This window comes from Cryptomeria japonica, chromosome 3 (genome assembly GCF_030272615.1).
Source record: "Cryptomeria japonica chromosome 3, Sugi_1.0, whole genome shotgun sequence".
In the NCBI taxonomy this organism is placed as follows: domain Eukaryota; kingdom Viridiplantae; phylum Streptophyta; class Pinopsida; order Cupressales; family Cupressaceae; genus Cryptomeria; species Cryptomeria japonica.
This window is the reverse complement of record NC_081407.1, coordinates 270,397,708-270,469,796: the sequence shown is the minus strand read 5'-3', so window position 1 is coordinate 270,469,796 and position 72,089 is coordinate 270,397,708. Positions and strand designations below refer to the sequence as shown.

General features: G+C 37.0%; 2 protein-coding genes across 4 annotated transcripts; both read right to left on the bottom strand.

The window, feature by feature from the left end:
- Positions 1–44,999: 44,999 nt before the first annotated feature.
- Positions 45,000–63,718, bottom strand: LOC131053326 (secreted RxLR effector protein 161). 3 transcript variants are annotated; one of them, XM_057987905.2, is made up of 3 exons: positions 63,500–63,718; positions 61,689–61,769; positions 45,038–46,909 (listed from the first exon to the last, which is right to left on the bottom strand). In XM_057987905.2, the coding sequence occupies exons 1-3, from the start codon at positions 63,716–63,718 to the stop codon at positions 46,886–46,888; spliced, it is 324 nt and encodes a 107-aa protein (XP_057843888.2). In that variant the 3' UTR covers positions 45,038–46,885. The 3 variants fall into 3 exon arrangements, with proteins under 3 accessions (XP_059074206.1, XP_057843888.2, XP_057843887.1); XM_057987904.2 differs by lacking the exon at positions 45,038–46,909 and adding an exon at positions 61,219–61,314; XM_059218223.1 differs by lacking the exon at positions 63,500–63,718 and having other exon boundaries at positions 45,000–46,909; positions 61,689–63,495.
- LOC131053325 (cyclin-dependent kinase G-2) lies at positions 63,634–68,186 on the bottom strand. The gene is made up of 8 exons (XM_057987903.2): positions 66,084–68,186; positions 65,472–65,600; positions 65,096–65,231; positions 64,903–64,991; positions 64,557–64,668; positions 64,321–64,427; positions 64,106–64,170; positions 63,634–64,001 (listed from the first exon to the last, which is right to left on the bottom strand). Exons 1-8 carry the CDS (start codon positions 67,892–67,894, stop codon positions 63,931–63,933), a joined length of 2,520 nt encoding a protein of 839 aa, XP_057843886.2. The 5' UTR covers positions 67,895–68,186; the 3' UTR covers positions 63,634–63,930.
- Between the last annotated feature and the right edge of the window lie 3,903 nt (positions 68,187–72,089).

Sequence of the window (72,089 nt, the reverse complement as noted above, 5' to 3'; positions counted from 1 at the left end):
CATTTTCAGTTATTTGCACATTGGGACTATTATGGATGCTTTATTTTATGCTTTATGGACTTAGAACTTATATGATTCCATGATTTGGATCACGCTAACATTGTTGATGTTTTATTTCATGCATGATGATTATGAAACTTTAGATATGTTCTAGAATGGAATTTACATTATGATGGTGAATGTTATTATTGGAAATTTGCAGGATTTTATTTTGATGAAAGAAAATGATGCATATTTATGAATGGTTCATTTTTGGGAAATTATGTTGTTTGCTTATGTGAAATTGAATGTGAAAACAAATGAGGAATTGAATTATTGTTGCCTAATGTATGAGTGTTTGATTTGCAATAGAATCCATGTATTTGATTATGAATAATTGTGATTATTTGGAGTTACTAATGTGTTAATTGAGATGCGCAGGAAATTATCCATGTGACCATGGAATTTATGGAGAACCAAGCCTAGACCGATGTGCGTTTGTTAAGCCGGGAGTTGTCTATTTGGAGAGACAACACCCCTCCCCTTGTAATGTATTTTATTTGTGATGTGTATAATGCTTGAATGTAAAATTTAATTTATATGTAATTGTGTAGTCCTTCAAGAGACCAATTTTCCATGTGTGATTTTTATATTGTATTTTTGTTGTGTCACTTGACACATGTGCTGATTAAGTGTCATTGAGTTGACTTGTCTCTTGGAGGGAGTTTTGTTTCTACCAAAGTCATTCAAAAACATGAGTGTGGTCCCAAATTTGTCTAGGGTAGGGAGTCATGGGAGTGGTCAACTCATGCTTGACCCGTAGGTAAACTTCAGGGGAGTTTCCAAAGGGTTTAATGGACTCCTAGGGTAAGTTTTTAGGCTTTTCCAAAGGTCCTAAGGGTATACCTATGGGTTAGGGGTGTTTTGCAACATGTGGCTTCTCCCATGTGACTATGAAGTCACTTCAAAAAGTGATAATTCCAAGATGCACGAAAATTGGACTTAGAAAGTTCTCCCTAGGATAGAGAACCTTCCCTTTAGGAGTTAAACTCTCTTCCCCATTCTCTTCCACCTTTTCCCTTTCCAATTTTAGTAAAGTGCAAGAGTTTGGGAAGGGCAACCAATGGGAACTCACACCTCACCCAAGGAGTTGGGAAGTGTGTGAGAGGCCTTCTTAGGCAAGATTTTTTCAAACTTAGTGAGTAATCACCCACTCTCCTTTCTTGGAGATTTTGCTTGTTTTGAAAAGTTAGTAGGAGTTGGCATTTTTAGTGGAACTTTGGGAGAAAAGATAGTGGAAATTGGGCAGCTCATCCCCAACTAAAGTTAGCAAACCTTTTGGCAGAATTAGGTTGGTTACTCTCTTCTTTCTCTTATTATGTTGAAAATGATAGTTTATGTTGTTTTGTAACAAGAAAAGAGTTGCTTGAAAGATTGTGTTCTAAGAAGTTTTTGTGTTGAAGTAAAATGTATAGTTTTTCCTTTCTATGTGTTTGTTGTGTTTCTTGTTGTCTTTTTTGGGAGTGTCCAAGATCTCCTATCCTTGGGAGGGTAGGAAGATCTTGGGGTGGAAGGAGTTTGACAACCCTGGGTGAGAGGCTCTCATTATGAAGAGTGTTCTCAAGGGAGTCCTTGGTGACCCTTGATGCATAGCCTTGTGTATGCATTTGGGGGTCATAAGGGGAGCATATATGGCCTTGAGCCTTTTTGGGGGGCATAAGGTTTGTGAAATGTTTGGGTTGCATTTGTGTTGCCATGAGGTGGCTAATGTAGTATTGTTCTTTTGGCATGCATTCTCCCCATTGGTACATGGTCCACTTCCACCCATGGAAGAGTCATCATGAAAGTGGTGAATGTGAAGCTTGGGAAGGGGAAATTTGAATGTAAGTGTTTTCCTATGTTTGTGTAGAGTTTGCATGTTTGTAGCCCGTCTAGTGCTTGGTTCTCCAAGCTCGGGGGTGGCTTCTAGTAAGCCTAGGCTGGGAGGTGAGCTTCCCATGGTCAAATTGTGTTGTTTTGCAGGTTGTATGGGAATGGAAAAGGAAGGATTGAAAGACCATGTTGCTGCTTATGTTGCAGAAATTAGTTATTATGACATTTTATTCTCTTTGGGAGTTGTAAATAAAAAGAAAGGAGCTAGATTTTGTTACCCATAAGGAAAAAAAAAAATATATAAAAATGTTTGTATGCATCATTAGCTTGTAAAAGAAAGAGAAGGATATTGTGTATTTATTTTCAAAAAAAGAAATAATGTAGCAATGTAATTTTATTATCTTGAAAAAAGAGGAAATGTAGATGTTTTTTAAACTTCAATACTTCCTTGTAACCATGCTCATTGTACTTAAATCTGTTAAAGAAATACATGATGTTTTTTTTTGTTACTATTCTAGTTAATTGCAGATGGAAGCATTAGTGTATTAGATAGTATGAAAATTTTGTGTTTAACTAGGGTGGAAAGGTAGGAGCATTATATTTCTTTTATTTATTCTGCAAATAAGTGAAAACCTGTTGCTGTAAGTTTAATAAAACAGTCTTTTATTTTCTGGTTATTGCAAGAAAGGAATTTTCATTAAACAAGTTTATCCTTTGCAAAAAAAAAAAGGGGGAAACTTATAGTTTTTAACATTATCATTTTTGTTACAAAATAAAATATAGATTTGGAGACCCACTTTAAATGTAATTGATGCCTACAATGATAATTGCTGATAGATAGCCCTGTTAGTTCTATAGAAAAATTAACCCTTCTTGAATTACAAATTTAATCAGACACAAAGGTATTTATATGTATAAATATATATCTATATATATATATATATAAATATATATTTATATATATATTTCTGTTATACAAATTTAAACATTAAAGAATCTGATTTACACTAAAAATAATATTCACAGCCTGATTATATTAATTTTTCAGACAAAGAGATCTGAAAACAAATCATTCAAAAACATAAATCTGCTTATATATATATATATTTAAATATATATATATTTATATATATATATATATATATATATATATATATTTAAATAAAGAATCTGCCTGAACTGTGGCAGTAAAACCCATGTGCCCTAAACCCTCTGCGTGTATATATATATATATATATATATAAACATATATATTTTGATATTATATTTAAACAAAAAAAAAAACTATGTTCAAACTCATCTATTACCGAGGGTTATTAAACCCGTTTTTTTTTTAAAAAAAAACTCTGCAAAAAAAAAAGAACGCGTGTAAATATCCTAACGCAAACTGTGCTCGGGCCGCAGCTCCTGGCTGCGCCGGCCGCAGCCTGCGACGGCCGCAGACTGTGGGCGGCGACGCCGCAGCCTGCGGGAGCCGCAGTCTGCGGCGGCGCCGTCCGCGGCCGGCGGTCGCCGCGGCTGCGGTGCCGCCCAACACTCCGCCCCGTAAACCTGTTCACCACTCCTCCTCCGCCCGAAGCAAGAACCTCCGCCGATGCAAAGGCACAAACGCAAAAAAAAAGGGGGGGGGGGATTAGCTCGGCCGCCCTGCGCGCTGTTCGCTCGGCCGCCGACACTCCTCATCGCACCCAACAAAAAAAAAACACACACACAAAAAAAGGGGGTTGGAGATAACAAATTCGCCCTAACCCTAGTTCGGGTTAGGGCACACTCACACACAATTTGGAAATAAACATGTGAGAGTGGGGGAGGGAAAAGTGTAAATGAGAATTTAAATAAAAAGGGGAGGGCTCCCACCCCTACATTTTGTTAGGAAAACAATTGGTAAGTGGAATAATAATATAGAACAATTATATATATATATATATATATATATATATATATATATATATATAGCTATGTGTATAGATGTTGAGTAAATATATATATATATATATATTTATATATATGTATATATAAATAAGTAAGATTAAATTAATATTTAAATTATTTTAAAATTGTTATATGTTTAGTCATGAATACTTTCGTTAAGCATTGAGCAACGAAGAAGAAAGCGTTATAAAAGGGATTTTTATATCTTGGTGGGATGGATAAGAAAAAAAAATAATAATAATAAAAGAAAAAAAGGGGTGTGACCACTAAGAATTAGGTAGGGCCAATTTAAGTATATGATTATAGCATAGTTTTAAATTATGGGGGCCTAAATTAACTGAAGTATTTTATTCCAAGAGGTTTTAATTTTACTAAAGTGTTTTAAATGACGAGGTTATCTAAACTTAGAATTCTAGTGGATAAGAAGAGAAGGTAAAATTTAAAAACGCTTAAAAACTGAAATTAATCGTTCACTTGAACTTTTAATTATTTATTAATGATGCTTAGCGATCCCCCGTTCTTGAGGAACATTTGCTCGTTGATAACTTAGTAAACCATGTTACCCAATTGAGTTTAATCAACCCTTTTATACAATTATAGTTTAGACTCAACCCAAAAGCATTATCTTAATTAAGTTAATCACACTTAGTTGACTATTTTAAATAAGTAAGTCGCTAAATAGTAAGTATATTTAAAAAAAAAAAATTTCCGTTCGTGCCCAAGAGTTGGGCATGACACATTCATTGCAGTAGGTAAGAAGGATAAAAGCGAGTTTTCAGTTTGTTATTTTTACCCTAACGCATTTGAGAAAGAAATTTTGAGCGTTTACAGAGCTAAGTAAAGATTATTAGTTGATTTCAGTCGAAGTTACATTTAATATAGATGCAAAAGCATATGGATTTCAAAGAATCGATGTTGTTCAATTAATCAAGGAGCAAAAGCTCCTTTAAATAGAGTTACAAAGACGATGTTTCTAAAAGAAACAATCGTTAACTAGAGGCAAAATTAGAAACAACTTAAATGACCATTAATAACACAGAGAAAGATATTATTCTAATAACATTGGGATTTGAGTAATCAAGTTGATTTGATGGTTGGAGAAGACAGAACTAGTGTGCACTTGGGCATACAACCGGTAAACAAGCCAACGCGTGAAATAAGGTATTTCTTGATAATCTTGCTTTGTAATCTAGTTTATCTGGAATGGCATCATCTTCTAAGACAATAGGGAAATTGATGATCACGCCAAAACCTATGGAAGTTGTAAAAGCAGAAAAGATTGTGTCTTATAATGCTTTGTCACAAGTTCCTAGCGGTGTCACAGTAAAAGGAGATTTGTCCAGCTACATTGATTGCAAAATTGAGGATTTAGGGTCACTGTCAATACATTCTCAGTTGAAATCACTTTGTGATGAAAATGAGAAAATTCAAGCAGAGCATATTAGGGTTTTTGAGAAAGGTTTTCATAACGCAACTTACTTCCTTGAAGATTTTGAAGAAGAGCATATCCGAATTATCTTGAGTAGATTTCATGGGGAGAACATGTACTTAGAGAGGACTCATACCATAACCAAGGAAGCCATTCAGGACGTAATTGGTTTTCACTCAACCGATGAAGTACCTCAGTTGAGACGAATTTTAAAAGATACAGTAAATACCCTAACTGGTTCAACCTCTAATGCTCGTGCCTTCTCGGTTAAAAATATCAAAGACCCAACGCTAAAATTATCAGCTATGGTCATAGGATTCTGAGTATTCTACTCTAGCAGAATCAACAGTGTTCCATCAGCAGCAGTGCATACTGCTTACAGGATGACAGCTGAAAATGGAGATTATGACCTTTGTGAGGCCATAAGGAGCCAATTGTTTTTAAATCTACAATCTATCAAGAAGGACAATAGCCTACATTTTAAATATGGACAGTTATTGATCGGGCTATTCTTTTATCTTCAGAATTTTCTACCGGGAATCGAAGATCTTGAATTGTCTAAGGATCTACCGGTATCCGCCCAGATCAAGAACAACATCAAGGCTATAAGGAATACTTTCTCTGTCGCTATGAAAAAATAATTCAATAAATTTCAGAAGAAGATGAGCATGAGAGTAAGATTTCCCGAGGATGTGGTAAAACAATTTTCCAAAGACATTGTTTTCACAGTTACCACTGATTTTTGTTTAATGAAGGAAATTGAGCCTAGAGAGGAAGAAATGGAAGATATGAGTTATGAGGTTAACTATGACTTATTGATTGGCTATGCCAATAACCTGTTGGCATCTCTTGTAGATAAAAAGAGGGCAAAATTGAGTTTAGTGAAAGAACATACTGCGCAACCTGAAACAAGTATTGCTCCAACCACAAGTGGTAAAGGTAAGAAAAAGAAAGTTGAGGATGCACCTCCAGTGATGAAAAGTACTATAACAACACGAAGTGTCCAAAACAAAAAGGAACTGGAACCTAAGGTGTATATGTAAAAGAAGACAAAGAAAAGAGGTCGAAAGTTAATTCTTCAAGAAGAATTTGAAGGAACTGACACTGAAGAAGAACCTAAGAAGATGAAAGCTACCGATAGAGTAACAAAGTCAATGAAAAATGTGCCAAAGGCAACTGTGCCTATTGATATCTCAACTTACAAGCTTGAAACCCACTTTGAAAGAACAATGAAAACATTAGAGAGAAACAAATTTGACAATCTCAAAGAACATTTTGATTCCTTCACTGAAGATGAGAAGAAGCAAATCATTCAACAGGTAATTAATCTTTTGTGTCATTATAGTATATTACCACATGATCTTGAAAAAGATATCTCTAATTCTTTGTACACTATTCTTTTGAATAAATGAGAGGAAGGTGTAAATGAGGAAAAAGAAATCATAGATGAAATATTTGTGCAATATTTTCCTAAATTATCCAAGGATGAAATAAGTGGTTTAGTTGATTAGTACAAAATTCAATTTGCTTTCAAAGCAAGAAGATTGAAGCTACTTAGTGGAAAGAGGCAAATTATTGAAACTGAAACTAATGAGATAGCCTGTAGCATCGAACGGATGGAAGACCTCATACGTTCTTCTCAGGATGAACAAGATGATAATGATATACCTAATATGGATATAGATGTGCAAGATGATGAGAGTAAGGCTGACACTCGTATCCATGATATTGATGATATTCAAGATACAATTGATCTAACTGAGGACATCATTGCACCTGATATGCAGCCACCTGTGATCACTATCTTATAGGTTACTTCAGTTGAGGAACTGACAACTCAACAAGAAGTGGTAAATCCACCAGAAAAAGAACAACCTAAGAAACCCCAATCCCCACCAGTTTCACAGAATATTCAGAAGGAATCTGATGCAGACATTGGTACTCAATCATTTGAGAAAGAAACGGAGAAAGAACAAGAAAAAACAATTGTTAAGGTAACATCTTCTGAACTGGCAAAAGAATTAGTCTTACAATAGAATGATGAAGATGACTCATTAGGCATTTCAGGGCCTATAAATGTTTATAATATGAGTGCATCTAAAATGTTGAAGATTGCAAATGTCACGCAATCTAGAGCGCACAAGAAAAGAATTAAGGAACAAAGGATAGAAGTAGAAACCATTCAGAAAGCAGTATATATTCTGACAAATCTGCTACTGGAAACTGCTATAGGGTACGTAACAACACCCATTAGCAAACTTGGTCAATTAGTTGTTGATGCGTCTGACCAAATTACATCACTTGAAGAAGCAGCCCAAACATATGATGATAAGAGTTATAGGAAGAAGCGACGTGAACAACTTATGAAGGAGATTGATACTGAGAAACTGGCTCTATCACTTAATAAAGATTTATTAAGGCAAGCTATTGAAACAGGCAGAAAGTATCTTGCATCTACTTCTAATATTTCATTATTTTTTACTGATATCAATAGCAGGTGTACTAAATCTAAGCAGGAACTAGAGAAGATATGCAATTCATATGTGCCACTACAAGACTATTTTTGCTTTTAGAAAATTTGTGGATGATTTTCACAACAGGTTAGACACCTATGATCTTGAGAAAGCAAAAAGACTCTGGTCATTAAAGGAACTAAAGAGTCAACTCACATCATAAGTGGACATACTACAGAGAGCCTACATGCATGCATAAGCTATTTTAGCTACCCAAGAAACCTGTTCACTGGATTCCATGGAGGAATTTCATAATCAGATCATGTCTACACTTGAGTTCACTGAGAATTTGTTGGAAACATGGGAACATGCTTTACCTCAGTTGAAGAGGAATTTTATTGCAATTTTTCGAGGATTGCTAATGCCTGAATCTTGATTCAGTTTTTCAAATCGTTGCATATGTTGAACATTTTGATATAAGTTTTCTATATATATATATATATATTGCTTTTTCAATTTGGTATTGTTGTCAAAGGGGGAGTAAAAACATGTATTTGTGTTTTTGAAATTTTTGTATGATGTATGTAGTAAGGGGGAGTATGTGTATAAAAAAAAATTGTAAGCACCACTTAGTGGTATTGTTGTAAAAAAATTTAAGTGTTGCCAACAATGCCAAAGGGGGAGATTGGTGGCTTGATGATGATTGTAATGAATTCATCATATGTTGTCATTGATGAAACACATACACACACATATGTTTATATTGTCTACCGGTATGACTTCAAGTTGCTTATACTACAACCGGTATACTATAGATTTATTTCTAACAGGGATTTGGTGACAACCGGTATATGCATGGAGATAACCACTTGGTTATACTTGTCTCAGCATCAACATGAAGATCCAGCAGAGACTATCTCAGAAGCATTAAGGACAAGCGGTTTAACTCTAACCGGTATTAAGTATTCCAACTGATATTCGTAGATTGTGTGATGAGTTATCACCACCAACAAGTTTGGCAGTTTTTTTGTGATGAGTTATGATCATTTGACCAGATACACTGCACCTAGAAAATTGTGTTATGATTTCTTGAGGCCGACATGAAATCTAAACGTCTTTATATTCACATCACAATGAATTATTTTGTATGAGCGAAAGTGATATGTTATGTGCAAAGGCAAAAGTGTTAAGTTACAGAATATGTTGACAAGCAGTGTTGAATACGCTTAAAAGGATCTGATCAAGCAAGTATTTTGCTACACAGACAGATCAAACAAATCTTGTTGTCTTCTAACAATTACAGCATAATCAAAATCCCCTAACCGGGTAAGCTCTAACAAGCTTCATTGTTCAAATCCTCTAACAGGGTGATCCATTAGTTTGGATTCGGAAATCCTATACTAAGGTTACTCCTAAAAGGTACTACCTTTTACATGGTATAGCTTTTAATCAAGCTTTGGGATCTCTAACAAGATTTTCTCCTAGTAGAGCACTTTGTAGACCTTAACCGGTCAGTTATCTATTACTGTAGATAGTTAGCTTGTGAGTTCCATCTTACCATGGTTTTTACCTATTTGGGTTATCCACGTACAAACACTTGTATTATGGTGGATGTTTTACTTATTGTGGATGATGTTATATCATTTTGGATTGCATGCATTGTGTTTAAAAGTTTTGTTAAGTTCATCTATCGGTTAGTGTTTGAAGTAGTTTTATTTTTGGTGTCACTGATTCACCCCCCCTCTCAGTGCTTTTCAAATCCATCAAGATGATTCTAATGTAGATGAGAAAAAAGTATAGAATCTTGGGAAGACGTCACAACATCCTTATCAAAAGGTGAAACTATCTTTTTAATCATCATTGGAAAAAGACGAAGCTCCACAAATGAAATAGTAGGTGTCACAAACATTGGGACACTAGCCTCAACCTCGGGTACCTTTACTCCATTTTTTTGGGGGAGTAGATAGAGGAATATGAGGATCCCTTGAAGGTTGAGATGTAGATTCTACACATCAAGGACCAAGCAAAAAGCATGCTTACCCTTGCCATACATTGTAGGGTGAGAGATGTGAGGAGGAATGGAAAGCTAAAAGATATGGGACTTCAACTTCGGTAAAACTGAAGGAATAGGACGCATCACTAGAGGTTAAAATATCTTAAAAGTATGACGAGGTCTACTCGAGGAAGCAGTCTTGTCCATGGCACCCAATAAAGAAGCAACAAAGGAAGAAGCACCCTATTGAGTTGGAAAAGAATGGGAAGGTGGAGATAGAGAGGAAGAAGGTTGGACAAACGTAGATGCTAATTCCTTAGACTTGTAATATGCTTCATATAAAAGATTTCCATGAGGTAACATGAATCCCACCAAATGATGCAGGAGCCTCCCCGCTTCACAACAATCTTGTATCAACCAAAAAGATTTCCTTTTTGTTTTGTTTTCAGTTTCAGTTTTGCTTTGTGTGTCCTGATTTTGGCTCACCGGATCCTGTGGAGTTGGATTCTACTTGAAGACTTGATCATATTTCTTGCTTCAAAACCACATCTCATTTGGATCACTTTCTGACAAGATATCGGTACTAGTTTCCATGACAGTTTCTTGTTACCGGTTGTTCCTTTGTCACTGGTTGTCTAAGACCTATTTTGGTGATCTACCGAAACCCAATGTGAAGCTTGCGTAGCCTTGGACGTTGATCTTGATGTTTCTTGGTGTGTGGTCAACCTTCTATATTTTATCCTTTCGATTTTCTGAAGGAATCTCTTCACAGAGGCCGATCTTGTTCATTTTGCACGTTAGGTCTTGTTCTTCGGGTTTTGATCCCTTTTGGGCTGACTGGATCCTTTGGATCGATATATATATTTGTAATCATGATTTAGAATGCAATCAATTGAAGATCAATTAGAATCAATCAGAGATAAACTATTCTTAGAAGATAGATCTTTCAATTCAAGGTCCCGGTGTGACCTATTCTACCTGGCCTATGTGTCGGTATGTTGTAGCCTAGTTGTTACCAGTTGGATGCAATCAATTTTCATGCAATAAAACTACCAGTTCTGCATTGCCTCCATCATATCTATGTGTTCCAGTTGTGTTTACTCTTGCTAACTGATCTGGACTGATCTCCTTGAGTTCCCTCCTCATCGGTGAGTAATTCAAGTGGTATAAGAGCGAAGTTTCATTCTGAAGGTTGCATATGCTGAATTTTGTTGTAGGGTGGCATATTGTGGATCCGACTTGCAATTCCAAAGGACTAACGTGAATCAAAGGCAAAAAGAGGAACTAGGAATGGTGGAGCACGTGGGAATGCAAACCCTGTTGTGATGGAGATGTTGCGAGGAATAGAAGCATTGTTAGAAGTTGTGGAGATAGCCCAGAGAAGAGGCTGACATATTGAGGATGTAAGCGAAGATGAAGGAGAAGAAGCCCCCATAGAACAAGTGAACCTACTGGCAGTTGATCTGGATGAAGAAAGGTTTTTAAAGGTTTTGAGTAGGGCAAACACTAAACCTCATTTTACCCCACTGTAATATGATGGGAAGTTACATTTGGATGAATTGATGGATTGGATCTCGGACATGGAGAAGTATTTTGATTTTGAAAATACTGCAGAAGAGAGGAAGGTGAAATATGCATGTACCCAGTTGAAAGGTCATGCATCTCTTTGGTGGGAGCATTTGCAAGTTGATAAGCAAAGAAGAGGTAAATAAAAGATTAAGACATGGGATAGGATGATTGCTAAGTTAAAATCAAAGTTTGTCTTGGTGAATTATCAAGTGGATTTGTTCTGGAAGTTACAAAACCTAAGGCATAAGGATTCTAGTTTGCAAGAGTACACCGAAGCATTTTACAAGTTGAACATCAGATCTAGACATGTTGATGATGAAGTTGAACATATTGCAAGATATTTGAACAGATTATGCATGAACTCGGTATGATCAAATTGGAGAGTGTTGAAGAGGCTTACCAGTATGCCCTAAAGGTTGAAGAAAGATTGAACAAAAGACATGAGAAGAGACAAAGAGGTAGAGGTGGAAGGTTTATTAGAGGAACATTTCAAGGAGGAAGAGGATATACCGGAGGAAGAGGAACCAGTAGAGATATAAAGAAGGACAAGGAAGTGAGAAAGGAAGGTAACATAGTGGAAGGATGATAGAAATTTCTACCAGAGGAGAGAACCGAATGGTTATTGGAATGATATCTTTGGAAGACAAGACAAGAGGACATTTAGAGGAACCTGCTTCAAGTGTGGAGGAGAAGGACACAGTGTATTTGAATGTAAGAAGACAGAGGCTACTAGAAGAACAACAGTAGAGGAAGAAAACCCCACCGGATCAAACAATAAACCAGAAAATGGAGAAATGTTAATGATAAGGAGATGTTTGTGTCATACCGGAGGAGATGAAGAACCCTTGCAGAGGAAGAACCTATTCAAGACCAGATGTAAGGTATCTGGTTAGTGTTGTAAAGTTGCTATTGATAGTGGTAGTTCAGATAATCTTGTTTCAGAAGAGATGGTGAATAAGTTGAAATTGAAGAGATTGAAACACCCTAAGCATTATTAGATAGCATGGATTAAAGATAAACATAAGTTGTTAGTAAGTGAACAGTGTTTGGTAAAATTGAAAATTGGGAATTATCATCATGAAGTTTTGTGTGATATATGTCTATGGATATTTGTCATCTTTTATTGGTAAGACTTTGGCAGATTGATAGACAGGCAAAACATGATGAGAGGAAGAATACATACACTATTGTGGCCAATGGGATGAAGCAAACCTTGTTACCTTTGGAGGAACCTTTAAAGTGAAGTTTGTACGAATACCAGAATCTATTTAGTAGATGGAAGGAAATTCATGGATGGACTGAGACATGAGAATGTGTGTTTTGCCTCAATTCATAAGAAGACTGAGAGATTGGAATCGGAAGGAGAACACCTGGAAGAGATAAGAGGTTTGCTGACAGAATATGAGGAAATCATTTCAGATAATGTACCTAATGGATTGCCACCTGTTAGAAGTATTAGTCATTCCATGGACTTGGTTCCCAGAGCTAGTTTTCCTAACAAAGTTGCACACCGATTGACACCGACAGAGAATGAAGAACTGAATAGATAAGTGCAGGAGCTATTGAAGAAAGGTTTGATCCGAGAAAGGCTGAGCCCTTGTGCAGTACCAGTAGTATTAGCACCTAGGAATAATGGATAATGGAGGTTGTGTATCGATTCAAGAGCAATAAACAAAATCACTATGAAATATCGGTTTCCTTTGCCTAGGATGGATGACATAATGGACTGTTTTAGTGGAGCAAAATACTTTACAAAGATAGATTTGAAGAGTGGATATCATCAGATTAGGATCAAAGAAGGTGATGAGTAGAAGACAACATTTAAGACAAATGAAGGACTATATGAATGGTCGGTGATGCCTTTTGGATTGACTAATGCACCGAGCACTTTCATGAGGCTGATGAATGAGGAATTAAAGAAATTCTTGGTTAAGTTTGTTATTGTGTATTTGGATGAGATTCTGATTTTTAGTAGAACAAAAGAAGGGCATTTGTTGCAGTTAAGATAAGTTTTGCATAGGTTGAGAGAGGAAAAGTTGTTGATCAATATCAAGAAGTGCACTTTTATGGAGTTAGTCTATTTGGGTTTTGTGATATCTAAGGATGGTTTGAAGATGGACCCTGAGAAATTGAAAGTCATTGTTGAGTGACCTACACTGGAAAGCATTGGAGAGGCAAGATCATTTCATGCATTAGCTAGTTTTTATCAGAAGTTTATCAGAAATTTCAGTTCAGTTTGTAACCCTATGACTGAGACCATGAGCAGAGGTCGGAAGGAATTCAAGTGGACCACTGGAGCAAAAAAATATTTTGAAATGTTGAAACAGAAAGTGACTGAGCAACCTATGTTGGTTTTACTGGATTTCAATAAGGTATTTCAAGTGGATTGTGATGCAAGTGGAACAGCAATAGGAGCAGTTTTGAGTCAAGAAGGGAGAGCAGTATCGTATTTCATTGAGAAATTGAATGATGCGCGGAAGAGATATTCAGTGTATGATCAGGAATTTTATGCCACAGTTCAAGCTATGAAGAAATGGAGACACTACTTGTTGCCTAAGGAGTTTGTGTTGTATACAAATCATCAAGCTTTGCAGTATTTGAATAGTCAGAGTAAGTTGAATCAGAGACATATGAGAAGGTTAGAATTCTTGCAGAGTTACACCTTTGTGTTGAAGCATAGAAGTGGGAAATCTAACAAACTTGATGTTGAACACAAAGTACCACTGGGAGGGGGGTAAATCAGTGGTTCCTAAACCTTTTGAATTTTAAAACAACTTCAGAATACTTGTTATTATCTTAAGCACCAAAAAATCAAATCGATAAGGGAAAAGGGAAAACCAAAGAGAACAATCACATAGATGCAACCCACAACACCAGATATACGAGGAAACCCCAATATGGGAAAAACCTCAGTGAGAAATGTTGTTGGAGACAATTGCTCCAATCCATCATCACAAGTAAAATATTGGATTACAAAGATATAGGGCACCAACCCAAGGAGCACCAACCCCTTTTGTTTCAGGGCACCAACCCAAGGAGCACCAAGCTCCAACTTGGTGATGTATATATTGAAATACAATTTAGATACAGTTAAGGATTCTGGTTGTAAATGAATTCTGCAACTCTTGATCAAATGGCTTATTGTTGGTTGACAATCTTTTCTTCTCCACTGGATCTCACATTATCAGTTGTGAGATCACTCTCTCTGATTCTTAGGTTCTCTTCTCTCTCTCTCTCACAGTCTCGCAACTTACTGTGTCACGCTTGGATGATGTCTTTCTCTAACACACCTCACCAGTTTGCTTAACTGTTGCACCTGCTACAGTTATACCTGTACTCAATCATTGTCAGTTAAACCCTCTCACTGGTTTGCTTACTCACCCACTATGCAACTTTCTTAGAATAATTCTAAGGCAAAATAATCCTTCTCTGCACTTAAGCTCTCTTTTCTCTTTTTCTTCTTTTCAAGCATCAACCATCTCTGTTCTGAGCTCATGTATTAATATTTATGGTTTCCTGCCAAGAATAGATTCAAACATTGTCGTGTTAGGTTTTCCTTTTTCAACTCAATCTGAATCCCCTCTGATATGATCTACTTTTTAGGGATATGATCTTTATGACAACGTTCAATCACCAACTAAACTTCGCATTCCAATGTGCGTTTTCTAAATCTGGAGTTTTGCACCACGATTTTTTGCTTTCCTCTGTCACTCGCCATTAATGGATTTGTTGTTTCCTTCACCTAACAGGCACGAGAATCAAATCTTCTTGCAAGATCAGTGCGATTGCTTTTCCAGCTTGACTTCCGCAAGCCATAATCTTCTGGCATCCTCCGTGACTTGCGGGTTTCTCATAAAAGCCAACCTGCCTGCACATTTGTTACCTTGATGCACACTACATCGACCTATGCGGTACCTCCACCTAACATCCAACTGTCATGCTTGTCGACATCCAATTTTTCTTGAATTCCTATGTTGGTTTGACATACTTTGTCAACCCAGATTGATTATCAGTTTAGCTTATCTCACCGGTATGACCATCAACCAATCTTTCAGTTCTATTCACCGGTTGGTGTGCCTTCATTACACACAAATAGTCTTCATTCTGGTTTATGCCTTAGTGGTAAGCCTTATTTATGGGTAGATGACCCAATTCGTGTACCGGTAGCCTTCCTTCTATCTGCTCACTCTCATATGCATCACCATCATATCGGTCACCACTTCTAACTTATCGGTGACCTTGCTAAACCGGTTGACATCAATGACAACTTAGTGCCAAATTGCCAACAATCTCCCCCTTTGGCATTTATGTCAACTTACCACAAGACACTTCATACCGGTATATTTATCCCCCATTGACACAATGACAAAGGGTACTGTACACTCCCCCTTTCATCCATACCGAGCTCCCTGTTTGACTGCTATGAACTCCCCCCGAACCACATGAATCCTTCCTAGGCAGATGGCACAACTCCCAACTTGTGTCGGAGGTACTCAAAGGTGCTCACCGGTAATGGTTTGGTGAAAATGTCTGCTACTTGTTCATCGGTAGAGACATTTAATCCATCCTTACCTCCTATCCTTCAATCTTCTCTCTGAGAAAATGATACTTGAAAACAATGTGCTTTGTTCTGGAATGCATCACGAGATTCTTTGCTATGTTTATTGCACTCGAATTATCACACCAGATGAGAATAGGATCAGTCATGTCCACCTCGATGTCCTTGAGGATCTACTTCATCCAAAGCACCTAAGAGTAGCATGTAGCAGCAACAATGTATTCTGCTTCAGTAGTTGATAGAGAGACTGAGTCTTGTTTCTTGCTATGCCATGAGACCAACCGGTCACCTAGGAAGAATGCACCACCACTTATTCTCTTTCGATCATCAATGCAATCTGCCCAGTCAACATCAGTGTATGCTTCCAAGATGAATTCTCCTTGTTTGGGGTACCACAATCCATAATTGAGTGTCCCTTGTAGGTACCTAAAGATTCTACTTGCAACTTTCATATGTGACTGCTTAGGTGTAGCTTGGAATTTGGCCACCATGCATACTACCAGTATTATATTCGGTCTAGAAGCGGTTAGATACAATAGACTGCCTATCATGGATCTATACGAAGTTTGATCCACCACTGGTGATTCATCGTTATTGCTTAATTTCTTTCTGGTCACCATGGGGGTACTTACCAGTTTACAATCCTCCAGTTGGAATTTCTTCAACATTTCCTTTGCATACTTGAGTTGTGAGATAAATATTCCCTTATTGTTGTAATATCTGCAAACCAAGGAAGTATGTCAATTCACCAAGTATTGACATCTCAAATTTTGACTGCATCTTATCAACAAATTCTTTGCAGAGGGTGTCCTTGTTGCCTCCAAAGATAATCTCACCTACATACACAACCACAATGATCATGTGGGTCCCATCTTTCTTTATGTACAAATTGTTATCAACACTGCCCTTTTTGAATCCTTGCTCCTTTAGGTACTGATCTAATCTTGAATACCATACTCTAGGAGCTTGCTCTAGACCATATAGGGCCTTCTTCAACCGACACACAAATGTTTCATCATCATGCAACATAAACCCTTCTAGTTGCTCCATGTACACTTCTTCTAAATTTCCATTTAGGAAGGCAGATTTTACATCTATTTGATATACTTTATAACCCTTGTAGGCAGAGAAGGCTAGAAAAATTATAATTGCTTCCAATCTAGCTACCAGTGCAAATGTTTCTTCAAAGTCAATTCCCTCTACCTGAGAGTATCCTTTGCACACTAGTTTAGCTTTATGCCTAACAATTTTACCTTCTTCATTCATCTTATTCCGGTAGACCCATTTTGTGTCAATAATGTTCTTGTCTTCCAGTCTGGGGACTAATTACCAAGTCTTGTTCTTCTCAATTTGTTGCAGTTCTTCTTCCATGGCATCCATCCATTCTTGACTTTTGTTGGCCTCGTTGAACGTTTTAGGTTCAACTTCAGTCATGAGGCAGAAGTTTACTTGTTCATCATTTCGAGCAAGTCTTCTTCTAGTCTGCACACCATCACTCTTATATCCCAGAAGTTTCTCTTCCGGATGATTCAACTGCACATACTGGTTGGGGGTCTTCTTGGATGCTTCTTCTAGTTCAATGTCTATCCGAGCTTCATCACCTTCATCACCGAAATCATCATACTGGTTAATTTGTGGTTGACTTCCTTTGTGCATATCTTCATCAACTTTTACATGCACACTCTCAATGACTCTTCTTAGTCTTTTGTTGTAGCATTTGTAGGCCTTGTTGTTAGATGAGTAACCAAGAAAGATTCCTTCATCATTCCTGGAGTCAAAACTTCCTAGACCATCCATATCTCTCTTGATAAAGCACTTGCTTCCAAATAGTTTGAAGTATTTAACTGATGACTTCCAGTCATACCACAACTCATAAGGTGTCATTCTCTTGTTTGTTCTTAATTGAACCGGTTCAAAGTATATGTAGCAGTATGAACAGCTTCCTCCCAATATGTGTCTGGCAGACTGGCCTCATTTAACATGGTTCTGGACATCTCCTTAACTGTCATGTTCTTTCTTTCTACCACATCATTCTGTTGTGGTGTCCTAGGGGCTGAATATTACCTTTTAATTCCATGTTTTTCAGAATAATCTTCAAACTCATTTGATGTGAACTCTCCACCCTGGTCTAATCTTCTAAATTTTAACTTGCACCCACTTTCTTTCTCCACCATTTTCCTAAAGATCTTGAATCTGTCAAATGCTTGCAACTTATCTTGCAGGAAGGTGACCCAAGTCATTCTTGAGTAATCATCAATAAATAGCATAAAATATCTTTCACCGACAAGAGCTCTTGTCCTAGTTGGACCACACATATCTGTATGCACAATCTCAAGTGATCTGGAGGTGTTGTGCTCTTTTGTTCTGGAACTCACTTTTGTGCTTACCGGTTTGACGATGGGTGGAATATTCTTAACACGCCCCTTTCTACACACTGTAACTAAGTTATCAAAGTTTATGTGGCCTAATCTTCAGTGCCACAACCAACTTTCATCAACCTGTCCTATCATGCATTGGGACTCATAGCATTCCTTCAAATTATAAATATTTCCATCTGTTCTCTTTCCTTCTACCACACCCTGACTGGTACTGTCTTTCTTTATCTAGCAATCGGTTGAGTCAAAGATGAATTTATCACCTTTGTCACACATCTAACTCACACTCAGCAAATTGTGCTTTATGCCTTCCACATAATATAAATCCTATGCCTTCAATTTTCCATCAATACTTAGAGTACCTTTTCCCTTTATTTTGATGGATGAATTGTCTCCAAATCTTACTAAACCACCATTCCAGTCTTCAAGTTTGATGAATTTCTTTTTGTTTCCTGTCATGTGGTTGGAGCAACCACTATCTACAACCCATAGATTTTTCCTTTCAGCATACAAGGCAGTCTGCACTATCAGACTCGATTCATCATTTTCCTTTTCTTTCTCAACCCATACCGGTTTGGTTTCCTTCTTTTTGTGAGCTCCAATTTTATGCTCAGAATCAACTATCGGTTCATGATCAAGATTTGTCTTCTTCTGCTTGATTTTCCTATTTTTACAAAGCCTTTCTATGTGTCTAAACTCTTGTCAATTATAGAATTTCACATTTTCATTTAAGGATAAATCCTTAACATTAACATTATTATGGGGCACCGATTTATTCTTCCTACATTCAAAACTCCTATGACCATATCCATTGCACTGATAACAGAGAACATTCATATCCCAGATTGCATTAAATGGATTTCTACTTTCATAACTCATGGAGGGCTTATTGGTTAATCTACAGTTAGCTATTCTATGCCCAAATTTGTTACATCGGTAACAATAACCATGAAAGTTAGAAACATACCGGTTAGGTTGCCTTGGTCCTGCAAAGGACTGCCTCATCGAAGGTCTTCCCTTCATATTGTTGACTCTGGTGAATCCTTCATGGTCAACTTTTGCATTTCTCCTTCGATCTTCATGTCGATACGATGAGTGTGGCCTCTGGTTCATTGCTTGTGTATACCGGGTTGTGTGGCAATTTCCAACAACATCCACATGTCTTTTTATCGGTATCCTTGCCTATAGTGAATGTCCTATTTTCTTCACCTTCATTTGTGGAGGTGAACTTTATTTCTTTACCAAATGTGTCTTTGTTCTTTGAACTTTGACCTTCTTCAAAGCCTAAGCCACAGGTATCTTTGGATTGCTTTTGTTTGCTCAACATCTTGTCTAAAGCTTCAGTGTTTCCTTCATATTTACTCCTTATTTTTATTTCTTCCTTACTTTCTTCAAGCTCCTTTCTGAGCTTCACTATTTCTGCTTCCAGATCTTGATGCTCATTTTCCTTCTTCATCAGATCAGAGGATGTAACTTCACATATTCTCTTGGTTTCTTCCAGCTGCAGTTTTAAGTCAGATATGACTTGACTGGACTCATCTAGGGATTGCTTCAAGAGACCTTGTTCATGTACTGTTGTGTGCTTGACCTTCTTGAGTTATCTTCTTGTTTTACTCAGTTCCTCAAGAGAAACTATAAGGTCTCCTTCTAAATCCACTTCAACCTCAATATCCTCTTCTTCATCATCTTCACTAAATGGTTCATCAAGTGCCATAAAGAGGTTAACTTTTCTGTCATTTTCATGGCAGTCATCTTCTGATGCACTTTCTTCATTTGTAGCATCATCTTCAATAGTATAGAGGTTGTTCTAACTCTGGTAGCCTCTCCTTCCTTGCTAGTAGACATTTCTTTCTCTATCTTTCCCAACAGATTTGCTAAACTCTCTTGACTCATCTCCACCGGTTTCATTGTAAGGACATTTTGCAGCAAAGTGTCCAACCTTACCAAATTTGAAACATTTGAGTGGTAGCTTTCCTTTATACTTTCCAGATCCTCTTTTGAGATTTCTGACAAATTTTTTTCCCTCTTCATCAGTGTCTTCACTGTATCCTTTATGAGCAACTACTTCTTTGCACTTTTTGGTGGTGTTGAACGTTGCTTCGTTTCTTAAGGAAGCATCACCGGTCGTTCTCATCTCATAGGCTGTTAGTGAGCCAAATAATTCATCCATTGAAAAGATCTTCAGATCCTTTGCTTCTTCTATGGCAGACACCTTTGTATCATACTTAGGTGTAAGAGAAATGACTACCTTCTTTACAAGGAACTCATCTGCAATTTCTTCACCAAGCCCTTTGATGGTATTCACAGTTTCATCAAATCTGTAAAGATAATCTACAATCTTTTCATCATCCTTCATCTTGATGCCTTCAAGTTGGACCCTTTAGTGCTTGCAGCTTGGCCTCTTTGACTTTTGCATCTCCTTCAAATAATCTCTGCAATTTATCCGAAGTTTCCTTGGTTGATACACAATGCATGAATTTGAAAAACTCATTATCAAACAGTCCACTCAAAATGGCATGTTTGGCCTTTGCATTGTTCTCATACACCTTCTTGGCATCCAGATCAGTGGGAGGAACACTATGGACAACATATCCATTCTTGACAGACATCCACACATCAAAACCAAGGGAGGAAATACTGGTTTCCATTCCTCTACTCTAAAAGGCATAGTTGGATCCATCAAACATGGGGACTTTAGAGGAAGCAGACTCATTTCTTTCCATTGTGTTCAAGTCCAAAAACTACCCAAGGTTTATAAACAACCGAAAACCTAGGCTCTGATACCAATTGTTGAACACAAAGTACCACTGAGAGGGGGGTGAATCAGTGGTTCCTAAACCTTTTGACTTTTAAAACAATTTTAGAATACTGGTTATTATCTTAAGCACCAAACAATCAAACCGGTAAAGCAAAAAGGGAAACCAAAGACACCAATCACATAGATGCAACCCACAACACCATATATACGTGGAAAACCCACTATGGGAAAAACCTCGGTGAGAAATGTTGCTGGAGACTACTGCTCCAATCCAACCTCACAAGTAAAACACTAGATTACAAAGATTTATGGAACCAACCCCAGGAGTACAACCCCTTTTGTTTTAGGGCACCAACCCCTGCACCAAGCTCCAAATTGGTGATGTATATATTGAAATACAATTTAGATACAGTTAAGGCTTCTTGTTGTAAATGAATTCTGCAACTCTTGATCAAATGGCTTGCTGTCGGTTGACAATCTTTTCTTCTCCACTGGATACCACACTACCGGTTGTGAGATCACTCTCTCTCTCTCTCTCTCTCTCTCTCTCTCTCTCTCTCTCTCTCTCTCTCTCACACACACACACACACACACACACACACACAGAGTCTCGCAACTTACTGTGTCGCACTTGGATGTTGTCTTTCTCTAACACAAGTCACCAGTTTGCTTAAATGTTGCACCTGCTACAGTTATACTGATACTCAATCACTGTCAGTTAAACCCTCTCACTGGTTTGCTTGCTCACTAACTCTAAACTTTCTTACAATAAATTCTAAGGCAAAATAATCCTTCAATTTTCTTTTTCTTCTTTTCAAGCATCAACCTTCTCTATTCTGAGCTCGTGTATTTATATTCATGGTTTCCCATCAAGAATGCATTCAAACACTGTCATATTAGGTTTTCCTTTTTCAACTAAATCTGAATCCCCTCTGATATGATCTGCTTTTCAGGAATATGATCTTTATGACGACGTTCAATCACCAACTCAACTTCGCATTCCAATGTGCATTTTTTAAATCTGGAGTTTTGCACCACACTTTTCTGCTTTCCTCTGACACTCGCCATTAATGGATTTGTTGTTTCCTTCACCTAATAGGTACGAGAATCAAATCTTCTTGCAAGATCAGTGCGATTTCTTTTCCAGGTTGACTTCCTTGAGCCTTAATCTTCTGGCATCCTCCGTGACTTACGGGTTTCTCATAAAAGTCGACCTGCCTGCAAATTTGTTGCCTTGATGCACACTCCACCGACCTATGTGATACCTCCACCTATATCTAACTATCATGCTTGTATCTTATCTCACCGATATGACCATCAACCATCATTTTGGTTTTTTCCACCGGTTGTTGTGCCTTCATAACACACAAATAGTCTTCATTCCAGTTTATGCCTTACCGGTAAGCCTTCTTTACTGGTTGATGACTTGATTCATGTGTACCAGTAGCCTTCCTTCTGTCTGCTCACTCTCATGTGTATCACCATCATATCGGTCACCACTTCTAACTTACCGGTGACCTTGTCAAACCGGTCGACGTCAATGACAACTTAGTGCCAAATTGCCAACAGTTGATGCATTGAGTAGGAGAAGGAATTTGCTAACAGAGATGAGAGTGACAGTATTAGGTTTTGAAGATTTGAAGACCTTGTATGATGAAGACCCGGATTTTGCAAAACCTTGGAAAGCATATAGAGAACCGGTTATGGTTGATAGGAGCAAATGTTTGGATTATTTCATTCAAGATGGGATGTTATTCAGGGGAGTTTAGTTATGCACACCTATGAGTTCCATGAGAGAGAACCTAATCAAAGAGAAACATAGTGGAGGTTTAGCTGGACATTTTGGCATTGATAAAGCAGTTGCATTGGTGAGTGAGTAGTACTTTTGGCCACAAATTCATAAGGATGTTAAGAGATATGCGTGTAGTTATAAAGTTTGTCAAGTTGCAAAAAGTAGTAGTCAAAATGTGGGATTGTATAAACGTTTGACACTACCCGTAAAACCTTGGGAGGATATAAGCATGGATTTTGTACTTGGATTGCCCACGACACCGAGAGGGAATGATTTTATATTTGTGGTAGAAGATAGATTTTTTAAGATGACTCATTTCATACCTTATAAGAAGACATCGGATGCATTGCATGTAGTAGACCTATTTTTCAAGGAAGTTGTGAGATTGCATGGATTACCTCAAAGCATAGTTTCAAACAGAGACACTAATTTTGTTGGCTATTTTTGGAGAACACTTTGAAAGAAGATGAAAACAAATTTGAAGTTCAATTCTACTTTTCATCCATAGACTGATGGACAGACAGAAGTAGTTAACCGGAGTTTGGGAAACTTGTTGAGATGTTTAGTGGGATATACAACTGAAAGTTAGGATTTGATCCTTGCATAAGCAAAGTTTGCCTATAACAATTCAGTGAATAGAAGTACCGAAAAATAGAACACCTCCCAAGCAATAATCACAAGAATTTGTATCTTAAATAAATTTTGTAGTAGTAGACACATGCAAAACTAGTAGTTTACATTTTTTTTTCTTTGAATATAGTGATGGAAGCAATATGTTCCTCAATCCAACCTTTTTTTTTACTTCTAGAAGTCTTATAGTGGTTCTCAGTCACATCTTATGGTTGGGAAAAGACTATTGACATAGATTAACACGCTGGACTTTAGAATACCATTCTTAAAAATTCACAATTGTCACCATACCACTACATTTATTTTGCAAATAATACAATACCAAAGTCTTTACCAATGGAATAAAAATATTTTTACATGACTATAATGCTCATCCAAAGTCTAACTAAAAATAAGAATGTCATCACTATAATTACATAAGAAATCTAAAATTCCTTCAAAAATTGTCCATTTGAAAGATCATTCATTGGACCAAAAACCCTTACAGTCTATCAAAAATGGCCAAAAGTACAATTGCACACAATCTTGTGCTGATCTTCTTCTTTCATCTTGATTTAGATATAACTTTATTTACAATCAAACTATGAGAAATATAGAGCATTAGCAACCATTTGCAATAAACAAGATTTATCAACAATGGGATAAGGAAATGGTTCAACAAGTGAATTTAATGGTCTATAGTTTATCATCATCATTTTCTTTCATTATTTTCTATGGAGATTTTGATGGTTTGACATATCTTCATTCTTTGAGTATATCAACCTGGGAGATTTATCATTCCTTTATTTTTGTAAACAATACATGTTTATTGATGCTTTCATACTAAGAATAAGTATCTATGAAATTGTCTCCTATGAGAATATCTATAAGCATCTTATTTGGGTCAAAAAATCACATTTCAATTTATTTGCTTCTACTTTTATAGTGTGTCAATGCTTATATTTATTAAGAGAAAAAGGTCCTCCTTGTTCATCCTTACTCTTGTACTTGTTCCTATTGGATATTATTGACATATGATGAACCGGCATGTTGATATGATGAAAATGTATGTTGTCATTGATGTCAATAAGTTCAAGTGAACCGGTATGAGGAGATGCAGTGAACCGGTGTCAAGGTTTAACTAAGTGTGACTACCATTTGACAGTCTCAGCTTTAGGGTTATTGGTTTGTCGATCCAGCCTATGCGATGCAACCGTTGATACTCTGTGATGAGTTAGCTAAGAGATGTGAATGAGATCGAGTTGTCATATCAGCTTTGTACGTGTGAAGGATTTCCTTGAGGATCTTGCATGAGAAGATCGACTGTGTTTGAAGTCTACCTCGAGAATGATCATTCTTCTTAGTGGTATGAGAAGAAAGCATGATGAATTATTGATTCCCATGTGCGGTAAAGAATGAACGATGCATATTGCCTTGTGATCTGTTTGAAATTGTAATACTCTATGCAATGTGTTTGGACGGTCAGGATTGGACCACATGTGTTGTAAACCTAAGATGCTTAGGGTTTAGGGTTTATGCTACCGGCCTAACTATTGTCTATAAGGTCGATGATGTTTGTTATTGAAAAGTTGTTGGCAAATGTTATGTGTGTATCCGAGTGATGAGATACTTGCCAGACCAGTAAGAGGAAAACTGCAGAGTGTGATTGCAGAGTAGGGGAAATGAAAAGGATCTGCCTTGGCATGTAGTGTTGTTATCAGATCAGAAGTTTTACCTATTGTCTTCTAATCATATCAACAGTTGGAAAATCCCTTTACCGGGTACCTTTAACAGGCTTATTGTAAAACCTTTGACAAGGTGACTCAAGATCATTGAGTTCTTCAAATCCTCTAGCGAGGTAACCTCTAGCAAGGTTTCAACCTTTAACAGGGTATATAGCCATCCCTTTACAGGGTAGCTTTAACAGGCTTATTGTAAAACCTTTAACAAGGTGACTCGAGATCATTGAGTTCTTCAAATCCTCTAGCTAGGTAACCTCTAGCAGGGTTTCAACCTTTAACAGGGTATATAGCCATCCCTTAACCGGGTGATCTCTAACAAGATCGGTTCCTAACAGAACCTTATTGTAAATTCTTTAACCGGACTAGGCTCCTAACAGAGCAAGCTTCAAAAGAGTTCAAAAACAAGTTTGTGTGTATTCATACCAACTGTGGTTTTTCCCATTTGGGTTTCCACGTGAAAAAACTATGTTATGTGTTATGCACTTTTCATGTGATGTGTATGTATTATTTGGTTGAATGATTATGTATGCAGAGTTATTAGGTTATGGTATTACTGGTATACCACATGCATATGTTTATGGGTGAAGTTGATATCAAGTATTGATCGTATTTAAAGTGTTCAGACTTGTCAGTTTATGGTGCATCATGTCTTACTATGTTTAACCGTTATTGTCGTGGTTAAGTTCAGTGATGGTGACAACCACTTGGTATTGCTTGAACCAGATAAGTTGTTGAGAAAGTTTTTGCTTGTACTGAGACCAAAGGTGACATTGACGTGCCACTGAGGTACAGACATCTACAGAAACAATGGGTGCCCAAGGAGCTTCCTCCAATAAACACTAATTTTTATGTTAACGATAGGATATATCGCATAGCACCTTCATCGTTACATGGTTTAGTCTTACTTTCCATGGACGGCATAAAGGTCTGTTACAATAGAGTTGCTGAATTGATGGAGTTTGTTGGACCTTGTTACAATTACAATAATTGGATGCAGATTGTATAATATAAAAAAAGTATGCGAAGATATGCACTGTCAGCAAATTATATATAAAAGAAAGATAATGATCAAAGTAAACAAGTGGCTGTATACATTGATGGTCGACCAAAAGCAACAGGGAATATTGCAGGCTTTATAAATAGTACGCGATCTGGGTCAACTAATAGACAACCCAATTGCATATTTGAGGCGCCAAAGGAAAATAATGTATTTGTATATGCAATAAAATCAATAAGTGTAGGCGAAGAGCTTCTAATCGATTACAGTTTGAATCGTATAGATACAAACAAAGTTAATATCATGGGAGTGGTACGTACTATATTCCATTTAGATTAACCAACCTCCAATTAATGAATCCAATATACCATTTTATTATGAAGTTTTTTTGCTAAGTCTATTGGTTTAAAATCGCTAACGTTTTTTATATTTTTTCTTTGTCACAGGCCGACACGGATCCATCACATATCGCAGACAGGGATGTAACTTGCGACACTTCTACCGAGCAGGTAAACCTCATTGTAATTTTACAACTTAGATAGAAGCAAACTATTACATTATTATGTTCTTTTTTTAGTGATTTATACTAATTTTGTAATTGTTAATGATATTCTTAACACAGACGGATGTTCAGGGAAAGGGAAAGGGAGTTGCAGTACCTGAGCACCTTTCTAGGGATGTGGAATCATTAGGGTTAAGCAATGATGACCCTGAAGAGCCCTCACACGTTATGAAATTCTTTAAAATGTCTGAGCACCTGAGCACCTTTCTAGGGATGTGGAATCATTAGGGTTATGAGATACACGAGACGGTAGAATTATTGCTTTGGGCAACAAAAAACTTGCAAGTAAGCAGTAATGAAAGCTATAATTATAACAAAATTTCAATAATGGTTTATATTTTATTCTCTTTTATGTCATTAACTAAAATATGTGCATATTGTTTTTACAACAATTTATCCGCCCTCATCAAAGTCATTCCCACGATCAGGGTGTTGCAGAATCTTCAGGTGATGACGATTTTCTTGTATTATCACTTCCTTGGCTTATCACTCTAAGTACCCAAAACACATCATACTTGATACTGTCAATTTTCAAAATAAAGGTTCATCCTTGTTTACAATTCTTGCACTTTTCATATATTTAATGTATTATTCTTTAGGTGTTGTCAATGTTATTGTGCAAATTTCGCCGCCACCTTATCAAACATCCTCTAGTGCACGTCATATTGGACCGTCCACTGTTGGTAGATCCCTCTTTTTCTCTATCTTCTGTCATGTGTTTATTTCCCTTCAATTCTTCTAGTTTTTTTCTTTTAATGTTATCTCTCCTTCATTCTTCAAGGATTATGGTCTCTTCTAGTCTAATAGGAGTTAATGGTCTTTGTTGTGGCTTATCAATTAAACAATATACGAATAAAACTCAGCATTATAATTTTGACAAGAAACGGGAGATAAATATACACCCCTTCATCTTTCAAAGAGAGGTCCTCCTCTATCTAGCCATGCTCTGTGCATTATTGTAACAAGTAAAGATTATCTACTATCATATTTAATTCATCTACATTTTCATCTTCATCTCTAGAATCTTCATTTTCTTCTAGTAATAGCTCAGAAATGTCATCTTACATATGTAGGTCTTCATCTTCATCGATTGCATAAATCATCTAAATAATTTGGATGACAACTAACTCAAAGAATGATTCATCCAATATCTCTAGAATTTAGAGAATTTACAAAAATTTACACAAAAAAGAGATGCATTACGACTTTATAATATTGTTTTTTAAATAGCTTAGTAGAAGAACTTACTCTAGTCCCACAATGTGTCAAATTAGAATAATATCTTTTTTAACCAACAATGACAAGTACACAAGTAAACAAGATAGCCTATAATAAGACAAAGTTTGTACTAAACTAGGATGACACTTCTAGCCCAAATACCTTCATGGTGCCTCCTTGCAAACCTTGTGGACATTTTAAGAAAAAAGATTTATTAAAAGAGTAAATGATTCCCTAAATTTTGGTATACTTTTAAAAGCATTAAAAGAAAACTTTGAGCCATGGGTCCATAAAAGTTTAACCCTACTCCTTTTAAGCTTTCAAAACTTATGAAAACCCATTTTCTTACAACTTATTTTATATGAACACTTTAATTTTGTATCTTTTAAATTTTTTAACTCCATATTAGCTTACAATTAAGTGTGTCGGATGTTCTTAAAAAGTGTGTAATTGGATGTTGCTTTTGTGATTTCAAATAAACATGTTGCTTTAATTTTTTATAAAATTATTCTCTATTATTATGAAAAGATATAATTATCAAGCTCACCATTGATAAAGTTTACAATTGTGTTAGATTTTATTTTTTAAAGTATAATTAAACTTTTCTGCTCTTAGGGGGGCGTTGATGACCCTACCATTTCATTCTTATAGTACAATCAATTAATAAATTCATTGATACTAGGGGGGCTTAATGACCCTATCATTTCATTCTTATAGTAAAATCCATTAATAAATTCATTGATTGGTATCAAAATAATGGTAAGTCAACAAGAATTAAAGCTTCTCAACAATCTTTTGTTAGAATTCTCAATTTCAAAGCAATTCCTATAAAGCCAAGTTTTGTGTAATAATGGTGGCCTCATTCAACCTGAATTGCAACCTCGACTTGACTATCTGCTCCCCCAACAATGCACTCCTCTCATACATTGTCCTTGATAGTGGTCTAGCAGAGGGTTCCACTCTTCATTTTAAGTATCAGCATGTGAAGAGTCATCAAAATTAGAAGCATTAACAATCAAATAATCATCATTCGCATATTTCCACCAAGTCGCAATGCCTTTACAATGCGAGAACGAACAATCAATAGCTAACTCGCCATTTGAGAAGAATCTACAACAACGAAAGGGGAGGCCCTCATAATCTAGTGGTCGAATCCATGGCCTATCCCCAACCATTAGAACCACATCCCTAGGAAGAGGAATAGAGATGTCAATGTCAATTAAGGTTCGAGCAAAAGTAGAATGACCCATGAAGGATGTGATAAAGTTGCCAATAGCCTCATCACAAGAATGCTACCAAAAAGGAAGACCAAGATTGGGAAGACGAACCCACACTGGATGCACATTGAGTAGTTTAGTAAGAGCGTTAAAATAAGTTGGTCAGTGTTTAACCAAAATAGAGTTAACTCCCCAAGTCCACAACTTCCTCAACACCGGGTCACGATCATCAAAGGATGCTAAGGAAGTAATAAAAAAGCCTTAGCGCAAGGGTAAAGCTCAATGATATCAACAACCAAAGGCTTCGAAGATTCGCCCACCCAACAATGTCGATTTGAGAGGAGAAGGCCAGAACCCAACAGATCTGCACACCAACCCAAAACATTAATAGAAACCAACATTCTCTACCACATCTTGGTCACAAACCACAACAAGGTATGTCATGGCATAAGGAAGAGGACGAGACTTCCCCTTGGGAGGATGACCAACAACAAATCTAACAACAGAGCAAAGATCCCCCGACCAATTGTAGAAAAGGGGCCAATAGGGATACCACTAATCTGGTCTAACCACCATCTTGAGCAACGAACACACTCACAATCAAGAGGTTGAGAGAAACAATAGCCTGAGAGGCAGGAGAAGCACCCAAAGGCACAAGAGAAGACGTAGGCACAAAAGGGAGCAAGCAGCAAGTCTACAGCACAACGTACACCAATGACAAGCAACTTTGAAGGCAAGCAAACTAATCGGGCAAAGGCGACAACAACATTAAGTAACATTGCAAGTCTTTATCAATTGATGTGTTGTCTTCATATCTCTTCATGTGTTTAGATTTTGCTTATTCTCGTAAATATTTGTTATAGTCTAGTTATACAAATAATAATTTGTTTTCCCAAGCGATTTCAATTAGCAACTTTCCTATAAAATAAAATAATAATATCCCATAAAACAGTAATAGTTTGTTGAATGAGAAGAAGATAGATAAAAATGTTTTAAGCATGTAAAACTCTCTTATTACTTTGATGGTATCAAAGAGAAATAGGTTAATAGCAAAATTATTCTAAATTTTAAGAAATTTGGGTCTATTTTAAAACAAAAGTAGATTTCTATTTAAACTTGAGCACTTGGTTTTGACACAATGTTCTTCTTAGTCATTTCCACAATTCCACACAATCAAGTGGGTATTCGACACATTTTTTAAAAGGGCAAAGGGAGATTTGTTGCTCTATACATATGCAAGAGTCAATTAGAGCATTTATTCACACATCTGGTTTAATAGGATATCACAAGCGACTAAGAGGTGAAACTAGACAATCATCAAGAGTTTCTACCTTTCATGGCATTGAAATTACCAATTCATACCATCTATAATTAGAAATAACCTCAATAATTATGTCGATATCTACATCCCTTGCTTTGATGTGTTAATGCTGAAATTAATTAAGGCACATTAAACATATACCTTACAAATAGTTAGCTAAGGTCAAGTCTATATATTCAAGTTTTGATGAAGACCCCCATTAGATTCTCTTTGCTTTGTGAGAGTCAAATCTAGAAGGGATGAAGCCAAATATCACATCATTTCTAGCCATTGAAACAATCCTATAGTTGGTTGTGAATAGATTTGAAAAGAAAAGAAGCCAAATTTGGACAATTAGCACTAGCAAGTTGCCATTGTATGCATACTATGAAAGCATTCAAAAATTGAAAATAATTTGGAAAGATTTAAACAAAAACTTTTTAATGTATAGCGCCACTCCAAACCTTGGGTTGGGTACGCCTCGACCGTGTACGGTTGGAGTAATTAACAACCAAGAGCCTGGAAAATGGAACCGCACAATATAGTAGTAGGGGCACGATAACTAGGAATTCAGACCTGCATGCATTGATCTAGCGTAGGCATACAATGGGGTGGGTAGGTGGAATCTTTTGCGAGGGCGAGTTATAAAGGTAGGCTTTACTAGAACTGGCCTAATTTTCCTTACGAATTAATGTTTTTTTATATTAAAGCAACAAAACAAGAGTGTTGACCCTTGAAAAAAAGACTAGCCAAAACGAAACTTTCGCAACAAACAAATATGTTGTCAAACAAAAAGACAGGCAAAAAACAACCTGACAAACCTAGACCCAATTCCCAACTCAAGGAGGGGTAGAGGTACCCGAGCCTTGAATAGGAAGGAATTGGGTTAGAGGAGAAGACTTCCCCTTCCGCCTACAACGAACAACCATTTAGGCAATACTAACATCAAAAGAAGGATCATTTGGAAGGGACCCCGTAGGGTTACAATCAATAGTTGCAGCAAAGTGTTGTTGTAGGGGAGAAGGAGGTTGTTACAGAACAAAAGCAGGCTGCTACAGAGAAATAGCATCATGACCACGAGTTGACACAATAGAGCAGGACTATAAAATAGGAGCAATAGCTTCAACGCCATATTCGTAGCATCAGCAACAACATACGACGCCTCAACATCCTAAGACGAATCCACAGACTCCAAATCCAATGCAGAGATAGTCAAGTGGTCAGAAGTAGCATCCTTCCACCATGAAGCAACTCCTCTATGACATGAGATAGAACAATCTGAGGCAAAATAACTTGTAGCAAAGCATTTCTTAAAGAAAATGAGAGGCCTTTGAAGTCCAGCAGTTGTGTCCAAGGCATGTCCCCAACAATGAGAACTCCATCTGTCAACCAAGATACGAGAAAAAGTGGAGTGGCCCATAGAAGCAGTGGCCTCATCCACTTTTAAGAAACAACCAATTGAATTACCAATAGCATCATAACAAGATTCTTCCCACAAATGGAGTGGAAGGTTTGGAAGGCGAACCCAAACAGGACGCACATTCAGTGGTTCAGTAAGGGGGTCAAAGAAGTTGTCCACGACTTAATACAGAAAGAGTGAGCTCCCCAAGCCCACAACTTGCCCAAAAACAAATCCCTATCATTCCAAGAAGCAAATGAAGAAATTAAAAATCCTTTAGCACAAGGAAAGAGCTCAATATCATGAGCAACCAAAGGCTTCCAAGAGTCACTTACCCAATGATGGAGGTCCAGTAGCGAGGGTCATAACCCAAAGAATCCGCACATCGGGGCACAATGCTAGTAAAACCCGATATTGTCCACAATATCCTACCCACAGATCACACCAAGGCATGACTTAACACGCGAAAGAGGACGAATACCCTTGGAGGGTTGAGCAATAGGTCTAGCTGTTGAACATAAGATGCCACTGAGAGGGGGGTGAATCAGTGGTTTCCAAACTTAACCCTTTTAATCCCAAGTGTGTGTATCAATTTAGCAGATCTATCACAAGGCAAATATACCGCTAAGATAGGGGAGGACATCAAGATGCAAGCACATACAAATACTCATCACATAACATTGAATATACAAGGAAAACCCAACATCGAAAAAACCTTGGTGAGAAATGTTGTTGGAGTCTACTGCTCCAATCCAGCCTCACAATAAACACATTTAAAATATTTAGGGCACCAAACCTTGCACCGAGCTCCAACTCAGTGATTACAAAGTCTGTTTACAATGCAAAAGTAATCTCTTTGTTACAAATGAATTATGTACCCTGACACTACTTACTATGTCAGTTCTACAATTCTCAACTGGTCTTCCTCTTCTATGTTCTCTATCGATTCTATGCTCACTCAGATCCTCCCCTCCTTCACTTTCTGCTGCAACCTTACCGGTTCAGCCTCTACCTCTTCTCTGTCGATACTTTGTGCTCTGATCACTACGAATTCTCAGCTTGTTAGTTACTCCACTTGTCGATTTAAACCATGCTCTGATCTTTCCTTGACAGATCTTCACTGACACTCCCATTGCACTGCAACACCTTTTTTGCCTTTCTCAAAGTTCTAGCACCACCAGTATACACCACTACAACTCACTTTGCAGTTTACCGCTGACCTTGCCAGTTAAGCTTCTGCTAAACCCTCTCACCGGTTGCACCTCCAACACTCAGTCTCTATGATCTTTGATGAAGTCTCTGATTGGTTGGCTCTTTGTTGTACTTTCACTCTGTATTCTTCAACATTCAGTCTATAGCATCATCAATCATGTTTGCTCTTAGGTTGGCGTATTTATCTGTGAGTTTTTCTGCCATGACTGACATTCAAACCTTTGTCACACTAGGGTTCCTTCATCAACCACGAGGCATATCAAATCCAATCAGATCTCCTTCCAGAGATCGACCACCTGCAAAGGATCACTCAACTCCACCAATCACGTTGCTTCCAAAACATGTTTTCTCTATTTAGCAAACATGACCTTTTTGTGAATCACCATGAAGCGATCGTGCAGTTAGCTTCACCTACCATGATTAGCACCTAGACACACTGCATCGATCATGATGCCACGAATCTGATCTTTGTCCTCTAATCAGTCTCGAGCCGCATCCTTTTGCTCTCGATTCGTGATATCTGTTAACGACATTAATGTCGACTAACTCTTCAACTGCCTCACCGACAATGCACTGTCCATTTGTTTGACAACTAGACACCACGTGGCGTCTCTATCGGCATGCACCTCAACTTAGTCACCATGTCAGTTTAGACTGTCACCGACCAACACACAATCGGGTTCATCTATCGGTTATACCCTAACCGGTCAACCTTCAAGTCTACACTTCATTGTTTTGTCGGTGGAACACCTTTGCCAATCACCAAACATGCTCATCTTCATCAGAGAGGAGCACATCACTTTGCCTCTTTGCTCTCTTACCAATTCACGTACTTACTGGTAGGCACCTTGATGACACCATGCCATCAAACTTGAACAGTCTCCATCTGTCAACATCTGCATTTCGGTTGCACTCTTTGTCTGCAAGTGCTCAACCTTGCCTTCATCTTCATCAGCCCGGACAACATCTTAACCAGTTTGTCAAAGTGACAAATCGATCACTTATTTACTCTTCCTTCTCAAACCTGGTGGCACAACATGCCAACTCTTGTTGATCTGGTGCACATCTTTGATTTCATGCACCTGAGGCATCCTTGTGTTTCACCAATTGATCTGGTGTGAGACTTCAATCATCTACCTTTAATATCTTTGACTTATCAAAAAGCATTATCACTTACCGGTGGGAGTGGATTCTTGTCATCTACTTCCGACATTGCACCAATATGCCTTTGTTGACATTGAGCAGATACATCTTCAATCAGGAACATATGATCCAGTTGAGCACACTCACTATCAGGCATATCATCCACCTGTGATATCATCTTCATCCAGTGGGAGTCTTGTTGATTGACATCCAACTACATATTGGTTATGCACTTTTTCATTAGCTCACCCTGCTTGTTCACTGGTCATATGCTTGTCGGTTGGCAACAATGCACTGCCAACATATCACTTACCGATTGTTATACCATACCGGTCTTCAATACTTATGTCTCCAAAACAAGTTAACACTAACTTGTGTATCGGTGACTCCAATGACCACCATGTTGGTTGAAATTCTCTTCCTTACCGGTGACAAGCTATACTAGTTGACATCAATGACACCATTACTTGTTGACATCAATGACAACAATCCACATCAATCTCCCATACTGGTTGCCATGCTATACCAGTTGACATCAATGACACAACAATGCCAACATTAGCAACCCGAGCGAAGCTATGTTTGCTAGCAAAAGAAGGTTTTAGTGGGTCCAAACTCTCCCTAGCACTAGAAATTACACCCTTTTGAGCAGAACCACCAATACGCAACCAATCATCAGCAGAACCCCCCAGACCAACAAGGGGTCAAGGGGGGCCCGAATTGGTAGCCAAAAGCGGGGAGTGGGAGCTCAATCCCGCCAAATCAATAGCAGTCGCGAGACGGCCACAACCAATGACCAACACAGTAGATGCAAGCAATATTCCCCTTACTTTTTTTCAATTATTTTCATATTATTTTCGTATTGCAAGCAGTACAAACACCCGTTAGGGTTAGAAATAAAAACCCAAATCTTGAGGAAAGTAACCCTACCACCTTTTCATCACCGAGAGCCCAATCAGGGAGAGTGAGAGCATACAATGTATAGGAGATCGTAAACTAAAAATTGCTTTCAATATTTGGGCAGCAAGCCAACCCCTTCCACTTTTCAACGGGATAAGGAGAATATTGAAGATCACTTAGCGGTAAACTAGCCAAGGACGATACAAGAAACTGAAGAACAATCACTCTACCACTAATGCAACGGAAGGACTAGAAATGAAAACTACTAACAACTCCACCGCTTATTCAGTGGGAGGACATCATTACAATCAACTCAACCACTTCTTTAGCGGGAGGACATTGTTACAAAACATATATTACAATTTACTAGAATCATTGTCCAAACTAGGCGGCAAGGCCAACCTCTTCCACTTATGCAGTGGGACTAGGAGAAATCAAAGAAGTTGTTGTTAGTACTACTACTGGCATTACAAAACATATAGAATGATGAATCAAGTGTTGATCACAAAACTAACAGCTGCAGCAACAATAGGAAATTCCTCCCCAACTAACATAAACTACTGACACCCAAAAACTCTCCTTATACACAACTACGCAATTCTAAAAATCACTAACACGCACAAAAAACACACAGACCAACAAGCTACGGACACCCCAAATTGCTCACAACTTTCCCAAATCAGCTTTGAATTGCACAAAATCAAAAGCAAATGAAACATATGACATTGACAACACAAATAGAACCTCAAACACCACAAACAATCTACACGCAACTTGAGGCATCCAAGGAAAGGTACAACCCAGCTGGAAAGTTTGACTTGCTACCAAAAATCCAAATCAGCATTTTACAAGCCAAAAATTGGTGAACTTCATCGCCCAAGGGGTAGGAATAAATGGAGCCAATACCCAAAACCACACATCCAACACATAGGGAGTCACAAGCAAAAAAACAACTTCAGCACAAATGAACCAACAACATGAAAAAACTCTGAAAACATTCCACACTTCTGTAAAAGAAACACAAATATGCATCTTTTTCCTTCAATCCACTCTCCTGAATGAAGAAACGTCTCGAGCTCGATTAGTTGCTATCTCTCAAGCAAGAAACCCAGCAAATGCTAGGAGGTATGCTTTCCTCGAACCTCAATGTAAATTTCGACACCACTTCATTATATTTTCTTCATGGATGCCAAAATGAGAAGTTGAGCTCTTATATTTATAGACTCGAAGATTCAAATTCATCTTCAAATGGTGAACAAATTCTCAAACTTTCATTTGAATTTCATTTCAAATCACCATGACTTTGGCATCTCCTTCCTAGGCACAAGTTCGCACTTTTCCCAAGGTGAACACATTGCACAAAAAAAAAACATCAAAACATGAAATATTCCTCCTTTTAATGCAAGTGAAGGTATTTTTCCTTAAGTCGACCACACCAACAATTAAACATTAAACTTTTAATATAAAGTATTAATATTTAATCATTCATTTGTAAATCAGTTATTGAATGAGCCAAATTGAATCATGAATTGGGGGGTTGCAAACCATGAAACTAAATTGTGCTAGGGTTCAATACTGAACTGCTAAAAATGGAACTGCCAAATATGACACTTACTAAAAATAGTAAGTCCAGAATTCTCTTCGGAACAGAATGCATGTCATATCCCCTCCAAGTAGGAAACCCTAATTTGTACTTCCAATTAGCCTACGGGTCTAGAATAAGCTAAAGGCCCACTGAAATTTTCCTCACTGAATTAAGCACTTCACCAAATATTCCTTGATTGTCCTTCCTCTCAATAAGCACTCTCTAAAATAACTAATCTCTTCTAGAATCAACAGCAACTACCCTTCCTCATCTAAAGGAGTTAAATCTGAAGAGACTACAATGTTGTGTCCAAGCGCCTTCTTGAAGTGTCACACGTGGAAGACATTATGCACCTTGCTACTCGTTGGTAGCTCCAACTCGTAAGCCACTACACCAACTCTCCTAATGACTCGAAATAGCCCATAGAAACGTGGCTTGAGCTTCTCTCCTCCACTCTATTTGAGAGTAGATTGTTTGAAAGGTTGAAGTCTAAGGTAGACCATGTCTCCAACTTCAAATGAACATTCTACACGTTATTCAAAGCTTTCAAAATATCTTGATACTCTTGCATCATATCATAACCCTCCAACCATTTGTTCACAATTTTAGTCTGCCCATCGGTTTGTGGATGATAACTTGTGCTTGGGGTAAGCACTGTGCCACACAATCTAAAGAAATCTTGCCAAAAAGTGTTTAGGAACTTGTTGTCCCTACAACTTACAATTTTTTTACGCGGCCCATGCAACCTAAACACCGCATGAAAAAACACATCAGCAACCTAAGTTGTTGTGAAGGAGTTGGTATTGGTGAAGAAATGAGCAAATTTAGTTAGTCCGTCCACCACCACATAGATACAATCCTTGTCATTTGCTTTAGGCAACCCAGTGATAAAATCCATCAAGATACTTTCCCATTTCTAATCGGGAATAGGTAATGGTTGCAATAAACCAGCAGGTGCAGTATGCTCATCCTTGTTCATCTGACAGGTGTGGCATTCCTTGATGTACCTCAAGACATCATTCTTCAAACCCTTCCAGGAAAATATTTCTCGGATGTGCCTATATGTCTTGAAGAAACCTTGATGACCAACAAGGGGAAAGTCATGAAAAGTCTCTAGAATCTTTCCCTTCAACTTAGATTCGGGCAAAAGAAAGATTCTCTCCTTGTACATAATCAGCCCATCCAACAATTTGTACTTTCCATCATGAAAAGTAACTTCAACAATGCTGGTTGCAAAATGATTTTTAGCGTAATCAACAAGCAACAAATCCCTCCCATCAGCAGTAAGTTCGCAGATTGAGCTCAAGTGGGGTCTTCTAGAAAGTGCATCGACCACAATATTGTTCTTGCCATCGACATACTCACTGTCAAAATCATAAGCTTGTAGCTTACTAACCCACTTCTGTTGTCTTTCATTCAGGTCCTTCTGATGCATAAAGTGTTTGAGGCTATTATGATCAGTTTTGACAACAAACTTACTCCCCACCAAGTACTGCCTGAACTTGGCCAATGTGTGCATGAGTGCGAGCATCTCCTTATCATAGATGGAGTATGTCCTTTCAGCTCCTCTAAATTTTTTGCTCTCAAAAACAATTGGGTGCTTATCTTGCATCAACACAACACCAACTCCTTCACACTGAAGCTCAAACGGCATGGAGAAGTCAGCTAGAGCCAAAACAAAGCATGTGCTCATGACCTCTTTAAACTTGTCAAAAATTCCTTCTGCCTTTTCTATCCACACAAAAGCTCCCTTCTTAGTGAGATTCGTGACGGGGGTAGCCATCTGAGAATAACCCTTCACAAACCTCTAATAGAAGCCACATAAACCCAAGAATCCCTTCAAATGAGTCAATTTCTCAGGTGGGGGCCAATCAACTATTACCTTGATCTTCTTTGGATCAACCTTTACTCCCTATGCATTGATGATATGGCCAGATAAAGTAACTCCATTCCAAAATCAAACTTGGACTCCATTCCAAAATACAGAATACTTCATCCAAGTGTTGCAGATGCTCCTTTCGTGATTTACTGAAAATGAGGATATCATCAAAGAAGATGAGCACAAACTTCATCAACTGCTTCTAAAATATCTTGTTCATGCAGGATTGGAAGGTAGCAGGTGCATTAGTCAAGCCAAAGGGCATGACTAAAAACTCAAAATGCCCAAAGTGGCATCTAAAGGTTGTCTTCTCAATGTCAGATTCCCTCATCCTAATCTGATGATATCTGGATCTAAGATCAATCTTTAAAAAGTAGACAGCTCCATGTAGCTCACCAATGAGCTCATCAATCCTAAGAATAGGATATTGATTCTTGATGGTCTTTTGATTGAGAGCTTGGTAATCCACGCACATGTGGATGGTGTCATCCTTCTTTACTAACACCATTGCTGAAGCAAAGGGACTCTTGCTCAGCCTAATGTACCAAGCTCATTAATCCTAAGAATAGGATATTGATTCTTGATGGTCTTTTGATTGAGAGCTCGGTAATCCACGCACATGTGCATGGTCTCATCCTTCTTTACTATCACCACTGTTGAAGCAAAGGGACTCTTGCTCGGCCTAATGTACCCCATATCTAGAAGCTCTTTTATTGCTTTCTCTATTCCATCATTCTACTTCTTCGGATAATGATAAGGAGTAGTAATGACCGCCTTCGCACCTTCTTCTAACTCAATGATATGCTTGGTTCCTCTTTCAAGAGGTCTTCCAAGAGATAGGTTCTCAAAGACCTTACTCCTTTTAGTGATCAATGCTTGAATATCAGCGGGCCAGTTTCTTTTCTCTTCAAGTGCACTAGATGGCATGATCATGCACTCTACTTCACATTCCACTTGGTTGTGACGGATCAGCCACTCCATCCTTTTTAATGACACTATTAAAGGACATCCATTAGACATCCCTTCCAACCCCACTTTCTTCCCTTCTAACATAAATTTCAGCTCCATTGTTTGCAGATTTAAAGTGCTCTCACCAAGAGATCGTAGCCATTGAATACCAAGAACTGCATCATTTGTTCCCCCTATACTCACCACAAAGTAGTTATTCTTGACTTCATAATTTCCCAATTTCAAGGACATGTTGGAAATCATACGGCTGCAAGATATTGTTGAGCTACCATAACTTTGAATCCATCAACCTCTTCAATTATCAAGCCTCTTTTTTCCACAATCCTCCCATCAATGAAATTGTGAATCGCTCCAGTATCTATGAGGGGCAATAACTTGATGCTCTCCAAGCACTCCATGGACTTGGAATGACTCATTTTTATGAATGCTAGAGAGTTGAGCAACTAGACGCCTATCTTCTTGGTCACTTTTAGGCCCTTCTTGAGCCTCTTCATACTCACTTCCCTCTGAATCAAGTTGTTATTCTGAAATTTCAAAATCTAATCCATCAGCTGAATATGCCTCCATTTGACGAACATTACTCTTCCCATGGCACCTATGACCCGGGGCACCTATGACCCAGGGCCCAAGGTTCTTTGAAGGAATAACACAAAATCTTCCTCTGGAGCTCTTGACGGAGCTCGTCATCCATCCGAGAAGGGAACTTCTTAGGCCGATTAGACAACTTCTTTTCTTTATGAAATGAGAAAGGCTTTGACTATAATTTGGACTTAGGGGCAGCCAATTCCGTGCTCCTAAATTTTTTGATAGCTTCAGCTAAGGTGGATGGATCAAAGGCTTTAACCCAACCTCTCAATCGTTCCTCCAATCCTTCAGTGAATAGGACCACCAACCTCTTCTCAAAAATACTATTAACCATAACTAAGAGGTTTTGAAACTCAGTTATGTAAGCGTCTAAAGAGCCCTATTGTTTGAGTTGTGCAAGCTCTCTAAACTTCACCTCTCAATCCTTACTATCAAATATTTCAATCAACTTGTTGGGGAATTCAACATAGGTATTGATTGAGCTTTACCAACCCATGGTACCACCACTCATGACCAACCCCATCCAAGTACAAAGTACCCAACTTGAAGGCATCTTCTTCAAACATCGGCCTCAAGGACAAATAGTTGTCCAACTTCTGAACCCAAGCTCTAGCTGTGCACTTATTGTTCGCATCAAAATGAGCTAGAGTAACCTTTCCAAGAGCTTGTTGATAGTCTCTCGAAGCGGAATAATGCTTATCATATCTCCCATCCCTTCTCTTCTTCTGGTTCATGTATTGCTCAAGCGTAAAAATGTTCTCATCAACTATTGGAACTTCAACTTCAGATTGAGTTGCTTCCCTAGGAAGGAAAACGGGTTGCAAATGTCTCGAAATAGACCTCACGAGGTTTCCACCATTGTTGCTACTCTAGTTACTCCCATTCCCATTTCCTCCTAATTTATTAGAGGTGCTGGAATTGTTTCTATTAGTGTTTTGATTAGGAATCCCACCAAAGTTCTTAGTTAATGTAGCCAACAACTGGGATATCATATCCATCATAGTATCAAACTTCTTTTCAACTCTCTCAACAGTCTCACTTGCATCATTATGACTTGATGTTCTCTCTGCCATTGAATCCACTACTTTCTCTTTGTTTCTCAATACCTCTGAAAATGTTCCTTCCACCGGCACTAACGAAATCTAATATTGATGCCTCCTTTGTTCTCAGTTGTAGTATATGATGTCTCTATCACTCATGGAGCACCCTTAACACACAAGCTGGCAGGATAAGTGGCTCTGATACCACTATAATATTACCCTTTTTTTCAATTATTTTCATATTGCAAGCAATACAAACACCCGTTAGGGTTAGAAATAAAATCACAAATCTTACAGAATGTAACCCTACCACCTTTTGATCACCGAGAGCACAATCTGGGAGGGTGAGAAAATGCAGTGTATAAGGGATCATTAGATGTAAACTGAAAACTGCTTTCAATATTTGAGTGGCAAGCTAGCCCCTTCCACTTTTCAGCAGGATAAGAAGAATATTGAAAATCACTTGGTTGTAAACCAACCAAGGACAATGCAAGAAATTGAAGAACAATCACTACCGCTTATGCAGCAAGAGGACTAGAAACCACTTATGCAACGGGAGGACTAGCAATGAAAATTACTATCAACTCCATCGCTTATTCAGCGAGAGGACATCATTACAATCAACTCAACCGCGAACTTGTGCCTAGGAAGGAGATGCCAAAGTCGTGGTGATTTGAAATGAAATTCAAATGAGAGTTTGAGAATTTGGGCACCATTTGAAGATGAATTTCAATCTCTGAGTCTATAAATATATGAGCTTGGCTTCTCATTTTGGCATCCATGAAGAAACTATAACGAAGTGTTGTTGAAATTTACATTGAGCTTCGAGGAAAGCATACCTCCTAGCATTTGTTGGATTTCTTGCTTGACAGATAGCAACTAAAGGAGCTTGAGACCTCTCTTCATTTAAGAGAGCGGATTGAAGGACAGAGATGTAGATTTGTGTTTCATTTTCAAAATGGTGGAGTGTTTTTTGAGTTTTTCATGTTGTTGGTTCATGTGTGTTGAAGGTGTTTTTTGCTCGTGGCTCTCTATGTGTTGGACATGTGGTTGTGGGTATTTTTGGTAACAAGTGGAACTTTCCAGCTGGATCGCACCTTTCCTTGGTTGCCTCGAGTTGTGTGCAGATTGTTTGTTGTGATCGAGGTGAGAGTTTGAGGTTCTATTTGTGTTGTTGATGTCACATCTTTCATTTGCTTTTGGTTTTGTGCAATTCGAAGTTGATTTGGAGAAGTTATGAGCAATTTGATGTGAAGGTAGCTTGATAATCTGTGTGTTTTATGTGCATGTTAGTGATTTTCATAACTGCATAGTTGTGTATAGGGAGAGTTTTTGGGTGTCAGTGGTTTATGCTAGTTGGGGAGCAATTTCCTATTGTTGTTGCAGTTATTGGATTTGTTATCAGCACTTAATCATCATTTTATATGTTTTGTAATGTTGGTAGTAGTACTAATAGCAATTTCTTTGATCTCTCCTAGTCCCACTACATAAGTGGAAGAGGTTGGCCTTGCTGCCTAGTTTGGACAGTGATTCTAGTAAATTGTAATCCATGTTTGCATTGTAAAGCTGATTGGTACTACTAATAGCTATATAATTGGATTGTTCTTCTTTGGCCCACTACATAAGTGGAAGAGGTTGGTTTGTTGTCTTCTTATCTTTTATAACAGAGTCCTCCTGCTGAATAAGCGGTTGAGTTGATTGTAATAATGTCCTCTCACTAAATATGCGATGGAGTTGATAGTAATTTTCAATGCGATGGCGGTTGGGTCCAGAAGATGAACTTAAAACCATAGCTAATGTTTTAATTTAGAAAATATATTCCTTTATTCTTGTGTAGGGTTTTCAATAGCTATTTGAAAAAGGCATTCTACATCATCATTTGCAACTAATGTTTTATTTGTATTTAGTTTTTCTTAAAGAGAATAGATATGGTTTGCAGTGCCCAAATTCTCAAACTCTCATTTGAATTTCATTTCAAATCACCACGACTTTGGCATCTCCTTCCATAGCTATTGAAAACCCTACACACAAGAATAAAGGAATATATTTTCTAAATTAAATCAAACATTTCTCTTTATGATTAGATGTTTATCCCCAATCACAATTATTGGTTGTTTGTGATGGAAAGTAAGTGTCCATAACCACATTTCTTGAGTAATTATGATTGTATGTGTGCCGCATTCATAATTACCATTAGTAGAGATGTCTTCCTATATACAAAACTTCAATATTGAATAGGTATGTTTTTCCTTATCCAAACTTGTATAACCTTGGAGATATGAAGCTTATCCCCTACCAACATTCAAAGGAGCAAATGACCAACGAGGATGACACTCACCTACATAATTAATATGAACTTCTCAAATAATATTTGAAGGAGCAAAAGGAGAAGTGCACGTCAAGCCACAACAAAAGTTATTAAATCATTCTTGAGAGGACTTGACATCACAAGAGAAGACAACCATCAAGGATCAAAGGCATGAATAAATAAGATGTTCATTAACATTCTTCCACCAACACCTTTGCTTCAAGAAAGCACAATATATAACAAAGTTCTTGATCTAAAAGACATCTACGTTTGAAATGGAAACCCTCACAATCAAGTGGGTGAAAGCACAACATATTGTCCGCCATCAAAACCACATTCCCGTGAAGAGGCTTTGATATGTAAAATGTGAGCAAATATATAGTGTCATATGTAAGAATGGGAATCATGAACCTCTCAACATATAATAGAATTACCAAATAATACAAGAATATTGAAAGTTTAACATGAATTGCCTCCTATGGAATTCACATTACATGAACCTTCCCTTTAGTCATATATTGAGACACCTGTGAAACTTAGACCTAGATCTTGATCCTCAAACCATCCTTACCACCTATCATGCTTCACATCCTAACCATATTGTCAAGATTCAACTTAGATGTTTGCATATTGCCAAGACATTCGTATATAGTGCTAACACCCCGCAAACACGCACAACTATGTTGTCCATTGAAGTATTACACACTCTGATTTTGGCAGTGTAACACCCCTCTACGCATGCACCAACACTAGGAATGATTGCCCATGGGTGAACTCATAATACTAGTTCCCACTTTTTGTACATCTTGTTTTTTGCTGAAATCATACATTTTTTATAAAAATATAATGATTTAAGTTTTAATAGGTCCCATTTGAAGTAATTAATTGGAGAGAGTTGGATCAAAGGCTCTTAGATCAAAAATTTTTGGATAGATCCTCTCTGCTTCTAAATCATACTCGCAATGGACTCTCCTTTGCATCTATCAAACGCTTCTATCAAATGCTGATAAAAAACCAAATTTACATTAGCTTTTGGGGGGTCAAATGAATTCATTTACGAGTTTTTTTAAAAGTATTTAGTCCTTATTATAAACTTTCCAAATAGTATAATTTTTAATATATTTAATTTTATCAATATATTTTTATTTTATTTCTTATGAATGTAGGTTTTTCAACGAACATGAACTTCTTTGTTCAATGCATTGGGAAAAATAGTAAACTAATTTTAAAAAATCTGAAAAAAATATATACCCTAGGTTTTGATGTCTTCTTTCTACCAAAAAAATAAAATTGAATTTTGATATATATAGAACAAGTTATGTGTTCAAACATATACCTATATCTAAATTATAATTAGTCGCACTTCAAAACTAAATAAAATGAAAAACATTCAACATATCACTATCAAACCAGTTAAATGACCTAAGTATTGATGTTACAAACCAAAATTCAAAAAAAACAAGTTTTTATCATTTATATAAAAAAAGTTATGCGTTTCAAGATGTGTTAATTTTAGTACTTTCAGATTGCATAAAATTCAGAAAATTAGATTTAGATTAATTAACTAATTAGTTTTCAGACTTTAGGCATAATAAAGGAAATGAAAACTAAGGACAATGCACAGTTACCCTGGGAAAACCTCCTAGGAGGAAAAACCCAACCAAAGGATCCTCAGATTTGATTTATGATTAGAATTCAATAGGAAGTTATACACTTATCTACTTTTACAGTCACCATGAGGGAGGAATGATTAGGTTATAGTCCTCCTTATATGATTCCAGCCCTTTTATTGGAGTCTTCAATTTTGTATGATGATCTGTTGTCTCTAAGAGAGTTTGCTGACTTCAAGGTAAGATATGTTGCTATTAGATCAAGTTTGCACCCTCCAATTTGGATCTGCTACAACATGTGAGGTTTGCTATTGGCTGGTTGCAGTCTTTATGAAGTTCGCTGCCTCTATATAGAAGTTCGCTGGCTTTATGGAAGTTTGCTGCCTCTATGTAAGTTCGCTGCCTCTCTTTATGAAGTTCGCTGCCTCTATGTAAGACTTTGATAAAGTTTGCTATTCACCAAGGATGTTTTACTTGCATAAACTTGATTGATATAAGTGAAAGGAAGGTGATGCTTTTATAGGTGACAATTAGATCCCTAAACATGTCGGCCTTCTTTAACCTTTAAACTATTTATCGCTTTCCATTAATTTGCCTTAATGGGGTCGGCCCTATCAAGGAGGCGTTTTATATTGGTTTGTGGCGAGCAACCTTAAGTGCCGAGGGTGAAGGGCCTAGCCCTATATAAAGGGGGGCGGATTCCAATGTTGCCTAAAGCAATAGGAATCCGCTGGCCCTAATTACAACCAAAACTCCCTCTTAATTAGGGAATAGAATCATAATCATAATCTTCCAGCTTGCACACAAGCATAGACTGGATCCACCTTGCATTGCTCACAGAGGGTGGAGAGGATCCTTTGCTTACCATCTTACATTGCCCGCAGAGGATGGTCATAGATTACAATACCATCTTACATTGCCCGCAGAGGATGGTTTTAAGTTTATACTTTTCCCTGAGAAGTTTACAATACCACCTTACATTGCCCGCAGAGGGTGGTTAACATTTACAATACCATCTTACATTGCCCGCAGCGGATGGTTAATAATCACACTTCTCCTTGAGAAGTTTACAATACCACCTTACATTGCTCGCAGAGGGTGGTTAACATTTACAACACCATCTTACATTGCCCGCAGAGGATGGTTTATGCTTCTCCTTGAAAAGTTTACATTACCACCTTACATTTCCCGCAAAGGGTGGATTTATACAATACAAGGTATCACTGCACTAGAGACTCCCTCTCAATTGGAGATTCATTTTCCACAATACAAAGTCTATCCCTGAAGTACACGAACTTCACTTTTGCTAGAGGCTTGGTAAGAATATCCGCAACCTGCTCATCAGTGCTGACATACTTCAGCTGAATGGCACCTCTTTGTACCATGTCCCGAATATAATAAAAATGAGTTTCCACATGTTTTGACCTGTCATGAAACACTGGATTGTTAGACATTTTAATACAACTCTGGTTATCACAGTGAATGGCTGTGGGATCCCATGGTTGACCAAACAGTCCAGCAAGAAGCTTACGAAGCCATATTGCTTCTCTGGAAGCTACACTTGCAGCAATATACTCAGCTTCAGCAGTACTCAAAGCCACTGAGAATTGTTTTCTGCAAGCCCAAGAGATCACTGCAAAACCCAAGCTAAAGCAAATACCAGAGGTACTTTTCCTGTCTTTGACGCTTCCAGCCCAGTCTGCATCAGAATAACCTTCCAAGGTTATTGGAGTGTTAAGTGGATACTTCAACCCAAAACCAATAGTGCCTTGCAAATATCTTAGGATATGCTTGGCAGCAACCAGGTGAACATGCTTGGGTAGGCTCATGAACTGACTGAGAGCATTCACAGCAAAACATATGTCTGGTCTAGTATTGACTAGGTACATCAGAGATCCAATCAACTGTCGATACTCGGATGGATCTGCAAAGTCAAAGTTAGTTGCAGAAATACTCAACTTCTTTAAGTTAGATTCCATAGGAGTAGACATTGGCTTACAATACATCATCCGAAATCTTTTCAGAATGTCAATAGTATACTTTCCTTGACTTAGAAAGAAGATTTCGTTAGATCTTTGTCATACTTCTAAACCTAGGAAGTAGTGCATTAGACCTAAATCTTCCATTTCAAATTCAGAGGCTAGATCTTTCTTGCATCCAATAATAAGTTCATTTTTACTAGTAAGAAATAAGTCATCCACATAAAAAACTAAAATCAACTTTTCATCATTTGCAATTTTAAGATAAATGTTAGGGTCAGCATCATTTTTACGAAAACCTAGACTTAACAGATATTTATCAATTCTTTCATACCAAGCACGAGGGGCTTGTTTAAGACCATAAAGAGCTTTCTTTAACCTGCACACGTGGGTTAATTTATCCTGAATCTCATATCTCTCAAGTTGCTCAATATAGACTTCTTCCTCAATGACACCATTGAGAAAGGCAGTCTTAACATCCATCTGATGTAGTTTCCAACCCTTAGAGGCAGCAATAGCAATTATTGTTCTAATGGAAGTATATCTAGCAACAAGAGAAAATGTTTCTCCATAGTCTATGCCTTCCTTTTGGGAAAAGCCACACGCTACAAATCTAGCCTTATATTTTTCAATACTACCATCAGCATTATGTTTAATTTTAAATAACCATTTAGATGAAACAACAGATTTACCTTTGGGTCTGGGCACAAGGTCCCACACATCATTCTTGCTGATTGACTGATATTCTTCATCCATAGCAAGCTTCCAGGCATGATGACTTGAGGCTTCTTCAACATTGCAAGGTTCAGTTTCAATGAGATTACACATTAAAGAAACGTAGTTGGAAAATACCTGAGGTCTCGTAGTTTCACGGAAGGTGCCACTTGGAGCAGCAAATCTCTCAGCTTCTTGAATGGTGTTTCTTACCCAAAGAGGCCTCTTTTTGGTAACAACAATGTCACTAGGAATATCAGTGGGATTCATGGGTTCTGGAGGATCATCATGATTGTCTTGAGGTGGAGGTTCAACTTGCTCCCTCTGAATCTCAGGGTTAGAATCAACGTCTATATTTTGATTATCATTAGATTCATCAATAACACAAGAACCTTTCGATTTCTTAAAAGCAATGTATTCTTCAAATTTAACATCCCTACTTACCTCAACGTACCTTTGACCTAGGATGTAAATCCTGAATGCCTTGGAGGATTTACTGTATCCGACTAGCATGCCTTTCTTTCCGGAGGGTTCCAACTTTGATCATTTTTCCTTGGGCACATGAACATAGACAGGACTTCCAAAGATTCTGAGGTGACTAATGTCTGGTTTGGATCCTGTGAAGGCTTCTTCTAGGGTCATGTTCTTTAGAGCACGATGAGGACATCTGTTCTGGATGTATACTATTGTTCTAGAAGCCTCAGCCCATAGGAAGGTCTGCAAGTCTTGATCGTGGATCATAGCCCTTGCAGCCTCCACAATGGTCCTATTCTTTCTTTCAGCAACACCATTTTGTTGAGGATTGTATGGAACACAAAACTCTCTCTTAATTCTTGACTCAACACAAAAATCATGAAAGCTACCGGAGGTGTACTCACCTCCATTGTCAGATCTTAAACATTTGATTCTTTTACCAGAGAAGTTTTCAGTTAATGCTTTAAACTCCTTAAATTTACTTAAGACTTCATCAGATTCTTTAGATTTCAAGAAGTAGATCCAAGTTTTCCTAGAAAAATCATCTATGAAGATAACATAATAAAGGAATCCACTAGGAGATGCTACAGACATAGGACCACATAAATCAAAGTGAACAAGCTAGTTTATCTTTAGCTCTATTTTCACTTTTATGAAATGGACTTTTAATATTCTTACCAGTAGCACAACCTTTACAAGTGTTATCATGAATTTGACTGAGTTTAGGCATACCTTTAACTATCCTTTCAAAAGATGGAAGAGCTTGATAATGTAGATGTCCAAGTCTTCTATGCCATAACTCACAGGATTCTGGGACCTCATTAATGAGGGCTTGAATAGGGTTAGTAGAGAGCTTATAAAAACTATCATATCTATGACCAATTATACGAGCAGATTTGAAACTAGCTTTCTTAGACCAAGCAAGGACTTTTCCTTCAGAAAATGCAATTTGATAACCCTTATCTTCTAAGGCAGAAATGGAAATTAGATTTCTTTTAATTCCAGGAACAAACAGTATATCACTTAGATGTAATGAAATACCAAAATCTAAATTTAGAGAAGTAGAACCAGAACCTCTTACCGAATAACGAGCGTCATCACCAATTACCACGTGAAGGCTAGTATCCTTTTCTACAAGACCTGAAAGGTGGTCACAGTAACCTGTGATGTGTCTAGAGGCACCACTATCAATCAACCATGTATTGTTATCTGAGAGAATACTGCTAGATAGGGCAGAAATGAATAGGAAGTCATCATTGTGTTCAGAAACTTCATTTAGATTAGCTTCACTTTGGTTAAGGTTAAACTGGCATTCCTTAGCATAGTGACCGAATTTGTCACATCTAAAACATCGCACACGCGAAGTATCTCTTGGTTTCTTCCAAGGGTGTTGGGAACTAAAAGGTCTTGATTCCCTATTTCTTTTAGGATAAGGTTGCTTCCAATTACCCTTTTTCTTGCATTGGGCAGCGAGCATGTGATGTTCATCTACATGAGGGCTCTTGGATTGACCTCTAGTGAAGAGGCGAGACTCTTCTTGGATGCAATCATTCTTAAGATGATCAAGGGAAGGTAGCTCAAACCGACCACTTATGGTTTGGATAAATGATTCCCAAGAGAAGGGTAGGCCATTAAGAGCAATCATGACAAGGTCTTTGTCTTCCATAATATGCCCAATTAATCCTAGCTGATTCTTAAGTTCAGAAATTCTCATGAAGTAGGAAATAATAGAATCTTCTTTAGCCATTTTGATATTAAGTAGTTGTTGTCTTAACGTAATTGCCCTACTAAGATTGTTAACTTCATATGTACCTTGAAGATGGCTGAACATTTCCCTTGCAGAGGTGAATGAGGCAATAGAGGTGACGAGGTGATCTTTGACTGAATCAATGAGGATCTTCCTGGCCTTGATAGCATCCTTTTTGAATTGTTTTAACTCAGCAGCATCCGATGGCACAATTAGCTCTTTTTCTTCTATGAATTGGAGGAGGTCTTCTTCCTCGAGAGCCAACTTGATTCGAACCTTCCATGCGGTAAAATTTAGATTCCCATCAAGCCTATCTTCAACTTTCAGCCCCATTGACCTGATTTGCAAAAACTACAGCAAACTGAAATAAAGGTGAACTTAATTTTAAATCTGAAGATTAATCTAACCAATTAGCTCTGATACCATGTTAATTTTAGTACTTTCAGATTGCATAAAATTCAGAAAATTAGATTTAGATTAATTAACTAATTAGTTTTCAGACTTTAGGCATAATAAAGGAAATGAAAACTAAGGACAATGCACAGTTACCCTGGGAAAACCTCCTAGGAGGAAAAACCCAGCCAAAGGATCCTCAGATTTGATTTATGATTAGAATTCAATAGGAAGTTATACACTTATCTGCTTTTACAGACACCATGAGGGAGGAATGATTAGGTTATAGTCCTCCTTATATGATTCCAACCCTTTTATTGGAGTCTTCAATTTTGTATGATGATCTGTTGTCTCTAAGAGAGTTTGCTGACTTCAAGGTAAGATCTGTTGCTATTAGATCAAGTTTGCACCCTCCAATTTGGATATGCTACAACATGTGAGGTTCGCTATTGGCTGGTTGCAGTCTTTATGAAGTTCGTTGCCTCTATATAGAAGTTTGCTGGCTTTATGGAAGTTCGCTACCTCTCTTTATGAAGTTCGCTGCCTCTATGTAAGACTTTGATAAAGTTCGTTGTTCACCAAGGATGTTTTACTTGCATAAACTTGATTGATATAAGTGAAAGGAAGGTGATGCTTTTATAGGTGACAATTAGATCCCTAAACATGTCGGCCTTCTTTAACCTTTAAACTATTTATTGCTTTCCATTAATTTGCCTTAATGGGGTCGGCCCTATCAAGGAGGCGTTTTATATTGGTTTGTGGCGAGCAACCTTAAGTGCCGAGGGTGAAGGGCCTAGCCCTATATAAAGGGGGGTGGTTTCCAATGTTGCCTAAGGCAATAGGAATCCGCTGGCCCTAATTACAACCAACAAGATGCACGTCACTCTTTAAACATGTTATTTCTTATAAAAAACTTCTTTTCGGAGGAGATGGGAAAATCAATAAAAATTTGAAAAAAATATTTAGAATATACAAATAAGATGTTGCAAATCACTAGTTTACATAATCTTCAAATTCTTAATGGTTTAAAAGTTGGTCAAAAAGTGGGAACCAGTATTGTGAGTTCACTCACCTCCATTCCTTACAACCACCTTTTTGTTTCGTTTTTCCTTTTTTTGAAGTCTTGTCTATTCTTGAAACCCTCATGGAATCTTTGAGCTTCTTGAGCATTTTCTTTGCATTCCAACATTTCATCCTTCCATTTTTTTATTCATGACAAATTCACCACCTTACTATTCAAAGTAAAGAATTACCCATGATTTTTTCTAAGTAAAGCGTTGGGCCTTGGATTGTTCAGAGGTTTGATTACCCTTTGTAGTAATTGAATTTTTTTGCACTCTACATTTAATTTTTAAATCTTCAAATTTTTGTTGTCTTACCTGCTTCTCTTGTTTTCTAAAGTTGGCTAACTGTCATGACACTATTTTATGAGCTTTCTAACCCAAACTACTTTTAGATACGTGGTTATAAATTCAAAATTGCATATTACTTAAAACCATTATACTTCGCCTCGACCCAAACCTAACTCTAATCCCCTTGCTCCACAAAATTTTGTTTCAAGCTTTGGGACTTCCTTTACATCAAACACTTGATCTAATTCTCAAAACAATACACCTCTTGGATCTCCTCCCACTGTAGACCATGAATCTATTGATGGGGTCAACTTCGATAAAGTTCAATCCCTAGAGAACTCAGGGGATTTCAAATGTTTCATTTATTGAGAGAAAATCATTCATAATGCAAGCCTTGATGTATATATTAGAATCACATGTGTCATTTAATGCAATTGTATTGCCTCAATGTACACATTCAAACATCATTGACCATGCTCAATATCTAGATGCCCAAGGTGTTTGTACCTATGGTCATAAACTATTGCTAACCTTCCATCACTACTAATGTCGATGTCTCCCAAACTCCCTCAAGGTACAACATTCCTCCATAGTTCATGATTTTACAACTATGGGGAATATTTCTATAATGCATGGTAAATATGCCTCCACCTCCTCCACTAGTTAATCTTGTCCTAATTTTAACCTATCACAATGTGTCAAATGCAATCACAACTCACAAACTTAGCCTATGCCACCACTTGCTCCAAATAACCATGACAATCTACTTGTCATGCATATCCTAAATACTCCCCTACCCAAATGGTTGAGAATTCAAATTTAGACAAGTTCAATGACAATAATGATCCACAATTACATCTTAGTTCTTTCGATATGCTATGTAGTAACTTCCATTATTAGGACCATTTTTTGGCAAAGAAATTCTCCCCAATCTCTTAAAGCAACTTCATTAGAGTGGTATTGCTCTTTGGTCGACAGCTCTATCTTTTCTTTTGATCAACTCATGAATAAGTTTCTTAAAAGGTTCCAAGCAAACCGAAATAGAAACTAACAAGTTGGTTTGTTGGTTTGTCACGATACGGAGAAGAGGTATTGCAGCAAAGGTGAGTGCATATGTTTGGTCATATTTACAAAGCTTATAGGTGTTGCAGCTGGCATCATATAAAGTGCATTATAGTGCTATTGGTATAGAATGCTCGAGAGCGAATCAAAGGAGTCAAGTCATTAGTGTCGCAAAATGGTCAAGTAGCAATTGTGATAGAACAATGTTTATACTAGAAAATGAGGGACGACAAAACTAAGCAATGCATAATTAGTCCCATGTCTCTAAGGGCCAAGTCATTGTTCCCATGGATTGCTAATATAATGCAAGAAAACCAGAGTAGCCATGGTGAACTATTGGCATGATTACAAAGAATAGGCGAGAGTGCCTGGTGTTTAGATTGATATAGAGCGCTTGCCTCCCGGTTTACGAAAGGTGATAGTGGGAGAAATCCTATTGGAAAAAATGTCACCCATAATGTCACCCACCTATGCGTGCCCATCTTCTTTATATCAATCCATTTCTTCTCAAATCACTTATGCCTCCTTGACAACAATATTTAAAGGATGTTCGTTAACAAATTATACCCAACATCGAGGGAGAGAATTTTTGGATGAAATTTTCTACCTTCTCTAATCTATGGATTGCACTTCTGAATAATCAACATACACCAACTTAGTTTAAAGCTTTGGTATCAAGCTCTCCTAGATTTAACTTGGGGGTCTCATCTTCTTTTGCACAATCCAATAAGAATGAAACACTAGCTAATATGATCACTTATCCTCAAGCAATCAAGAAGAATACACTTGGAACTAAATGCAAATCCAATTTTCACAAAACTTTTCAATTCTTCATTCAATATTTTACAAAAACTACTCAAGGATAACCTAGTCACCCTTTTAGAGATTCGATCAATCCTTCTGAACAATTCTTATTCCTAAAAGTCGTCATTTTTATTCATTCTTTCCTTGTTTTGAACTCTTGGCTATTCTTGAATCTCTTGCACAATCTTTGAACTTCTTGGGCTTTTTCTTTGCATTTTTCTATTCACGACAACTTCACCACCTAACATTTTTCTCCACTTCATCTTTGGGCTTCTTGCTTTTAGTCTACTATTTTGTCTATTAGCAAATTGCACATATTTCACTTTTATGTCTAAAATCTCATATAAATGTTGTTTATGAGGTGGAAACACAAACATAGGTTTTACCAAAGCAAACCTCTAAAACACAATAGCCCCAACATTTCATCTCAATCTTTTGTGTGCATGTTTCAATTGGAGATGATTGTCACCTTTGTTGGAGCTTCATTGATGGTATCTCAATGATACTCCTTTGCTTGCTCGTTATTATATTGCATTAATTATGTTTAGTATTTCATGCATTTTGTATTTCCGTAGTATTTAGTTCTCAACACAACATTCAACTTGTTGAATACTTTCCAATGATAATCTTCATGTTCTATCTATACAGGACACTAGCACTTGCATGCACTACCATCCTAGACCAACATGTGCATCCTAAACAAAGAACTCACAACGTTGTCTAAAAGGTTTCTATGACACTGACTTTCATCTTCTAAGATCTAATAGTTTCATCAATTTATATAGTTAATTAAACGCTCATTTCTCTTCGACAATGAACAAGAAGTCATACATACCAAAGGGTTTGTGCATTTGTCTTAGACATGCACAAGAGGTCATATATTTCTCCTCGAGAGGTTTGATTACCCTTTGTAGCTATTCATTTTTCAAAAAATTCACTATTACTATCAAGCACCGAATCTTTATCATTTGGAGATGCAAAAAAAAGCAATCATGAGACCCTTTGCACAAGTGAAGAGCTCAAATTTACCTATGATGAAAGGCCTTCAAGGAATCTATGACCCATATGTGAAGGTCAAGCAAAGAAGACCACGCGTCACAAAATTTTCAAACTAGACCACTATAGTAATAGATGTCCTCATTTCCCAAATCCTTTGCCACGTCACCATCAAGAAGGATTTGGCAGAAATGATGGGATAACCCTCTCCCTCAAACTTAATGCATATACATAGACTATGCTAACTACACAATGTTTAACATGTAATCCTTAATGACACATACATACCTTACACAATATTAACAACACAAATAATACTGATATTACCCTCTATATTAAACCTTTACTTTTCACAACTACACTCCATGAGCTCACATCTCACCCTCATTACTAGAATCGTACCTTCTATAATAATATCTTTGTTTTTTGCTTATACTAATTCCCTCCCTCTCAACTAAGTTTTTGCTTATTGTAATTGACATTCAAGGTCTCATATCTCCAACTCTCTAATATCCCAATTTTGAATTTTTTAAAGCTTATTTTGTTGTCAACTTCATGATTGAATAATTTGATTCTATTTAAACTTTTACTCCAATATTTTCACATCACCATTTGTTTTTACTTTATTTTTTAGCCTCCTTGCTTTAATCAAGTTCAATGTTGCTTCACTAAGAATTGTTAATGATTTATTATAAAAAGGTTATATATATCTTCTGGATCTACCTCACTATAATGTTTTCATAACATTCATTGCAGATTTGCAAACTCCAATCTTTATGATCTTGAAGATACTATTGTGAACATCTAACTCCTTTTGAATGATATATTTGATATGGTTGCATCTCATTTTGTACTATACATGTACATCATTGACACATTTTTTAAAGATTTCATTAAAGTGAGATAAAATATAACACAATTTAGTGGGGCATCCTTGCAACCCAACCCAATTGCCCCACCTACCTTGCTTTCGCAGTCTTACTACAAAGTTGGGGCCAAGAGATTGTGAAGTCCAAATTGGACTCTCATCTAGCCATGGTTGAGTCATCATGGATTCTCATTTAGCAACTGTTGAGTCATTATGGCCTTCTTAGCTACTTTTGTTAGGAAACATACTATAAATAGTAATTTTTACCAGTGTTTTCCACGTAAATCATGTGTGGTGTTATCGTTCTTCTCTACAATTGTTTGTACTCATTATTTTTCTCACAATTGGAATCAAAGCATAGGTTATTTGTGTAGAAGTTGTTTGTTTCGAAAAAGTGAGCAATGGCTGGAAATAGTGTTACCAGATTTGAGGTTCATAAGTTTGATGGTTTGAATATTGCTCTATTGAAGCTTAAGATTCAAGATTTACTGGTGAAGGATGAATGGAACAGAGCGTCAAATCCTACAAATATGAGCACGTCAAATTGGAATACCATGGATAGCATGGTACAAGCAATAATCCAATTATCTCAAGCAGAATCAATTTAAGGATGCAATAAGCTTGCAAAGTTGTATGAGATGAAGTCATTGGCAAACAAAATTATGTTATAAAGGTAATTGTATAATTTGAGGATGCATGACATTTCATTTATCACAAATCATCTCAACAATTTCAACACATTGACAAGCAATATTACTATGCTCATTGCCAGATAGTTGGGATTAGTTGGTTATGGCTCTCAATAATTTTGCATCGAGTGGGAAGTTCATCTTTGAAGATGTGGTGGTTGCTTTAATCTCTGAAGATTCAAGGCAAGAAACAACTCAAGGATCTTCTTCTAATGAAACTCTTGTTGCAAGAGGCAAAACTCAAAAAAGAGCAAATATTGAGCGTTGACAAACCAAGCCCAAATCCAAAGGACATAAAAGGGTGAAATGTTGGAACTGTGGCAAGAATGGACATGTCAAAAAGGATTGCAAACTCCCAAAAGTAGCCAAGGAGAATCCTAGTGCACCTGTATTTGAGGCTAACGTTGTAGACTGCCAAAAGCAAACAAGGGGAATCCTAGTGCACCTACATTTGAGGCTAACACTACAGTAGTTCAAACACCACTGGAAAAAAAATAATAGACTGTTTTTTCTAGAAATATTACGAGAAGCAAAGATATGTCTTAGGTTTAACTCATTCATATACTTGTGAAGCCCCTGTAACATCTATTAGAGGTTCATCGTATTTTGTTTCATTTATAAATGATTATTCTTACATTGATTTAATGAAAAAGCAATGCAAAAAGGTGAAGAACAACAAGGTATGGAAGTTATTCCAATAGAGGTGGAAAAACGTGATGATCATCTCGATGTGTTTGATGAAGAGCAACCAAACAAAGAGCAACTAAATGAAAATCAACTAGAAGAAGAACAAGGTATGGAAGTTATTCCAATAGAGGTAGAAAAACGTGATGATCATCTAGATGTCTTTGATGAAGAGCAACTAAATGAAAATCAACGAGAAGAACAACAAACGATTGAGCCACAATGTGAATCATCACCTGTTTTAAGGAGATCTCATAAGAGTAATCAAACCACCTGTAAGGAACTCTCTTTCTTGTAATTTTGCTTATGCATTACTAACCAACGTTGGTGACGCTAGTTCAAATCAAGAGGCTTGTGAAGCTAAATGTTCAAGCAGATGGAGAGTTGCCATGGAAGAAGAGATGGAAGCTATGCATAAGAACAAGACAGGGAGCTAGTCCCATTGCCTAAGGGGAGAAAGCTCGACTGGTCTTCAAGTTGAAGAGGGATATAAATGATAATTTGGAGAGATATAAAGTTTGAATGGTGGCCAAGGGGTATATACAAAAATCTGGTATTGATTTTGATGAGATTTTTAGCCTATCGTATGATTGAGTACTTGTTTTAACTCGTTGCTAGTATTGATTTGGAGTTAGAACAATTTGATGCTAAAACAACCTTCTTGCATAGTGATATCTCTAAGGAGATTTATTTGAAACAACCAAAAGGTTTTGAGAAAAGAGGCAAAAAGAATCTTGCTTGTACGTTGAGAAAATCATTGTATGGTTTAAAACAGGCACCTAGGTGATCGTACAAACTTTGATTCCTTCATGATGAATTTGGGTTTTAACAAATGTGAGGCTAATCATTGTGCCTATGTTCAAAGATATGATGATGTCAATTTTATTATTCTAATACTAAATCTTGATGATGTGTTGGTAGCAAGTCCCAACATGTATAAAGTCATCCATTTGAATACTAAACATGCTAGGGAGTTTGAAATGAAAGACTTAGGATACATAGACACAAAAATAACAAGAAATTATGGTTATCACAAAACACTTATGGAAGGTTTTGTTGCACTTCAATATGCAAAATAGACAACCAATTAGTAGTCCATTTCATGTTCATATTAAATTGTCTTCGAAATAATGCCCTAGCACAAAAGCAAACAAGGCATAGATGTCTCATGTACCATAATAATTAGCAATAGGAAATATTATGTTCGGCATGTCAATAGGTACATGGTGAATCTTGGCACAAACAATGGGAGTTGCAATACGTACATGGTGAATCTTGGCACTAATCATTGGACAACTATGAAATGGATTCCTAGATATTTGAGAAACATTACACTAGTTGTGCAAGTCATACTATATTTAGTAAGTTGTACTCAAATAGGACTTGACAACTCTATTGTTTAAGGCTGCTCTAAGTCATGTTTTGATGTACATTTTTTGAAGATTGTTGTAACTTTGAAATTCTTGAGAATCAATACAAGAGATAATTTGCCCATGATTTTTACTAGTATATTTTTACCAAGTTTTTCCATGTAAATGTGTGTTATGCACTATTGTTCTTCTCTGCAATTTTCTGCACTTGTTATTTTTCTCACAATAGGGACGAGTTGAAGCAAGACTAATCCCCTAGGTATGCACGCAATCACCAACAAACCACGTGCATCAAGTAAACCCAACCCTCTTATTTAGCAAACAATTATCTTAAGTTAAACATCTCAATGAGCTTTATTTGCTCCACTTCAACTAAGCCTCAAAGACAATCATGGTCCAAAAATATATGGATTTTACAAAACCCTCAAGATCATTTAACAAGAGCAAATTCCTTGTTATCATTATCAAACTACTAGTTAAGTTCAATTGGTGGTAATATGAATCTCATTTTTGAACATTACCAATTGTTCCCATGGTGATGCAAAAAGTTTGAGTGCGCATTTTGGAAACCCCTTTTATTAAGTAAAATGTGTAATAAGCACCTTCATGGCATTTTCTAGCACCTAGATTTTAAAGCACTAAAAAACCTATGCTAAGTTTTGATGAGATGAAAATTCAAGCTCTTACATCTAATTAATGATGGTGATTTAACTAAAAAATATTTAACATATCTCTTCGCTGGTGACAACAAATATGGGTTTTGGTTGTAACATCTCTTTGCTCCTACATTTGGATGTCCCTGATACCCTACACAGTTCTTCAGCGCCGTCAATAGAAGATTTGTTTGATGATGATTGAGTAGTGCTAGGAAACGTAATTCAAATATAAATATCATCAGCATTTGCTTGATTTCTATTTGGAATTAACCATGTTAGTGAAGTATAATAGGAAATCAGCATGCTTTAAACAACTAAACTTCTGGATGGCATTATTTGTCAACTTTTAGGAGGACAGAGACAAGCCACTGCCTCCAATTCAAACATTTGGAGTATCGAAAATCTAGGTTTCTAATTAATCCGAGTGAAGGCTGCTGGTTCTGACAATTAGCTTGACAGCTCTCCACAAAGTCATACTCTCTTATTTTCAATTAACTTAAAAAATACAGATTTAAATTTCATTCAACAGCTTATTTATGCTTCACCAAAGAATCAGGTGATTCCAGCTGTATCATTTTTGAGTTATTTACAGTGCCCTCCACGGAAACGCGTTTCCCCCTCCCAAGCCCAAGTCCCCCCGTCCCCAAAACTTTTTCCCTTTGTACCCCCATCCCCGAAGCCCGTCCCTGCATCCCCCCGTCCCCAACATCCGTGGAACACTGGTTATTTATAGAATAATTAGTGTTTCGTATCCAATAAAATTTAAAGCAATGGAATTCATAATTTTCAAGATTACATTTTGCATGCAGCCCAGATTCCTGTTCTGGTTTCAGCTCAGATTTTGTAGTTGCTAACAACTACATGCAAATTTGTTGACCTCATTAATAATATCAGCAATTTAGATGATTGGAATTTTAGGTGTAGAGTTTTCCCATCAAGTTATATATTAGATAAAAGTAGACGGGACATGAGAACAGAAAATGAATTCCCAAAAAAAATTCTCAAGATTTTACAGAAAAAAAAAAATTAGGAAAACAAAAAAACAAATCTGGATCAATTAATAGGGATATAAATGTCCAATAAACCCAAAATCTATAGTTACAGTTTTAAAATGCAAGGTTAAGCAAAATATATTTGCAAATTTCTATTTTCCCAAAGAAATTTGGAATGGTAAATATGACAAGAACTTGTGATGTCTAAATAGCGGCCATGAAACAAACAGTTAACGGATTCATGGACAGCATTATGTCAGATCCAACTAACAATTGCAATGGTAACTAATCACAACAGGTTTATCCTATTTCAGTAGTGAGCCCAGCAAAAAAACCTTTGGGAGGATATTCTCCTTCACAGCCTGGAAAGTCAAAAAACTTGTCCAGTTGCGGGCAACCAAAATGCTCTGGAACTTTTTGCCCTAAGTTGTCATTCATACCTTCACCTGAAACTGTATTTCTTCTATTTCCGCTATTATCGTCTTTTACAGCTACAGTTGCTGTTTATTTATTCAGAAAATTCATACCATCAAATTTACATTGTCCCTCTTTTTAAGAGAAGTGCTACCACACTCATTGAGAAACATATCTGGATAGAGCTGGAAGGCCATCATCAGGGCTTCAAGGAGAAGCACGTGATGTTGACAACAAAGTTACCAGGTTCGAAAAAAACCAATTCTTTACAAAAGTCAAAAGATATAAAGAAATTCAGAAAAAAATAAATAAATAAGTGTCAAGCTTCTTTACAAATTGTAAAGTTCACACGAAATTAGACAAATCTGACAGGTCCAAAAAAATTTATCTCCAGAAAGATGGAGGTTTCCAGTTTATATATTCAGATAATTTAGATAGACGATTCCAGTTCAGGAATAACATTTATTAAGTTTACGTTGCTTTATCATTTAATTAGTTAGAAATCCAACATACAACTGGATGGAGCAGGGAGGCTGTCATCAAGGCTTCAAGTTAAAGAAGCCTGATGTTGACAACAAAGTTACCAGGTTTGAAAATTTCAATTGTTTCCAAGAGTGAAAAAAAAATCAGAAATCCAGGAAAAACAAAATTTAAATAGTCAAAAACGGGTCAAACTTCTTTAGAAATTGTAAAGTTCTAACAAAATCAGACAAATCTAGCCTGTCAAAAAAAAATCTTCAAAAGACAGATATGGTAACTGTAATCAAGAATACTAAAAATTAATCCGTGATTAACAAGTAAATGTTACCTAAGCATCATAACAAAGGAGCTATCAATATATCTAGGCATCTTAAAAAAGTCATCAAATCATCTACTACATTTTTACTCTAGCACTATTAACCATCATATTAAGGACAACTTTTCAGGAGCCAGATAATGTCGAAATCAAATTATAACTGCAATATTTCTATATATATTAACAAGAATTTTAGTCAGGGAGTTGAGAAAAAAATACATAAGTCACAAGTAGATCAGCACATCCATTCAACTTTCCTGTTCAATTAGGATATCCTTGCATACAAACTTGCCAAAATTTTACATTGGATTGCAGCTTACTTGCTTCCAACCTTGCAAGCTTTTCAAAGAATATGCAAATGCATTTCGTCATATACTAAGCCATATACAAATGTAGATACTTGTGTGTCAAAAAATGACCTTCAATAAAAAATTTGTTGCAATGAATCTTGGCCAAGAAAGCAACAAGTAGGGAGACAGCCCTTATTATTCGGTTCACGAAATGATTAAACATCTAACAATCATAGTTTCCCTCTGATTATTTAAGTCAGCTTCTTAAAATATATTACACAAACAACAGATTTTCCAAATACATTGGATGTAAACTTTCATAATAAGATCTATCAAACGAAGTATCTAAACTATAACCAATCTGAAAGCCAGTCACAAAATGTGCAAACAGAGCAAAAATGATTAATTATGAGAAGATATTACCTCACATGTGATTCCACAGCTAGAAATTGAAACAAGAGCGAAGCGCAGTCCATGTCCACTTAAACCAGCTGGATCTAAATACTGCATATTATCATGTCGAGAAAAATGTCATGATCATGGCAAGCCAGATTTGACAATAACCAATTTGATGAGAGGGCATATCATAACGGCTTTGCAATTCTAAGAATGGTAGGATGTGATGTTAAAGACATATAGCAAGATGTAAATAAAATATTATCTCAAAATGAAAGCTATATGAGAGCAACAACCATATCAAGCATAAGAATACAAACATTACCAAATCCACTTGTTCAATGACAAAACCATATTACAACATTGTAATCATTAGGATATCAACGTACAGGCAACTAATGGGTGAGAAACCAATACTGCAATTTAGCAATCAGAGACCTTGCCACAAATCTCAAGTAAATCAGTTGCATGAGACGCACAAAGTAAATTGCCATTTCCGATGCTCAATTTAGCCTTCTCAAAATTGGAAGTAATCTGGATGCATTCCAGATGTGCTCCATATCCCAGCTTAGGTATGTTTATTTAGTCATGTCACATAAATGGCCATTATCTAAGAATGCATAAGTCTTGATAGAAGACTCTTCCAGACTTTAAATTGCAATCCATGATAAATAATCCGCTCCATGCTGTTCATTTAACAAACCAGTCGAACGTGCAAACAAATATATAAGTCAAGCAGATATTACAATTTATAGAAGATCAAAATTGTTCTGGCTAAATTATTTTATTAGCACAAATACTAGTATATATTATTTTCTTATATCTATTGCAAAACCAATTACACTTTCCCAATATTAAAATACCACTTTACTATCATCAATATCTGATTAAACTAGGCAACAAGCTTCCACAAATTTTTCCCTTCCTAGGAGAAAGCATATCCATCTACAATATAATAATTATTTCTTACAATAAAGCCATGGAAACGAGCATGCCTTGAGCTCACGAGATTAAACACCATAAAAATCAAACTGTATAGAATTATTACATACAAATCTGGCAAAATTTGACATGATGATGTAATTGCATTATGGACCATTTAATACATGCCATTTTCCATGAATGACAAGTATCTTATATATACTGTCTCATTATTGACATGCTTTTTAAAGACAAATAAATCAAGACTCGTGTAAGGGTGACTATTATCATTGTCACCGACATGCATTAAGCTGCACGGTAACCAACATCCCACACCAAAAGTAAATATGCTCTAATTGTCTGTGCCGTATTGGCAAGGCCCACATGTAGATCAAACTACCACTTAAACAATTATTAATCCGAAATGATAATAACAAACCTCAAAATGATTAAAAGTTGTTGAGATGATTATTAAACATTTCAAGCATGTCATAATTTCATTTCATGTCAGAATCGTGGCAAATTTTCAAAGCAAAAAGGATGATACAAAAACAGTATCAAATACTCTTCCTGCTACTTCGTATGGCAAATATTGCTCAAAGTATCAGGGCTAAACTTGCTCTAACTCTCTCTCTCACCGATTATAACAAACTTCAAAATAATGCATGCACAGTTACTGGGATGATTATTAAAAGTTTCAAGCATGTCAAAATTTTATTCCATATCAGAATCATGGGCTATTTTCCAAAGCAACAAAGAAAATTCAAAAACAGCATCAAATCACCCTTTGCTGCTGCTTCAAATAGCAAAAATTCCCCAAATTTTCAGGGCTGCCACCAATAGCTAAAATGCCAGCATTGATTCCCATCAAGAACTAGTATTATGGATAACCGAAAAGATTAAATCACTGAAATTACCTTGATGCAGATATTTGCCTCCAACCTTCTGTTGTAAATATAAAAAGCAAATAACTTGATCTCCACTTTCACCGGACGTTCTCTTGCACCAAAAACTCTTAAGATTAAATGCATGAGATGGAAGATCAAAGATATAAAGAAACGTGATGCCCAAAAATTATTTCCATATCTTTTCAAGTCAGATTCATGATTGCAGGCCAATGAATCTCTTAATGTCATACAAATACAATGTGATATTTACAACTTACAAGTGCTTTGAGTATGGTAAGTATCAAACAGAAGCATTTAAGCTACATTTCAGTAACTTAATGATACCATCTAATCTTAACCATAAACATATCTGGTGCATAATTCACCTGGTTGCCAACACCCTTCAGTGGAGACTTGATCTGATAGACCTGCTTGTGCAGTACATGAAATATCGGAGCACTTCAAGACAGTCCTTCCAATGCTAGTACTGGTCTTGAAATGCAGAGTCTCGAAGATTCATCAGAAACACTTTCTATGAATACATCAAAAAACAAACTGCCTTGTTATGCAATAGTTCCTCCTAAAACAGTCATTGGCAACAAAATCAGCCAAACAAGCCACCAATAGCTAGATCACCTTGTTGTGACTCCTTTTTAAGTTGGGCTAGAGGATCGGGGCTCTTCCGCATTCTCCTTGATTGTCTGGGAAAAGAATGATATAAGAAGTGAATGATAAAGTTGACATCATTTAGGTAAAACAAGTATAAACAATAATTATGTATTCAACTAGAAGAATCAACTTCCACAAACACCACATTCAAAAAAATAGCATGCACACTAGTTGACACCAACCTATCATGATCACTTCTGGTGGGATATGTTGGCATGAACTCTTTTGACTTTGCTAAGGGCACCTCTTTAAACCAGTCATGGTTTAAAGCTTCCTCGGCTGTTATACGCTGGAGAAACATCCAGAACACAATGATCAGAGGAGAAACCTAACCAATAAGTAACCTCGTAATGAACATAGACAAGTAAAATTGCAAGATTTGAAAGGATTAAATAGTACGAAAATGCCCCATTGTCACCTTGTTAGGATCATAGGTAAGAAGGCGATTAAGAAGATCAAATCCACTCTCAGATAAAGTTGTCTTCCCAGTAAATGAAGCTGCTGGAAACTTTTCTCTAAGTCTATTATATCTGGATCACAGTATCAAATTTTCATTTGTCATTAGTACAACAAAAAAAATAAGGCAATCAATCAAATAGTGAATTGTATATTTTAACTTTTCTTGCAGTTGCCACTCAAACTTTGAATAAGTTACTACAACAATTGATTCTTCTACATATTCACTAACAACAAGCCCATGAACACAATTACTTTATACGTGATAGTATACTTGCAAAAATTTTACAAAGATTTAAGATACTCACGGTTGTTTAACAAATCTGCATTTTGCTCCTGGCAAATTAACAAAATCAGGCCATATCTTCTGAGTTGGTGTCCCCAAGGTCCTAAATATCTGCAATAACAATAAAGTGCAAAATTGTTAGCATTATACCAAAAATATCCTAAACTGAAATGAATCTTCTTGTTTTAGAAATTTAAGGATCTGCGGATAAATACCTTGTCTAACTGATCTATTTCACTCTTTCCACTAAAAAGAGGCTCTTTTGCTAAAAGCTCTGCCATTATACAGCCCACAGACCACATATCAATATCTGTTGAGTACTTCTTAGCTCCCAAAAGAAGTTCCGGTGCTCTGCACAAATTGAAGTCACAAATCAAGAGTCAACACTTTGGATAAACAAAGAAAATATGATAATAAAGTCAAAAAAAATATTATAAGAAGCATATAGTATGTACATATTTACTATATTAATTTTAAAACAAATCATTAAAAATAAGTCAAATGTTTATCTCGGTGAACCAGTAGCAAAATCATAACATGACACATTATCAGCAGGTAATAATAGAATTTAAAACATCAAAGTCATCGTACCTGTACCATAAGGTAACCACCAAGTCAGTGTAAGTTTTCAAAGGACTGCCATACTGACGAGCCAAACCAAAGTCACAAACCTTTAACTCTCCCTTGTTATTAATTAATAGATTTGAAGTCTTCAGATCCCTGTACAAGACAGAGAAGTAAGATTAATTAAAAAAAACATCTATCTCATAATTACCTGGTGGACAGAAAATATAAAGCTAGATTTCAACTTTAACTTCATGTATACATACTTTCATAGAGAAATAATAGTAAATAAATATTAGTACTAATTGATATATATCACAACAGAAGGTCCAAATGGAATCCAAACTAAAACAACTTGCGACAGCTAATCTGCCATGCTTTAAAGTTCTCCAACAACAATTTTCTTTTGGTCAAAGAGCAAAAATGAACTCTTGAAAAGAACTAAGAATCAAAAGAACATAATAATATAGTGCCTACATTATGGTTACACCTTAGACACCCTTAGACACTCTCTCTTAATAGCCATTTAACACAAAAAACAAAAATAAGTGAAAAGAATGTACCCTGCTAAAGAGCAATAAAAAATGAGTCAAACATAAATGAGAAAAAAAAAGTCTAAATAGGAGTAGAAAAAAATACCTGTGCAAAACCCAATTGTCATGGAGATAATTGACACCCTGGAGAAGCTGCAGCATAAGGCATTTGACTTCACTCGTACTGAAAGGCTGTTTCATCATGCCAATAAAATCCTTCAGATCATGTTCCATATACTCCATCACCATATAGATGTCGTCTACATTGTCACCTACAACTACTTCCTTCACATTAACAACAGAAGGATGATGCAAAGACAATAACACATTGATTTCTCTCAATGCAGACATAGGAAAGCCGTCCCTCTCTCTTTCCATTTTGACCTTCTTCAATGCAACAATTTCTCCAGTCTTCTTGTTCCTTGCCCTATACACAATACCATAAGTACCCTCATTGATTTTATTCAATCTTTCAAACTCAAAAACACTTCTGCAACCTTGCATCATGTCAATTCTTCTTACAGCCACTGCCAGGGGAGACAATACTGGAGAATCAGAATCAGAAGGCAACACCTCATTTGGATCTAAACAAGCTTGATCATCATCTCCATCCACGTCCATTTGATCTTTCTCCTCATCAGAAACCCCAACTTTAAGGTCATGTCTATCATCAGTATCCACAATTTTCAGATCGTGCTCGTCATCAGAAACTCCGAGTTCACCCTTCCACGATGTTTCACAGCTATGGCGACTGCCATCGCTATCAGAGCATACAGAACTCACCCCTGAACCAGCCGATTTCTGTCTTGCCAAGTCTTGATTTTCAGGTGACAAAGTTTCCCCTGCACTATTGTTTGCGGAATTCTTACTTTTTTGTTGTTCTCTCTCACAATAACCAAAGTCTGGAGACACTCTGCTTCTTTTCAAGTCTGGGCTATCAAAATACCCATCATCAGCCCAGCGAGATGCTGCTATATTTACCAATGGCATCTCTTCTGTATACAATTCAGGGCTCTTGGCAACCAATGACTCTCCTTCCATAGCATTTAAAGATTGGTTTACGCTAGAGAAAATCCTAGCACCAGCGTCAAAAAAATTCCTGACACTGGTGTCATAAGAAAGATTGGCACTAGGGATGGAAAGAGGCTTTATCCTTGGGCTTGAAAATGAATTTTCAATATTATTAGCAGAAAACTTTGCACTAGAATTGGAAGAAATCTTTGAACTACTGTCTGAAGACACTTTTACGCTAAAATCCGAAGAAATTTTTACACTATTATCTGAAATAAGCTTCGGACTAGGGCTTGAAAAAGCTTTTTTACCGGGGCTCGAGGAAAGCTTCTTCCTCTTAGGGTTTGGACTCTGAAAATCATCATCGGTATCAGCCCAGCGCGATGCCGAAATATTCTGCAGCGACTTGGTTTCTTCTGGGCTCTCCTGGATCTGCCCAGGCTCGCATTCATCATCCATCAACATCGGAGCCCGTTGTTCTACACCCTTTACATTATTGCATGAATGTTTCCTCTTACTAACCTCAATTTCAGCATCCCATGAATATTCTCTCCTTTTATTAAAATCATGCGGCTTTTTCACCTCCTCGTGAAAATCTATCAATTCTTCGCCCCGATCTACACTCGAAATCTCCCCGGGCTCTCTCTCTGAACCGCTACTCCACGAATTACTCCGGCTGTATGAACGGCTTCCGTAATTATCCCGATCTTCACAGCCTTTCACCCTAGACACTTCATTGCCCTGAACCTTCGCTAGGGTTTTTAGGGTTTCAACCCTGCTAAGGGTTTGGTGGTTCCGATGGTGCGAAAAATACGCTTCAGATCTAGCAGGGTTCGAATCCCCATCCACGCAACTAAACACGGATCGGGACCGAGAGGAAGCATGGTGAACCCTCACTGACGCCATTGAACCGGATGATACTACAGCCTAACGCTCCTTAATTTTTAATTTTTTTCTTTAATGAAAATTGCTAATGAAACAATCGAATTGAACCCAAAGAATTTCTACTTACAGATGATTTTGCTGCTGTTTTAAAAAAAAATTAGAAATTATAACCCGCTGGTTCTTTCATGAAACCCTCGGCACTCAGCAGAGTCGATATGTCAATACCCTCGGACTCCAGGCACTCTATCAAATGTGGCCGAGTTTGTCTTAGTAAAATAATGTTATGCGTAAAGCCGAAATTAGGGTCCTCCGAGTCGGCGTGGCAAACTTTTAAATGACTTGGTCAAAGAGTGGCTTGAATGACACAAGCTAAGGAAATAAGGATAAGGTTGAAATCTTTTATTTAAATATTTTCAAAGGTCATGGTGTGATTTAAAATGTTCCTTTTGTGTAATTTTTATTCAAGTTTCTATCCGATAAGCCTCCTAACCTAAAACTGAAGTTCAATTCTGGTTGACTTTTTTTTTTGTTTATTTTGTTTGTTCATATGACTGGATGATACTTGCTAATCGTGATTCTATGATATGATGTTTCGAATTTAATAAATGTTAGTTATGCTTTATATTTTTATGGTTGTTTAGATGATAGATTATATGCTTGTGTACTGACCTTGGACTGACATATTTACCTTATGTATGAGATATATCATGTGTTCGTTTTCTTGTATGTGTACGAGTCTATATGGGGTGCGAGGGGATGATCTTTCATTACCCGCTTCGAAGGGACACGAAATGTCACGACTCTCCTCCATCGGTGTGCCTATAAATGTTGGAGCAATGTATGTGTGTTTTCTCAGTGATGCAGCTACAAGTACCGAGCATCGACTCCGCCTGAACCTTCAGGTCTGAGTGTGCTTTATAGGAATAGATTATGTTTCTCTTAAATGTATGGAATGACCAAATGTTAGTGGTATTATGCAAATTATTAGAACCAAAGTGAGTAATAGTGGATTACTTTTCGGATTATTATAGTCAGTATTAACTAGAAACCAAATTATGTGAAGGAAAAAGTTAAGAACTAAATTATGGTATGGAATTGTGTTTTAGTTTTCAATTTTGTGGCATATGGTGTCCCTTGACCTTTGAGACTTATCTTTGTTGTGGTGATAGATTATCTTTGTTTTGGAATCAAGGGGATGTTGCTTAAGGTAATTGCTTCCAGAGGCTAGGGGGTGTTGAGTCCTTTGTTGTGAAGGGATGTTCTTCCTCTCTTGATGTATTTTTTTGTTTTCCATCTCTGGATCTCTTTATGAGCTAGATGGTCTTTCTTAGCTTGCATTTAGTACTCTTGTATTGTTATCTTTTTCTAGTAAGCGAGTTAGCCTTGCTATGGTCGAGACCTTGTCATCTCGTGTGTTTGGGTGGCATAGGTCTTGAGGTGTATTTTGGATTCCTAGGTACAAGTTAAGGGGGAGTGGCTCTCATTGGGGGTCGGGACCCAAAGTGGTCGCCAGGGTAACTTAATGAGGGTTTGTAATCAAGTGGAAATTTTACTAATGAACTTGGGTGGGTAGCTAGATCACATTAAAAGGATTAATTGGTGTCTCTCTTACTCTCGGATGCTTGTGTAGGTTTGGGGTAAGGAGAGAAGGCATGGAGTGGCATCCATTAATCTTGTCCATGTCACCTATTTTCACTAGCAAGTTCAATCAAGTAGAGCTTTAGTGTTTTAACATACAGAAAGGTACATTTTATTTTATTGTTATTACATTTATGTGCATGAAAAGAGAAAGAAAAGATTACATTTTTATGATTTCAAATTTAGAATAGTATGAGAGTACACATTTTTTCTGAAAAAAAAGAAGTAATCTTTATTAAAAATGAATGTACAATGTCTCACACAAGCCGTGAGACTAACTAGTGGTGCAGATGTGTAACAAACTATATACTTGCAAATGAAAACATAAAGTGAAAATACAGATAGGGAAGGGTGACTCGTCATTGTCTGAATGATGAGTCCTCTTTGAGTTGTTTTGAGCATCTGCAGTCTTTTGCCATCATGTATCCAATTATACCTCCTTGGTCTCTTGTACCTGCATTTGAGAAGAAGATGTGTTAGAGAAATGAGAGCCATCATTCACTATCTGTATCTGCCTCTACAAATACATAACATATCCCTCATGTGCATCGCAACAGTTAATTTCTCATTAGGTCTAGGAAACGGATCTCATATCAAACCATCAGCAAGAAATCATCAAATGCATGTTTTGTCTAATTTGTTTGCTTCATGTGCAAGTATAGGGAAAGTAATGTTATTGTTTATTAGTTTACATGAGTGGGGTAAAATGCAGCTCCCGCAAGGGTTGAGCCTAGCTCGTGTAAATAATCAAAAACCACAAGTCCTCAAGTTCACTATCTTAAGATGCATAAATACAGTGAACAGGTTTGTGACAGTCCTTATTCAAAGATATGATACAAAGTCTCAGATCAGTAGCATATTCAAGGAGGTAGACTCAAATCATAGAGGTCAAACAGTACATTGACAAAGCACAAAATACATAGATGATTTGATCAAAAGGAGGTGGTTGTCAAAGGTTTCCATTGTCACAAGGAGGTGACACAATTGACTACCAAAATAAAAAGGTGTCATTCAAGAATAAAGTATTGAGCCTTTCAACGTGCATAACAATTACAAAGAGGCATTAAAGTGTGGTGCATCAGATACAACCACAACCAAGGAAAACTACAAACAACACAGTCTTTTGACTGTTAAAGGAAAGATACAGTCCAAAATAAATTGCACGAGTCCAGTAAAGGCGGCCACAGAAAGGCAAGGTCTGAAGATAATCATTACTTTATGAAGACAACATGGAACCTTGTCTTGGTTGTTAGGCCCACTATCAAAGTAATATGTGCACATGAGCATAACAAGTTTAAATGGCAGTCACCAGAGCTATCAATAGAAGATACCATGGAATGCTAGTGCTACAGAAATGCAATAACAGTCCATTATGCCAAGAGAAATACAGTTTTGACAAAGGAGTGCTAACTTATTTGAGTCATTCAAAGGACTCATTGACTGAGATAGTTCATATGATAAAGAGTTCTCAGTTTTGAGAGGTGTCCATTTCTCTCACAAAGACCTCTATTATATACCTTAAGAGCAGTGTGCAGTCAATGCTACAGTATTAAGTTATGATACAATAGAGGTAATGATTATAGCAGACCTAAGGGGTTTTGAGGTAATAAATTCAGTTGTGAGGTCTTCATTCGAAGACAAGTGCCAAATCAAAATAAAGATAGTAAGCAACAATAAAGGACAATATTCAATCATAGAGACAAGGATAATGTAAAAGACAAGATGATCAATTGAAGAGGAGCAACCTTGTGGTTTGATAACAGCTTCTAGAAGATAGCAGTGGTCACCAACAAAAGATGTGTACACAAAGAGCTTCACTATATCAATAAAAGGATAGGTCTAAGGACTGGAAATAATAGTGCTTGCAGCATAGACGACTTAAAAATGTCATAAATTACTCCCACAGAGAAGGACTGATGTGAAAGAGTCCCCAAAACTCTAAAAGAACACCTTGAATGAGATTACGGCAGGGAAAAGATGAAGTTTGTAGTCAAGAGACTGTTATAGAGCAACTTCATAAGACAAATCAAACACGGTGAATGTCAAATTCACAAGTGGCAGATTCATTCATGCTAATTGCATAGTGTGAATGAGGTACAGTTAAAGCATCATGTCCAAAACAAATAAGTGTGGTTACAGCCCAGCTATCTTAATATGTAATCACTAGGTAGTCTCAAATACCAATGGATGGCAGTTCAATCCTAGTCATTAAGATCAAAGCCTATTATGAGTTTTGTTAGTGCCTGCGAAAACCAAACACAAAGAACAGCAAGCAAAAGATTTATAGCAGAGTCAGGAAAAGTGCAGACTTTTATCAAAGAATCAGACATTGTACTGAAATGGGGTGAATAGGTTATTAGCAAGCTTACAGCCAGCATGAAGATAGATGGAGAGTAATAAGGTACTAATACAGTCCATAAAATCTGTTAAAATTAACAGCAAATGATTTTGTCATAATCACTTTGATCATTCAAAGGACAGCCATTTATCGTAATATAAAGCACAGGGGAACAACTTTCATCAATACATGAACAATGCATATAAGGTCCCAAGGCAGTCACAATAGTCCTAATGTAAA

Excerpts from the sequence above, each read along its gene's own strand:
- LOC131053326 (XM_059218223.1), bottom strand. The coding sequence starts at position 46,874 with ATGTACCTAGTCAATACTAGACCAGACATATGTTTTGCTGTGAATGCT.
- LOC131053325 (XM_057987903.2), bottom strand. The coding sequence starts at position 67,894 with ATGGCGTCAGTGAGGGTTCACCATGCTTCCTCTCGGTCCCGATCCGTG. Across the intron at positions 64,428-64,556 it reads TTACCTATGATCCTAACAAG|CGTATAACAGCCGAGGAAGC; the intron begins GTGACAATGGGG and ends ATGTTTCTCCAG. Across the intron at positions 64,171-64,320 it reads ACCAGAAGTGATCATGATAG|ACAATCAAGGAGAATGCGGA; the intron begins GTTGGTGTCAAC and ends TTCTTTTCCCAG.